At 44.7% G+C, this 72,089-nt stretch overlaps 3 protein-coding genes and 2 pseudogenes across 4 annotated transcripts; 2 read left to right on the top strand and 3 right to left on the bottom strand.

Annotated features, from left to right (window-relative positions):
• Window positions 1-14,369: 14,369 nt before the first annotated feature.
• LOC125532580 lies at window positions 14,370-39,578 on the top strand (annotated as a pseudogene).
• A 9,283-nt stretch (window positions 39,579-48,861) lies between these two features.
• LOC125543649 (probable LRR receptor-like protein kinase At1g51890) lies at window positions 48,862-53,515 on the top strand. 2 transcript variants are annotated; one of them, XM_048707067.1, is made up of 11 exons: window positions 48,862-49,065; window positions 49,145-50,215; window positions 50,370-50,508; window positions 51,075-51,146; window positions 51,244-51,315; window positions 51,515-51,595; window positions 51,695-51,864; window positions 51,959-52,230; window positions 52,322-52,448; window positions 52,582-52,650; window positions 52,766-53,515. In XM_048707067.1, the coding sequence occupies exons 1-11, from the start codon at window positions 48,960-48,962 to the stop codon at window positions 53,431-53,433; spliced, it is 2,847 nt and encodes a 948-aa protein (XP_048563024.1). In that variant the 5' UTR covers window positions 48,862-48,959; the 3' UTR covers window positions 53,434-53,515. The 2 variants fall into 2 exon arrangements, with proteins under 2 accessions (XP_048563024.1, XP_048563034.1); XM_048707077.1 differs by lacking the exon at window positions 51,075-51,146.
• Window positions 53,516-53,592: 77 nt separating this feature from the next.
• Window positions 53,593-58,599, bottom strand: LOC125543663 (protein Rf1, mitochondrial-like). Its single transcript, XM_048707088.1, has 4 exons — window positions 55,347-58,599; window positions 54,823-55,231; window positions 54,254-54,499; window positions 53,593-53,709 (listed from the first exon to the last, which is right to left on the bottom strand). The coding sequence occupies exon 1, from the start codon at window positions 57,230-57,232 to the stop codon at window positions 55,721-55,723; it is 1,512 nt and encodes a 503-aa protein (XP_048563045.1). The 5' UTR covers window positions 57,233-58,599; the 3' UTR covers window positions 53,593-53,709; window positions 54,254-54,499; window positions 54,823-55,231; window positions 55,347-55,720.
• A 151-nt stretch (window positions 58,600-58,750) lies between these two features.
• On the bottom strand, window positions 58,751-61,887 carry LOC125543660 (protein Rf1, mitochondrial-like). Its single transcript, XM_048707087.1, is given in 2 exon segments — window positions 58,751-60,331; window positions 60,333-61,887. Coding segments are annotated over 2 exon segments (2,370 nt in total). The 5' UTR covers window positions 61,857-61,887; the 3' UTR covers window positions 58,751-59,485.
• Window positions 61,888-65,841: 3,954 nt separating this feature from the next.
• On the bottom strand, window positions 65,842-69,345 carry LOC125542271 (annotated as a pseudogene).
• Window positions 69,346-72,089: the final 2,744 nt, after the last annotated feature.

The raw sequence follows: 72,089 nt of genomic DNA, 5'->3' as shown, positions 1-72,089 counted from the left end.
TGGGCTTAGGATTGGGTCTTTATCCATCACATCATTCTCCTAATGATGTGATCCCGTTATCAATGACATCCAATGTCCATGGTCAGGAAACCGTAACCATCTATTGATCAACGAGCTAGTCAACTAGAGGCTTACTAGGGACATGGTGTTGTCTATGTATCCACACATGTATTTGAGTTTCCTATCAATACAATTCTAGCATGGATAATAAACGATTATCATGAACAAGGAAATATAATAATAATCAATTTATTATTGCCTCTAGGGCATATTTCCAACAGTCTCCCACTTGCACAAGAGTCAATAATCCAGTTCACATCGCTATGTGACTAACACTCAAGGTCACATCCCCATGTGACTAACACCCAAAGAGTTTACTAGAGTCAATAATCTAGTTCACATTACCATGTGATTAACACTCGATGAGTTTTGGGTTTGATCATGTTATGCTTGTGAGAGATGTTATAGTCAACGGGTCTGAATCTTTCAGATCCGTATGTACTTCGCAAATTTCTATGTCATCTTGTAGATGCAACTACTACGCTACATTTGGAGCTATTCCAAATAACTGTTCTACTTGGAGCTATTCTAAATTGTTGCTCCATTATACGTATCCGGTATCTCTACTCAGAGCTATCCGGATAGGTGTTAAGCTTGCATCGACGTAACTCTTTACGTCGAACTCTTTTACCACCTCCATAATCGAGAAAAATCCTTAGTCCACTAGTTACTAAGGATAACTTTGACTGCTGTCCTGTGATCCATTCTTGGATCACTCTTGTACCCCTTGACTAACTCATGGCAAGGCACACTTCAGGTGCGGTACACAGCATAGCATACTGTAGAGAGCCTATGATAAAAGCATAGGGGACGACCTTCGTCCTTCCTCTTTCTTCTGCCGTGGTCGAGCTTTAAGTCTTAACTTCATACCTTACAACTCAGGCAAGAACTCCTTCTTTGACTGGTCCATCTTGAACACCTTCAAGATCATGTCAAGGTATGTGCTCATTTGAAAGTACCATTAAGCGTTTTGATCTATCCTTATAGATCTTGATGCTCAATGTTCAAGTAGCTTAATCCAGGCTTTCCATTGAAAAACACTTTCCAAATAACCCTATATGCTTTCCAGAAATTCTACGTCATTTTAGATCCATAATATGTCAACAACATATATTCATCAGAAATTCTATAGTGCTCCCACTCACTTCTTTGGAAATACAAGTTTCTCATAAACTTTGTATAAACCCAAAATCTTTGATCGTAATCAAAGCATACATTCCAACTCCGAGATGCTTACTCCAGTCCCTAGAAGGATTGCTGGAGCTTTGCATACTTATTAGCATCTTTCAGGATTGACAAAACCTTCCGGTTTGTATCACATACAACCTTTCCTCAAAAACGTCGAGGAAACAATGTTTTGACATCCTATCTGCAAGATTTCATAAATAATGCAGTAATCGCTAATATAATTCCAACAGACTCTTAGCATCGCTATGAGTGAGAAAGTCTCATCGTAGTCAACTCCTTGAACTTGTCAGAAAACATTTTAACGACAAGTCGAGCTTTCTTAATGGTGACATTTACCATCATTGTCCGTCTTCCTTTTAAAATCCATCTGCACTCAATAGCCTTACGACCATCGAGTTGTTCTGCCAAAGTCTACACTTTGTTTTCATACATGGATCCTTTCTCGGATTTTATGGCCTCGAGCCATTTATCGGAATCCGTGCCCACCATCGCTTCTCCATAGCTCGTAGGTTCATTGTTGTCTAGCAACATGACTTCCAAGACAGGATTACGTACCACTCTGAAGTAGTACGCATCCTTGTCATCCCACGAGGTTTGATAGTGACTTGATCTGAAGTTTCATGATCACTATCATAAGCTTCCACTTCAATTGGTGTAGGTGCCACAGGAACAACTTCCTGTGCCCTGCCACACACTAGTTGAAGAGACGGTTCAATAACCTCATCAAGTCTCCACCATCCTCCCACTCAATTCTTTCGAGAGAAACTTTTCCTCGAGAAAGGACCCGATTCCAGAAACAATCCCTTATTGCTTTCGGATCTGAGACAGGAGGTATACCCAACTGTTTTGGGTGTCCTATGAAGATGCATTTATCCGCTTTGGGTTCGAGCTTATCAGCCTGAAACTTTTTCACATAAGCGTCGCAGCCCCAAACTTTTAAGAAATGACAGCTTAGGTTTCTCTAAACCATAGTTCATATGGTGTCATCTCATCGGAATTACGTGGTGCCCTATTTAAAGTGAATGTGGTTGTCTTTAATGCTAACCCATAAACTATCGTGGTAATTCGATAAGAGACATCATGGTATGCATCATATCCAATAGGGTGCAGTTATGATGTTCGGACACACCATCACACTATGGTGTTCCAGGCTGTATTAGTTGTGAAACAATTTCCACAATGTCTTAATTCTGTGCCAAACTCGTAATTCAGATATTCATCTCTATGATCATATCATAGATCTTTTATCCTCTTGTCATGACGATCTTTCAACTTCACCCTGAAATTACTTGAACCTTTCAATAATTCAGACTCGTGATTCATCAAGTAAATGTACTCAACATCTACTCAAATCATCTGTGAAGTAAGAACATAACGATATCCACTACATGCCTCAGCACTCATTGGACTGCACAAAATGTACTACTTCCAACAAGTTGCTTTCTAGTTCCATTTTACTGAAAAACGAGGCTTTCAGTCATCTTGCCCATGTGGTATGATTTGCATGTCTCAAGTGATTCAAAATCAAGTGAGTCCAAACGGTCCATTTGCATGGAGTTTCTTCATGCATATACACCAATAGACATGGTTCGCATGCCTCAAACTTTTCAAAAATGAGTGAGTCCAAAGATCCATCAACATGGAGCTTCTTCATGCGTTTTATACCGATATGACTTAAGTGGCAGTGCCACAAGTAGGTGGTACTATCATTACTATCTTTTGGCATGAACATGTGTACCACTACGATCGAGATTCAATAAATCATTCATTTTAGGTGTAAGACCATTGAAGGTATTATTCAAATAAACAGAGTAACCATTATTCTCCTTAAATGAATAATCGTATCACGATAGACATAATCCAATCATGTCTATGCTCAACGCAAACACCAAATAACAATTATTTAGGTTTTAATACCAATCTCGATGGTAGAGGGAGCGTGCGATGCTTGATCATATCAACCTTGGAAACACTTCCAACACATATCGTCAGCTCACCTTTAGCTAGTCTCCGTTTATTCCGTAGCTTTTATTTCGAGTTACTAACACTTAGCAACCGAACCGGTATCTAATACCCTGGTGCTACTAGGAGTACTAGTACACATTAACATAATACATCCAATATACTTCTATCGACCTTGCCAGCCTTCTTATCTACCAAGTATCTAGGGTAATTCTGCTCCAGTGGCTGTTCCCCTTATTACAGAAGCACTTAGTCTCGGGTTTGGGTTCAACCTTGGGTTTCTTCACTAGAGCAGCAGCTGATTTGCCGTTTCATGAAGCATCCCTTTTTGCCCTTGCCCTTCTTGAAACTAGTGGTTTCACCAACCATCAACAATTGATGCTCCTTCTTGATCTCTACTTTTGTGGTGTCAAACATCGCGAATATCTCAAGGATCATCATATATGTCCCTGATATATTATAGTTCATCACGAAGCTCTAGCAGCTTGGTGGTAATGACTTCGGAGAAACATCACTATCTCATCTGGAAGATCAACTCCCACTCGATTCAAATGATTGTTGTACTCAGACAATCTGAGCACAAGCTCAACAATTGAGCTTTTCTCCCTTAGTTTGCGGGCTAAGAAAATCGTCGGAGGTCTTATACCTCTTGACGTGGGCACGAGCCTGAAATCCCAATTTCAGCCCTCGAAACATCTCATATGTTTCGCGACGTTTCAAAACGTCTTCGGTGCCTCAACTCTAAGCCGTTTAACTGAACTATCACGTAGTTATCAAAATGTGTATGTCAGATGTTCGCAACATCCATAGACAACGTTCGAGGTTCAGCACACTGAGCGGTGCATTAAGGACATAAGCCTTCTATGAAGAAATGAGGACAAACCTCAGTTTACGGACCTAGTCCGCATAATTACTACTATCAACTTTCAACTAAATTTTCTCTAGGAACATATCTAAACAGTAGAACTGAAGCGCGAGCTACGACATAATTTGCGAAGACCTTTTGACTATGTTTAGGATAATTAAGTTCATCTTATGAACTCCCACTTAGATAGACATCCCTCTAGTCATCTAAGTGATTACATGATCCGAGTCAACTAGGCCGTGTCCGATCATCACGTGAGACGGACTAGTCAACATCGGTGAACATCTTCATGTTGATCGTATCTTCTATACGACTCATGCTCGACCTTTCGGTCTCTTGTGTTCCGAGGCCATGTCTGTACACATGCTAGGCTCGTCAAGTCAACCTAAGTGTTTTGCGTGTGTAAATCTGTCTTACACCCGTTGTATGTGAACGTTAGAATCTATCACACCCGATCGTCACGTGGTTCTTCGAAACAACGAACTGTCGCAACGGTGCACAGTTAGGGGGAACACCTTCTTGAAATTTTAGTGAGGGATCATCTTATTTACTACCGTCGTTCTAAGCAAATAAGATGCAAAAACATGATAAACATCACATGCAATCAAATAGTGACATGATATGGCCAATATCATATAGCTTCTTTGATCTCCATCTTGGGGCTCCATGATCATCTTGTCACCGGCATGACACCATGATCTCCATCATCATGATCTCCATCATCGTGTCTCCATGAAGTTGTCTCGCCAACTTATTACTTCTACTACTATGGCTACCGGTTAGCAATAAAGTAAAGTAATTACATGGCGTTGTTCAATGACACGCAGGTCATACAATAAATAAAGACAACTCCTATGGCTCCTGCCGGTTGTCATACTCATCGACATGCAAGTCGTGATTCCTATTACAAGAACATGATCAATCTCATACATCACATATATCATTCATCACATCCTTTTGGCCACATCACATCACATAGCATACCCTGCAAAAACAAGTTAGACGTCCTCTAATTGTTGTTTGCATGTTTTACGTGGCTGCTATGGGTTTCTAGCAAGAACGTTTCTTACCTACGCAAAACCACAACGTGATATGCCAATTTCTATTTACCCTTCATAAGGACCCTTTTCATCGAATCTGATCCGACTAAAGTGGGAGAGACAGACACCTGCCAGCCACCTTATGCAACTAGTGCATGTCAGTCGGTGGAACCGGTCTCACGTAAGCGTACGTGTAAGGTTGGTCCGGGCCGCTTCATCCCACGATGCCGCCGAATCAAGATAAGACTAGTAATGGCAGGCATATTGAGCAAAATCAACGCCCACAACTACTTTGTGTTCTACTCGTGCATAGAAACTACGCATAGACCTAGCTCTGATACCACTGAAGGGGAACGTAGCAGAAATTCAAAATTTTCTACGCATCACCAAGATCAATCTATGGAGTCATCTAGCAACGAGGGAGGAGTGGATCTACATACCCTTGTAGATCGCGCGCGGAAGCATTCAAGAGAACAGGGTTGATGGAGTCGTACTCGTCGTGATCCAAATCATCGATGATCCTAGCGCCGAACGGACGGCACCTCCGCGTTCAACACACGTACGGAGCAGCGACGTCTCCTCCTTCTTGATCCAGCAAGGGGGAAGGAGAGGTTGATGGAGATCCAGCAGCACGACGGCGTGGTGGTGGAAGTAGCGGGATTCCAACAGGGCTTCGCCAAGCACTGCGGGAGGAGGGAGATGTGTCATGGGAGGGAGAGGGAGGCGCCAGGGCTTAGGGTAGATTGCCCTCCCTTCCCTCCACTATATATAGGGCCAAGGGAGAGGGGGGGCGCAGCCTTGGCCCTTCCTCCAAGGAAGGGTGCGGCCAAGGGAGGAGTCCCTCCTCCCCAAGGCACCTCGGAGGTGCCTTCCCCTTTAGGACTCTTCCTTTCCCTCTTCTCTTGGCGCATGGGCCTCTTGGGGCTGGTGCCCTTGGCCCATATAGGCCAAGGCGCACCCCCTACAGCCCATGTGGCACCCCGGGGCAGGTGGCCCCACCCGGTGGACCCCCGGGACCCTTCGATGGTCCCGGTACAATACCGAGTGACCCCGAAACTTGTCCCGATGGCCGAAATAGCACTTCCTATATATAATTCTTTACCTCCGGACCATTCCGAGAACTCCTCGTGACGTCCGGGATCTCATCCGGGACTCCGAACAACTTTCGGGTACTGCATACTAATATCTCTATAACCCTAGCGTCACCGAACCTTAAGTGTGTAGACCCTACGGGTTCGGGAGACATGCAGACATGACCGAGATGACTCTCCGGTCAATAACCATCAGCGGGATCTGGATACCCATGTTGGCTCCCAAATGTTCCACGAGGATCTCATCGGATGAACCATGATGTCAAGGACTTAATCAATCCCGTATACAATTCCCTTTGTCTATCGGTACGACACTTGCCCGAGATTCGATCGTCGGTATCCCGATACCTTGTTCAATCTCGTTACCGGCAAGTCTCTTTACTCGTTCCGTAACACATTCATCCCGTGATCAACTCCTTGATCACATTGTGCACATTATGATGATGTCCTACCGAGTGGGCCCAGAGATACCTCTCCGTTTACACGGAGTGACAAATCCCAGTCTCGATTCGTGCCAACCCAATAGATGCTTTCGGAGATACCTGTAATGTACCTTTATAGCCACCCAGTTACGTTGTGACGTTTGGCACACCCAAAGCACTCCTACGGTATCTGGGAGTTGCACAATCTCATGGTCTAAGGAAATGATACTTGACATTAGAAAAGCTTTAGCATACGAACTACATGATCTTGTGCTGGGCTTAGGATTGGGTCTTTATCCATCACATCATTCTCCTAATGATGTGATCCCGTTATCAATGACATCCAATGTCCATGGTCAGGAAACCGTAACCATCTATTGATCAACGAGCTAGTCAACTAGAGGCTTACTAGGGACATGGTGTTGTCTATGTATCCACACATGTATTTGAGTTTCCTATCAATACAATTCTAGCATGGATAATAAACGATTATCATGAACAAGGAAATATAATAATAATCAATTTATTATTGCCTCTAGGGCATATTTCCAACAACCCTAACTGTGCACCGTTGCGAAGGTTCGTTGTTTCGAAGCACCACGTGATGATCGGGTGTGATAGATTCTAACGTTCGAATACAACGGGTGTAAGCCAGATTTACACACGCAATACACTTAGGTTGACTTGACGAGCCTAGCATGTACATACATGGCCTCGGAACACGGAAGACCGAAAGGTCGAGCATGAGTCGTATAGAAGATACGATCAACATGAAGATGTTCACTAATGTTGTCTAGTCTGTCTCCCGTGATGATCGGACACGGCCTAGTTAACTCGGATCATGTTTCACTTAGATGACTGGAGGGATGTCTATCTGAGTGGGAGTTCATTGAGTAATTTGATTAGATGAACTTAATTATCATGAACTTAGTCTAAAATCTTTACAATATGTCTTGTAGATCAAATGGCCCACGTTGTGCTCAACTTCAACGCGTTCCTAGAGAAAACCAAGCTGAAAGACGATGGCAGCAACTATATGGACTGGGTCCGGAACCTGAGGATCATCCTCATAGCTGCTAAGAAAGATTATGTCCTAGAAGCACCGCTAGGTGACGCACCTGTCCCACAGAACCAAGACGTTATGAACGCTTCGCAATCACGTGCTGATGATTACTCCCTCGTCCAGTGCGGCATGCTTTACAGCTTAGAACCGGGGCTCCAAAAGCGTTTTGAGAGACACGGAGCATATGAGATGTTCGAAGAGCTGAAAATGGTTTTTCAAGCTCATGCCCGGGTCGAGAGATATGAAGTCTCCGACAAGTTCTTCAGCTGTAAGATGGAGGAAAATAGTTCTGTCAGTGAGCACATACTCAGAATGTCTGGGTTGCATAACCGCTTGACTCAGCTGGGAGTTAATCTCCCGGATGACGCGGTCATTGACAGAATCCTTCAGTCGCTTCCACCGAGCTACAAGAGCTTTGTGATGAACTTCAATATGCAAGGGATGGAAAAGACCATTCCTGAGGTGTATTCAATGCTGAAATCAGCAGAGGTGGAAATCAAAAAGGAACATCAAGTGTTGATGGTGAATAAAACCACTAAGTTCAAGAAAGGCAAGGGTAAGAAGAACTTCAAGAAGGACGGCAAGGGAGTTGTCGCGCCCGGTAAGCAAGCTGCTGGGAAGAAGCCAAAGAATGGACCCAAGCCCAAGACTGAGTGTTTTTATTGCAAGGGAAGTGGTCACTGGAAGCGGAACTGCCCCAAATACTTAGCGGACAAGAAGGTCGGCAACACTAAAGGTATATGTGATATACATGTAATTGATGTGTACCTTACCAGTACTCGTAGTAGCTCCTGGATATTTGATACCGGTGCGGTTGCTCACATTTGTAACTCAAAGCAGGAGCTACGGAATAAGCGGAGACTAGCGAAGGACGAGGTGACGATGCGCGTCGGGAATGGTTCCAAGGTCGATGTGATCGCCGTCAGCACGCTGCCTCTACATTTACCTACGGGATTAGTTTTAAACCTCAATAATTGTTATTTAGTGCCAGCTTTGAGCATGAACATTGTATCAGGATCTCGTTTAATTCAAGATGGCTACTCATTTAAATCCGAGAATAATGGTTGTTCTATTTATATGAGAGATATGTTTTATGGTCTCCGATGGTGAATGGTTTATTCTTAATGAATCTCGAGCGTAATGCTACACATATTCATAGTGTGAATACCAAAAGATGTAAGGTTGATAATGATAGTCCCATATACTTGTGGCACTACCGCCTTGGTCACATAGGTGTCAAACGCATGAAGAAGCTCCATGCAGATGGACTTTTGGAGTCTCTTGATTATGAATCATTTGACACGTGTGAACCATGCCTCATGGGTAAAATGACCAAGACTCCGTTCTCAGGAACAATGGAGCGAGCAACCAACTTATTGGAAATCATACATACTGATGTGTGCGGTCCAATGAGTGTTGAGGCTCGCGGTGGCTATCGTTATGTTCTCACCCTCACTGATGACTTAAGTAGATATGGGTATGTCTACTTAATGAAACACAAGTCTGAGACCTTTGAAAAGTTCAAAGAATTTCAGAGTGAGGTTGAGAATCAACGTGACAAGAAAATCAAGTTCTTGCGATCAGATCGTGGGGGAGAATACTTGAGTCACGAATTTGGCACACACTTAAGAAAATGTGAAATAGTTTCACAACTCACGCCGCCTGGCACACCTCAGCGTAATGGTGTGTCCGAACGTCGTAATCGCACTCTATTGGATATGGTGCGATCTATGATATCTCTTACCGATTTACCGCTGTCATTTTGGGGCTATGCTTTAGAGACTGCCGCATTCACTTTAAATAGGGCTCCGTCGAAATCCGTTGAGACGACACCGTATGAATTATGGTTTGGGAAGAAACCTAAGCTGTCGTTTCTAAAAGTTTGGGGATGCGATGCTTATGTCAAGAAACTTCAACCTGAAAAGCTCGAACCCAAGTCGGAAAAATGCGTCTTCATAGGATACCCTAAAGAAACTGTTGGGTATACCTTCTACCTTAGATCCGAAGGCAAGATCTTTGTTGCCAAGAATGAGTCCTTTCTAGAGAAAGAGTTTCTCTCGAAAGAAATAAGTGGGAGGAAAGTAGAACTTGATGAAGTATTATCTCTTGAACCGGTAAGTGGCGCAGCTCAAGAAAATGTTCCTGAGGTGCCTGCACCGACTAGAGAGGAAGTTGATGATGATGATCATGAAACTTCAGATCAAGTTACTACTGAACTTCGTAGGTCCACGAGGACACGTTCCGCACCAGAGTGGTACGGCAACCCTGTCTTGGAAATCATGTTGTTAGACAACGGTGAACCTTCGAACTATGAAGAAGCGATGGCGGGCCCGGATTCCGACAAATGGCTGGAAGCCATGAAATCCAAGATAGGATCCATGTATGAAAATGAAGTGTGGACTTTGACTGACTTGCCCAATGATCAGCGAGCCATAGAAAATAAATGGATCTTTAAGAAGAAGACAGACGCGGATGGTAATGTGACCATCTATAAAACTCGGCTTGTCGCTAAGGGTTATCGACAAGTTCAAGGGGTTGACTACGATGAGACTTTCTCACCCGTAGCGAAGCTGAAGTCCATCCGAATCATGTTAGCAGTTGTCGCATTCTATGATTATGAGATATGGCAAATGGACGTCAAAACGGCATTCCTTAATGGTTTCCTTAACGAAGAATTGTATATGATGCAGCCGGAAGGTTTTGTCGATCCTAAGAATGCTGACAAGGTGTGCAAGCTCCAACGCTCGATTTATGGGCTGGTGCAAGCATCTCGGAGTTGGAACATTCATTTTGATGAGATGATCAAAGCGTTTGGGTTTACGCAGACTTATGGAGAAGCCTGCATTTACAAGAAAGTGAGTGGGAGCTTTGTAGCATTTCTCATATTGTATGTGGATGACATACTATTGATGGGAAATGATATAGAATTCTTGGAAAGCATAAAGGCCTACTTGAACAAGTGTTTTTCAATGAAGGACCTTGGAGAAGCTGCTTATATATTAGGCATCAAGATCTATAGAGATAGATCGAGACGCCTCATTGGTCTTTCACAGAGTATGTACCTTGACAAGATATTGAAGAAGTTCAAAATGGATCAGTCAAAGAAGGGGTTCTTGTCTGTATTGCAAGGTACGAGATTGAGCACGGCTCAATGCCCGACCACGGCAGAAGATAGAGAAAATATGGGTGTCGTCCCCTATGCCTCGACCATAGGGTCTATCATGTATGCTATGATGTGTACCAGACCTGATGTAAACCTTGCCATAAGTTTGGTAGGAAGGTACCAAAGTAATCCCGGCATGGAACATTGGACAGCGGTCAAGAATATCCTGAAGTACCTGAAAAGGACTAAGGACATGTTTCTCGTGTATGGAGGTGACGAAGAGCTCGTCGTAAAGGGTTACGTCGATGCTAGCTTCGACACAGATCTGGATGACTCTAAGTCACAAACCGGATACGTGTATATTTTGAATGGTGGGGCAGTACGCTGGTGCAGTTGCAAGCAAAGCGTTGTGGCGGGATCTACATGTGAAGCGGAGTACATGGCAGCCTCGGAGGCAGCACAAGAAGCAGTCTGGGTGAAGGAGTTCGTTACCGACCTAGGAGTCATACCCAATGCGTCGGGCCCGATGACTCTCTTCTGTGACAACACCGGAGCTATTGCCCTTGCCAAGGAGCCCAGGTTTCACAGAAAGACCAGGCATATCAAGCGTCGCTTCAACTCCATTCATGAAAGTGTTCAAAATGGAGACATAGAGATTTGTAAAGTACATACGGACCTGAATGTGGCAGATCCGTTGACTAAACCTCTCCCTAGAGCAAAACATGATCAACACCAGAACTGCATGGGTGTTCGATTCATCACAATGTAACTAGAATATTGACTCTAGTGCAAGTGGGAGACTGTTGGAAATATGCCCTAGAGGCATAAAATGGTTATTATTATATTTCTTTGTTTATGATAATTGTCTATTATTCATGCTATAATTGTGTTATCCGGAAATCGTAATACATGTGTGAATACATAGACCACAACACGTCCCTAGTGAGCCTCTAGTTGACTAGCTCGTTGATCAAAAGATAGTCATGGTTTCCTGACTATGGACATTGGATGTCATTGATAACGGGATCACATCATTAGGAGAATAATGTGATGGACAAGACCCAATCCTAAGCATAGCTCAAAGATCGTGTAGTTCGTTTGCTGTAGCTTTTCCGAATGTCAAGTATCATTTCCTTAGACCATGAGATTGTGCAACTCCCGGATACCGTGGGAGTGCCTTGGGTGTGCCAAACGTCACAACGTAATTGGGTGACTATAAAGGTACATTACAGGTATCTCCGAAAGCATCTATTGGGTTGGCACGAATCGAGACTGGGATTTGTCACTCCGTATGACGGAGAGGTATCTCTGGGCCCACTCGGTAATGCATCATCATAATGAGCTCAATGTGACCAAGTGGTTGATCACGGGATCATGCATTACGGCACGAGTAAAGTGACTTGCCGGTAACGAGATTGAACGAGGTATTGGGATACCGACGATCGAGTCTCGGGAAAGTAACGTACCGATTGACAAAGGGAATTGTATACGGATTGATTGAATCCTCGACATCGTTGTTCATCTGATGAGATCATCGTGGAGCATGTGGGAGCCAACATGGGTATCCAGATCCCGATGTTGGTTATTGACCGGAGAGGCGTCTCGGTCATGTCTGCATGTCTCCTGAACCCGTAGGGTCTACACACTTAAGGTTTGGTGACGCTAGGGTTGTAGAGATATTAGTATGCAGTAACCCAAAAGTTGTTCGGAGTTCCGGATGAGATCACGGACGTCACGAGGAGTTCCGGAATGGTCCGGAGGTAAAGATTTATATATGGGAAGTCAAGTTTTGGCCATCGGGAAGGTTTCAGGGGTTACCGGTATTGTACCGGGACCACCGGAAGGGTCCAGGGGGTCCACCGGGTGGGGCCACCTATCCCGGAGGGCCCCATGGGCTGAATTGGGTGGGGAACCAGCCCCTAGTGGGCTGGTGCGCCCCCCCTTGGGCCTGCCCTGCGCCTAGGGTTGGCAAACCCTAGGGGTGGGGGCGCCCCCCACTTGGCTTGGGGGGGGGAAGCCACCCTTGGCCGCCGCCCCCTTGGAGATCCATCTCCCTAGGGCCGGCACCCCCCCCCAAGGCCCCTATATAAAGAGGGGGAGGGAGGGCAGCCGCACCCCTTGCTCTCGGCGCCTCCCTCTCCCTCCATGACACCTCTCCTCCCCGCTTGCGCTTGGCGAAGCCCTGCCGGGATCCTGCTACATCCACCACCACGCCGTCGTGCTGCTGGATCTTCATCAACCTCTCCTTCCCCCTTGCTGGATCAAGAAAGAGGAGACGTCTTCCTAACCGTACGTGTGTTGAACGCGGAGGTGTCGTCCGTTCGGCACTAGGTCATCGGTGATTTGAATCACGTCGAGTACGACTCCATCAACCCCGTTCTCTTGAACGCTTCCGCACGCGATCTACAAGGGTATGTAGATGCACTCCTCTCTCCCTCGTTGCTAGATGACTCCATAGATTGATCTTGGTGATGTGTAGAAAATTTTAAAATTCTGCTACGTTCCCCAACATCTACAACCAGTACATGGAGGACGTGATCTTCGAGGGTGGGCATGGCCATGCCTACGACCCCGAGGAGACCCAAAGGCAGGATGGCCGTGCCCAGTGCGTGCCCGATGAAGAGGCCGACGACGGTGCTGACTACGGCCATGGTGACTCGTGACATGAAGACGATGACATCTATGTCGAAGGTGATGGTGATGAAGAAGAAGGCGTTGATGTTGATATTAGTGGCGAGCCATTGTTCATCGACGAGCTCACCCAAAGAGCGGAAGCACAAAAGAAGAGGAAGAGCATTCGCACGGGTTCATACACACAAGATGATGACAAGTTGATTTGCCAAGCTTGGATGGAGATTGGCCAAGATCCGAGAACCGGCGCGCAACAAAAGGGCATTGTTTTTTGGACGAGAGTCCACAAAACATTCCATGAAAGGAAGATGTTTGAGCCCTACCAAATTACAAGCAACCGTGGCATCAGCTCGATTCAAAAGAGATGGTTGTTCATCCAACAAGAGTGCAATAAGTATTGCGCCGCATTTGAGAGCGTTGAAGCACGACCCGTGAGTGGTCTCGGCGTTGGGGACATGGTATGCTCTCCTCTTCCTAGTCTTTCCTTGCTACGGCCATGAGACTTCGGCCGTGTATATGTTTGCATGTTCACTTGTTGTTGATCATGTGGTGTAGGCATTTCAATCCTTGGAGGCATTCAAGGCCCGGCACAATGACAAGCCATTCACTCTAACGCATTGTTGGACGATCATCAACAATTGCCCTAAGTTCAAGGACCAATACCGTGAACTACAAAGGATGAGAGGACTGAAGACGGCCAAGTTCACCGGAGGTGGAGATGGCGAGGCGTTGAAGAGGGCGAGTGGTAAGACCAACTCCAAGGTTGATGACATACGTGATGCCTCATCCATGGCATTGCATGACACTTTGCATGGCATGATGTCCAAAAGGATGTGAGGGACGAGAAGAAGCGTCAAAGCAAGGAGGAGCAAATGAAGCAATACGTAGACCTTCAAAGAAAGAAATTTGAGATGTAGGAGGCAGCCAAGAGGAGGAAGATCGACATGGAGAAGGCGGCCCGACAAAGGCAGCTTGACATGGAGGAGGCGGCCCAGCAAAGGCAGCTCGACATCGAGGCCGACAATGTCAAGGCCAAGCAGAGGCAGCTCGACATCGAGGCCACGAATGCCGCCACCAAAGCGAAGGAGGTGGCCCTTGCGATCATGAGCGTGGACTTGTCGAAGATGAGCGACAAGACGAGGGTCTGGTTCGAGGCCAAGCAGAAGGAGATGCTCGATGCCGAAGGCCTGAACTAGGTCTTCCGATCGGCCGTGGCCGTTCTTTTTGGAGGCTGGCATGGGTGCCGCTGCCTACTGGGCCGCTGGCTGTGTGCCGGCGAGAAAACATTCATTTTGATGGCCAGCTGTGTTGCGGGCGTTGGTTGTGTTGCCGGCGAGGACAACTATTCATTTTGGAGGTTGGCTGTGTTGCCGGCCGCTGGCTGATGCCGGCGATGGACGTGTAGGCCGCTGGCTTTGTTGCCCGCATGATGAACCGGGACCGCTGGCCCGAACTAGGGCTTGACATTTGAAACGTTGCTTTTGGTTTTTTAAATAGACACGGACAGGATGGGGCAAATGGATGCGGCCGCGCGCTGGGTGCACGGCCACCGCATCCCAGGACATGCCCGGAGACGACCCGAAATCCCTACCCAAACGGACAGAATTCGGACAAAACGGACGTCCGTTTGAGGTCACCCGATGGAGTTGGCCTCAGAGACAAGCAATATTCAATAAAGTCTAGTTTCGCTATCTCTGTTCTCTATCTCTAATCCCCGCTACCTTTTGCTACTGCGCCGGCGATGGCGCCTCCCCGTTGACAGCTGTCGACCCCCAAGCACCTCCAGGCCACGGAATAGCCCTCAGATCCAGAGGTTGTCCCATTCCAGTTACCTGAGCTTGTGCATGGGATACTTGCAGGCTTCAGCTGTTCAGCGCCCCTGCATTGCCTTGTCCTCGTAAAGCCATTTTAGGATCATGATCAGTCAAGACTCGTGACTCGCAACATGACAGGGCGTCCAAGAAAATGTTTCACAAAAACAGGGGCACGGCATGGCCTGCGGGGAGATAATTGCATCTATAGTCCTCGTAGTCGCTGGCGACGTCTAACTTGATCCTGAAACTTGTGTATTGCTTCAATACGATCCCGGTATATGAAAATACGTGATCAATACGGTCCTTGAGGTTGAAACAACAGTCGCCTATCGCCGGCGAGTTTCGAACCCGCGACAGCCTCCCAAATCTGCGTGCGCAAGCCACCAAAATAAGGGCCCTCTTGTGGTATAATCAGGATGAAAAGTCTTCTATATAAACAGCATTGCACATTCCGCTATATCAGGCCCAGACTTCTTTTTTAAGGACGCGCCTGTTAGCGAATTAAGCTGGCAGTAGTTTTATTTTTTGCGAAAAACCGTAGTAATTCCTACTAATAAAATGAACATGGTTTCGAACCTTAATTTCTTTTCATTCTTGTTTTTTCTGTTTCTTTTTTCTTTTCTTCCTTTTCTGTTTATTTTAATTTGTAAAATAATGTTTAAAGTATTCAACATTTGTTAGCGCTTTCAAAACTAGTTCAGAAATGTTCTGAATTTTATAATTTGTTCAGCAATGCAAAAAAATCTTCCTTTTGAAAAAATATCCAGAATTTAAAATAATGTTAGCATTTTTTATTTTTTTTCTTCAACAATTATTTTTTTTCATGTATTTTTGTTCCTTGAAAATCTCACATACAAGCACATTTATTGATGAAAGATTGCACAGTGATATTGCGCTACTATACATGCATATACATACAATTTTGGAATTTTTCATGCAGTAAACATCCATTTGTTTACTAAAAAATACCATGGGTACCCCCCCCCCCTGCACCCAACACGTACAGAATTTTTGAAAATGCGAATATTTTTCAAATCATGTTTTTACAAATTCGTGAATATTATTTGAATTCACAAACATTTATTGAAATTGCGTACATTGTTTTAGAACTCATCAACTAGTTTTTATGCATAGGCGAATATTTCTTGAAATTTGGGAACAGATTTTGATATTCAAAAACAGTTTTTGTTTGTGATGAACATTTTTTGAATTCATGAATATTTTGTTGAATCAGTGAACATTTTTTAAAAGATTGGTTATTTTACATTCCCATACATTGTAACGAATATTTTTTATAAATTTGTGGACATTGTTTTGTAGACATGAACCTTTATTTTTGAATCGATGAACGTTTAAAAAAACTCATGAACATTTTATAAATTCACGAAACTTTTTAAAAGGCCAGAACATACATATAGTAAAGGGTGCATCTCACCATATACAAAGATCGAGCGCTTGTTCTGGTGGCTTGGTCGCGCAGAATCCCTGGGGTGCGCTTTACTCCTTTTTTCTGCATTTTTTTCGCCCCACTAACATATGGGCCTTATACACACGTCGCCTGAGCTAGCCCGTGTCACCTACGCAAATACGAGATACATATGGAATGTGTACAGCCAGGACTGTTGTTTTAACATTAGGGACCGTATTGACCACGTACTTTCATGTATCAGGATCGTATTGAAACAATACGCAAGTTCCAGGACCAAGTTGAACGTCGCCAACGACTACAAGGACTATAACTGCAATTATCTCGGCCTGCGGGAGCTCCTCTACTCCCGAGGATAATCCTTGGGGCTGCACGCCCGTGCCCCAAACTCAATGTTTTTTTGGCCATGAACCTGCACAACAAGTGCAACCGTGAGATGCTATCTCAGCCTCTGCGCGCACTGGAACCGAGGCAACTGATGATGTTGGACGGGGCTGGGTGCCCACGAGACGTGCCATGGTTGTGGTAGAACTTGGAGCCATGCACTGCACTGATGCGTCAAGCCTTGTGCCGAACAACTAGTGGGCGCGCAGGCGCTCGTGCCAGAGCTCAACATCCAATGTTTGGCGGGCATCAAGTTAATTGCATAAACTTTTGCATATGTCGCTAGGTTTGCAGAAAACTAACAAGTCGGTAATCCGTTGCAAAAATCACCGCGTTTCTGGTAAATTTCTTGCAAAAAGCACTGATCAGATGATTTGGTCCGTTTGATCACTTCCTGACAAATAGGTCCATGTTGTAAGGAGATGATTTGGCAAACAAATTTCATACACACCCCTGAATCTAAAATAGAAAAACAATCGAACCCCCCACCCATCCCTCCCCATCCCCTGGTTCATGACCCATCTCGGCCCATGTCCCCTGCGCTCGTGACCTTCCTCCCGCGCCAGCTCTGGCCATCTCACCAAACTCGATGTCGCCGCCGTATCCCGCCGGATCCAGGTAACCACTGCCCGGATCCACCTTGTAAGGCGTCGTGGTGTGCTACCCCCTTCCCTATGAGCCTACCATCCCTCTTCCACATCCATGGAGAGTCTACATCCCCTCGACCGGCATGGCGGCTCCCTCGCCACACTCTTACAGGTCGCCGGCTCGTCTAGGACGGCAACGCCATCATCGAGCCCCTGTCAAGAGAGCCACGCCCAATCCCTGGTGGTGGTGCACTGCAAGGCGTCCCCAGCTGCGATGAGCTGTTGCCTCGGGCACAACATCGAGCCAGGGAGGAGCGTTGTCGAGCTGCTACTGCTGCTTGCAAAGCGTCGAGGAGCTGCAGGCCCAAGCACTCTCATCGGCACCGCTGCCGTGCGCGGGGGGGGGGGGGGGGGGGGGGGGAGCAGCGCACGTCTCAAGCACGTCGTGGCGGGGATGGGCATTGTGACCGCCGCGTCCACGAACCTGTTTGTTGGCTAGCACGCGTACCGCCGGTGGTACGCTGTCGTCAGTGTTGGGGAGTTGTCCAGAGAGGGGAGGGGGTGATTGTGCTTATGTTTTAGATCTGGGGGTGTATATGTCATTTGTTTGCCAAATCATCTCCTTGCATTCCGGCTACACTTGTCAGAAATTGAACAAATGGGCCAAATAACCTGATCAGTGTTTTTTACAAGAAGTTTACTGAAAACGCGATGATTTTTGAAACAGATAACTGAATTGATGGTTTTCTGCAAACCTAACCGCAAATGTGGTAGTTTTATTCAATTAACTCGCGGGCATCCACTTGTCCACCTTTCCTTTTTTTTAGAGGGCATCCACTTGTCCAGCTGGTTCACAGCAGGCCACCGGAAGCCAGAAACCCAACCTGGACAGCCCGTTCTCAGGCCGGCCGGCTAGATACGAGAAGCCACACAGATGATCAAGCGTCGGACTTATATGTCGCGCTTAAGGGCGACAGTAGCGGGCCGCCCACTATGTAGGTTCGCTTAGTTCCGGACCGTAGCGATCGCAGTAGAGTTTGCTCACTCCAAAATTTCCCCTTTTGCATGTTTTTATTCGTTTTCTTTTGTTTTCTATTCGGCTCTATTTTCACTGGTTTTCTATTTTCTTTTTCGTCTTCTTTTATGCTTTGCTTTTCTTTGTTTTTTATAGTTTTTTAGTTTGCTTTTTCTTCTTTATACTTCTGTTTTGTTTCTTTCTTTCTGGGGTTTCTTCAGTTTTTTGTGTCTTCCATTTTATTTTTGTTTATTTATGTCGTTTTTCATTGATTTTGTTTTTGCAATAATCTATACCATTTTCATGCAGGTACTATATTTTTCGTACTCTCTTCAGTCCATATTACCTGTCTTAGTTTGTCTAGCTACATATGTACCTAAAACTAAAAGATATATCTTTATCTAGACAAATCTAAGAAAATTAATATGGATCAAAGGGAGTATATATTTAAAACATTGGTTTAATGCGTGTCTAACATTTTTAAATACATATTAAACATTTTTTAGAAACATATTTTGAAATTATTTTTTCCAATACACGTTGAAATATTTCGGAATGATAGAAAACCTTTTTTGCACTAGCTAAACATTTTATGAAAATGTCACAAACACATTTGTGAATGTACAATTTTTTATCGAATTACACAAAAAAATTACATTTGTATATTTTTTTTTGAAAGTTGCACCTACATTTCAAATGTAATTTGCGACATTTACATTTTTTATATTTTTATTATATATGATTAACATTTTCCGCATATGTGAGTCATTTTTCATAATATGATTAACATTTTCCATAACTTTTTACATTCACATTTATACATTTTTTGTATATGGAAGAGACATTTTTTCTATATATGTTATAATTTTTCAAATGCAAGTTAACATTGTACAAACTTGTATTTTAGTTTTGTCACGCATACAGTTTAGAATCTTGTGAACATTTTGTGAATTGTAATGTACATTTTTTTAATGTATGGAATCTTTTTTTTTTGAATTACGAGGAGATTTTCGTACAATGTATAAACATTTTTTGTACACTTGATTGACATTTAGTATTTTTTATTCACATCGTAGATTTTTCATATACAGAAAAACATTTTATACACTTTTAACATTTTTCAAATGAAGGATTAAAATTCTATGTAAAGTGTTCAATGTATATATTTAGAATTTTTCAAATAAAAGGAAAATTATAAAAAAGGAAAACAAAGATGTTGACTAAAAGGGAAGAAAACACACACACACACACACTCACTCTCTCACACACACACACACACACAGAGAGAGAGAGAGAGAGAGAGAGAGAGAGAGAGAGAGAGAGACGAAAAAACTAGTTACGTCAGCAGACGCGCCAACCTCTCCCTGCAGGCAAGCCCTAGTAGGACTCGCAGCGAGCGGCACATAGCTGCGCCCATGAACAAGAAAAAACTGAGCGAAACATGCTTATTTATTGCCATGAAATCTGCAGTAAGTTCTCCCAGTAAAATAGCGAAATCCGCAGTGAAAAATCTTCCATCTCTCTAATTTCACTCAGCTAAAAAGCAGTATTATCTTGCGACGACCGATCAAGGCAAGTTGGTCTTAACTATTGTGTCCACAGCTCCTAAGTCTTAACCTGACACAATCAACTGAGACAAGTTGCTCTTAATTATTTGTTTTAAGCCCCTCTCAACTCTTAACCTGACACAATCAACTCAGACAAGTTGCTCTTAATTATTTGCTCTGAAATCTCAAACGTACACACCACCTTAGATATATTTACAGGCTTGCATGCAATTCGTCCCATTCTTCTACTGCATACACTGTTTTTCAAAGACATACGTCAAGTGCCACCTTTTCCATGTTTCTTCATACGTAGATATGATTGTACCACTTTATTTTGTTTCCCACCCCAAAACTAAACTGCTAACCTACACCCATAAGCGACCATTTCAGTTCGGTCGATGCTAAACAGCCTTATTAGGGTTTTACGCTCTCAACTCTATAGGCATGTAAATACTTTAAACCTCTGTACTTCAATGTTTTAATGATACAGAGCTTCATGTGTAGTAGATCTACATTTATCTGAGGGGAGGTGTAATTCCCAGCTTGAATATTGATCATCCTCTGTGTGTTGTACTCCAGAAGGCAAGTGCCATCACAAAGAAGGTCAAGGTCAGCAGGCTGTGACATAGGAATCTCTAATCTCTTATAAACCTTTGAAAGGTACCTATGTACTATGTTTCTGCTGATAATAACATTCTAAGGAGGTGAGGGAGGAAACACTACTCTTCATTTTAATTCTAAAGGGGGTTGTAAAGATCATAATTAATGTGGGGTTTACTACCGTTGTCTACTTCTCTCTGAAAACCGATGAGTTGAGTGCATTATTGTGCTATGTAGTGTGGGTTTTTAAGTCTACTTTGTTGTTTATGAAAATTACTACTCGTATACAAATCGATGTGTTGAGTACATTGTGCAAACAGGTATGTGTTCTTTTATTGTGTTAACTGTGTCATTCCTACTTCATATGTGCAAATGGGTGATGTTTTGATATATACAAATATCAATTGTGTTATTTTGCTGTATGTTGTCTCTTCAACTAAAAACTCAAATTATAATATGGTTAATTTCATATACATATTCCACACGGTTATGTTTTTTTAGAAAAGGAGGATGACCCCCGGCCTCTGCATCTGGGAGATGCATACGGCCACTTTATTAATTATTCTCACAAGACCTTACAAAGTAATACAACAGTAAGACTAAAGCCGCCGTCTAAGCACCTCAATCCAACTGATGAAGGGGCGCAGATAGCCTGGGCCTAATACCAAACAGACATCGCAGCCAAACCTAACATCTAAGACCTGAGAACCCATCCAGGACGCCTGCCGGGCATGGGTCTCACTGGTCCGGCGTGCACTCAGATGCCGCCGCCGCCAACTGCCACCGCTCCATCTTCAGAACTGTACTGATGCATCAACCTTGCTCGGTCTGGCTATCGCCGACGCCACCATGGCGCCAAACGGCACCTCCTCCCTGCGCGTAAACAGCTGAGCACGTCGCAGTCACCACTGATACACCTCAGCGCCATGCTGCCAGGTATCACCAGCCGACACAGGTTGAAGTCCTTGGAAGATCTGTCGTGCGTAGCACCTGCCGACCAGGCATGACAAAGCGTAGCACCTGTCGGTCAGGCATGACTTGACATCACCACTGAAGCTCCGTGCAAGACGAAGCCGCTCCACCTCCTTCCTCTGACATCCAGCGCTGCTCCGCAAACGATGCTCCCAAGAGAAGAAACGACACCGCAGTGCCGCCATCGTCCGATCTGGAACACCAGATCCTAGGGTTTCCCCCGCAGCAGCACGAGTGGGTCGACAATAGTTACACGACGATGCCTTCATCAAGGTAACGGCGAGAACGCCGCCATCGCCCGCCGTCGGCTCGGTTTTCACCGGCAACCATGTCTCCCCTACTCGCAGCCAGTACAAGATGATGGATCTCGAGATCCGATCACCAAGCCTCTGGCCGGCCACCTCGGGATGAAGATGACCACCACGTCCACCAGTGTCACCACGTCGGGCACGCGTCGCCGCCGGCACCCCCATGGTGCCTAGAGGCCGACAAGCCCCGACGAACCCCCTGCCTCGCCAGCCGCCATCGCCCAGACCCCGGCACCACCAGATCCAGATCGGATCGGGGTCCAGGGCCCCAAGCCGCAACCGCCGCGGAGGCAGCACCACGACGGTGCCTAGCCCTCCAGCCCGCCGCCGAGTCATCGCCGGAGCTCCGCTGCACCACGCCGTCGAGCCGCCGCCGGGATACCTCGTGCCGCCGCCAGAGAAGCCACAGCCGCCGCGCGTTGGAGAGGCCTGAAGCCGCAGTTGCACCACCGCCAGGCAGGGGCGCCGCCACCCAGCACGCCCTCCGCCGCGCCGACGTTGCCGCCGATCCGATCCCACCGCCGTGCGACGCCCCTGATGGAGATCCCGATCTAGATCGAAGATGACCTCGACCGAAACCCTGCCACCAGCACCGCCACACCGCGCCACCTCCTCCTAGCCCAGTCGCCGCCGGATCCAGCCATCCCCACCCGGGAGACCAGCCGGACGAGGCGCCCCTTGTCCCCGATCTGACGGCCCGCACCGCTGCCACGAGGACCAGAGGAAGGAGGGAATGCCCCGCCGCCGCCCGCGCCGCGCGGGCTTCGCCCGGCGGGCGCACTCCGGCGGCGGCGAGGGGAAGGCGACGCTGGGGAGGCGACGACAGCGGCGACCGATCGGGATCTCCTGAGGCGCGCGCGCGGGGCGCGCCGCGGGAGCGAGGTCGCAATATATCAAGTTCAGTATATATGAGTTGAGTTAGAAAGATTGTTTTGCCGTGATCCACACGGTTATGTATGAAAGTAGTTTGGGATGCTGGGCAACTATTAAATGGCTACACGCAAACCTTGTGCATAGTACATACAATCATAAGGTATGTGGTGAAGAGAGGCCATTTGGGACTAGACATCCTAATCTCCAATGGTAAATCCTTGGTGTTCTCAAAATTGTAGTTGACTGCTTCTTGGTCACTGTGAAGCCGATCTTAATTTCCCGGCAAAAGACGTCATCCGTAATTATTTCCCTTTTCCACTGCTCGTGACACATTCAAGTCTTTAACCACTCTTCACTTAATTATTTTTGCCAATTGGAGAGCAAAGAAGTTAACAACAATTATCCCATGCCTAACACACCACGACCATTGGAGTACCATTTGTTGTCGACATAATAATATATAAATCAGGTGTGAATAAGTTGGCTGATGTTATAACTGACGAAACATGGATCATGCCATCCTAGCTAACTGCTAACTAATATCAACTGTCAATAAGTTACTGATTTACATATATAATATGCGGCGAGTGGCAAGATACAGTGACATGCCTCGAGTAATATGCTAGCTTACCAAACATGACAAGTGAGCAAACGATATTACTCTATGCAAGCTAGACAGTAGATGTGATCTTCCTTGTATTATTTTGTTGCCAAGTGGGACTACTATTTCTTAATTTATGGAGTAGTTGACTAGTTGAAACAGTAAGACTTTCCAGTACAAGGTACAAGTTTTTGTACCACCCGCGTCTTGTCCTGTGTCAATTTCTGTCATAGAATATCATGCACCATGGGCTACTTTGGTTGGAGACCTGGCTAAAATTTACCTGGCCTGGAGCGTGCCTAAGACTAGCCTGAAGTTTATGTCTGGTTGCTATCCTGGGAATTCAACTAATAGCCTGGCCTGGAGCGTCTTGCATGGCCATTAGCCTGGTTGAATCACCAGGCGCATGTGTTATCCTGGCCCAGGCGTTGGGAATCAGTAGCCTGGGTCGTGCCTGGAAGCTAATCGCACCTTCTCTTGCATGTAGTAGTTGTTTATTGGCTGATAATAGCAAGTCAGGCTGCAAGGACACGTACCAAACAAGTCACATGCAGGCTAGCCTGACCAGGCAATTTCTTTGGAGTTTTCAGGCGCACGCGGGGCTCTAGTTTTACCCTGGCATGGAGCCCAGGCATCCAACCAGACTAGCCCCATATCCTCTGATTTGGTGAAAATATTGGTAAGGGCAGGAGAACCAAAGTTTTCAAACGTACTTTAACAACAAATCTCCATTAAGATACTTTAAGTCATGTGAATAAATTTGTGTCAGGAAATATTGCCACAATCTATGTCTTTTCCTGATTTTTATATAATGGGACTTGCTTCACTTATAGAATATTTACAATACGAAATAGTATAGTGGCAATGGATTTACAAGAATGGGGTTGACTAGCTAGTGGCAAATGCATAAAATTTCCTAAGCCCTGTGTTGGACATATGTCACCATGCAAGTTGTGTATTAGGTGTGTGACGACATGGATGGACATTAATGTTAATCTGATGTGATCATTTGGGGCGAGACAGGGGAATACTATGCCACCGTCGCCTGCTCCACCCCTTGGTGCCCTCCTCTCCGCCGCTGATGCTGGCCTCTCCGCGATGGTGAAGGCCCTCGCATCCGATGGTTGTGTAGGGGTTCTCCATGCACACAGCCTCCATATGCACATCCATGGATGCATCCATGCATCGGCTGCACCCCGAGACGATGGTCAATCCACGCGTAGGCTCCGGCGGCAAGATCGCCGATGACGTCCTCCGCTAGGTGTTCGCGCGCTGGCCGGGCATCCACGAGCGTCGGCGACAGGGTTCTGGGTGCGACGTGCACATGTGCTTGACCCAATCTGGGTTCTCAGCAGGCCTGCTTTAGATCTTGCTGCCTAGGACTGTGCACGGTCCCTGGGTGGCCGCCGTAGAGGATCTGCTAGTGGCCTTTGCGGGCCGATCTCTGGTGTGGGTCAACCTCTCCGCTGGTTTTCGACTGTGGTGTCGAGATGGTGACCTTGCGCGCATGCAGTGGTCAGCCGACGGCGCTCCGGTTCATGACTTCGTGATGGTGATTCCGATTTGATCGGCCAGATGGTGGTAACTGCAAACATACTGCAACGACTTCCTATGGCTCCACGAGATGGTGGTCACTGAAAGGTCTTCAAGATTGTTCATCTCTCCTGATCTAGTGGTTGACTTTGGCGGTGAGGTACAAATTAGGGACGATGACTTGACACAATGGAATGGTTGTGCAGTGGCGGCGGTCGCAGCGCATGTAGCTGTCAGGATCAAGGAAAAGTTGTGGCGACAACACATTAGTGACTTTGATGGTGGTGCTACTCGAGCACCCGATCTTGGTTCCGAGTTGAAAAGCCTAGGTCAGACCTGAGTGGTTATACCTGGCATTGGCGATGTTTCTTATGTCGTTACCTTGTTGAAGGCATTGCTTTGGAGCTTTTTTCTTTGTTTCCTTGCCTATTCATAGCTTTGGTCTTATATGGCTTTGCTTGATGCCATCGAGTTTCTGCATATGTGTGAGTTGGTGTTTGTTGTGTGCATCCTATCTATGCAGAGGCCGGGTGTGTGCTCATTGTGTTATGTATCTTCATGATGCTCCATCTTGATCCAATAAAATCCACCCTGCTTTGTTGAATTTTTTAGATGGAACCAACCAAAAATAGCTTTTATACAGTAGGATAAATTTATGGATTGAATGGTTTTGTCTATGGCTTAGCGTGCAACCACTCGAGTGATGTCTTTCAGAGGGATGATCATTAGTAGGAGAGGTGTCAGCAGCATGAAGTGGGGGCAATGGAAAGAAATGGGTGGTTGACCTCAGCGACAGTTGCCGCCATCATCTTCAAGGGCTTATCAACTTCGCACAGGTAATTAATGTGCTCCTAAAGCCTAGATAAAAGCCCGATTGGGAAATCGAGGACCCACCTTTGCACCAGCGGTATTGGAGGTCACTGTGAGGAATCACCAAAATAGGAGATGAGGCAGTCTAGAGGAACAAAGGGGGTGGGAGGAGTCCGTGGAGAAGAGAAGGGCGGGAGGACTGCACAAGAGCATGCAAAGATGTGGGCCGAAAAAGAAGCCGGAGGGGGTGCACATCACCACAATCATTACAAAGTTTCGTGGTATCAATAGAAAAGCGAAAGGAGCGGCCTACACAACACATTGTACCACACATAAAAAATGCAGGTACCCCCTCCATTGGGATTACAAGGTGAAATGGGTTTTTAAGTCTTTAATTTGACTAACGAAAGCCTTTGAATCTGTCTCGTGGTCCTCTCTATACAAAATCCTTCGCCAAGGTAGCCCTACAAGGGTTCTCACCTAAATATTTGGGTCAAATCAATATTATCCTTTCAACCAAGGAAACTACCATCCTTCTAAATGGAATCCTAGGTAGATGTATCAACTGTAAATCTTCCTTCGCCAAGGTAGCCCTCTCTCACATTTCCTTTTCATCTGCTTCAACAACTCATCTCACACAACTCAGACCTACCACTACTGCAGCACCCTTTGTTCGCCAACCTTCCTCCCTACAATCTACAATATTTCAACAATTATTATAGTTGCTGCTTTCACAACTGCGGCCTCCAAACTAAAGGAAATTCTCAACAACATCGCACTTGCCATGGGCCTCACAACCAATTTATTCAAATCAACCTTTGCTCCCGTTCACATGGACAAAAATCCACAATAGCTATTTCCAGTATCGTAGGTTTCCCTACCGCCTCTTTCTCACAAGTCTATCTTCGGCTACCGCTCTCACCCACACAGCCACCACCAATCACCTTCCTCCCAACTTTTAATGTTCTAAAAAAATCCTCTCGAGTTGCCTGATGACCCACAAGTGTAGGGGATATATCGTAGCCTTTTCGATAAGTAAGAGTGTCGAGCCCAACGAGGAGCAGAAGGAAATGATAAGCGGTTTTCAGCAAAGTATTTTCTGCAAGCATTGAAATTATCGGTAACAGATAGCTTTGTGATAAGATAAATTGTAACGAGCAACAAGTAATGAAAGTAAATAAGATGCAGCAAGATGACCCAATCCTTTTTGGAGCAAAGGACAAGCCTGGACAAATTCTTATATAAAGGAAAGTGCTCCCGAGGACACATGAGAATTATCGTCAAGCTAGTTTTCATCACGCTCATATGATTTGCGTTCGGTACTTTGATAATTTGATATGTGGGTGGACCGTTCCTTGGGTACTGTCCTTCCTTGGACAATCATCCCACTTATGATTAACCCCTATTGCAAGCATCCGCAACTACAACAGAAGTATTAAGGTAAACCTAACCATAGCATGAAACATATGGATCCAAAACAGCCCCTTACGAAGCAACGCATAAACTAGGGTTTAAGCTTCTGTCACTCTAGCAACCCATCATCTACTTATTACTTCCCAATGCCTTCCTCTAGGCCCAAATAATGGTGAAGTGTCATGTAGTCGACATTCCATTACACCACTAGAGGAAAGACAACATACATCTCATCAAAATATCGAACGAATACCAAATTCACATGACTACTTATAGCAAGACTTCTCCCATGTCCTCAGGAACAAACGTAACTACTCACATAGCATATTCAAGTTCATAATCAGAGGGGTATTAATATGCATAATGGATCTGAACATATGATCTTCCACCAAGTAAACCAACTAGCATCAACTACAAGGAGTAATCAACACTACTAGCAACCCACATGTACCAATCTGAGATTTGGATACAAAGATTGGATATAAGAGATGAACAATGGTTTGAGATGAGATGGTGCTGGTGAAGATGTTGATGGAGATTGACCCCCTCTCGATGAGAGGATCGCTGGTGATGACGATGGTGATGATTTCCCCCTCCCGGAGGGAAGTTTCCCCGGCAGAACAGCTCCGCGGGAGCCCTAGATTGGTTCCGCCAAGGTTCTGCCTCGTGACGGTGGAGTTTCGTCCCGTGAGCTTGCTTATGATTTTTTTTCCTCGATGAAAGACTCCATATAGCCAAAGATGGGCATCAGAGGGCCACCAGGGGGTCCACGAGGTAGGGGGCACGCCCAGGGGGGTAGGGCACGCCCCATCCTCGTGGACGGTGGGTGGCCCCCCTCTGGTACTTCTTTCGCCCAATATTTTTTATATATTTTGAAATTAATTCCCATGGAGTTTCAGGACTTTTCGAGATGTGCAGAATAGGTCTATAATATTTGCTTCTTTTCCAGCCCAGAATTCCAGTTGCCGGCATTCCCCCTCTTCATGTAAACCTTGTAAAATAAGAGAGAATAGGCATAAGTATTGTGATATAATGTGTAATAACAGCCCATAATGCAATAAATATCAATATAAAAGCATGATGCAAAATGGACGTATCATTGCCACGCAAAAAATCTCACAAGATGTGACCATTTGATCCTCATAATTGTTGTTCTAGACCCACTCCTAAGTCTAACATTCTTTATGTCTATTCTTCAAATCCCGAAGAGTAATGAAAACTATCAAAACTCTTAGAATATCATATTTATGGATTGCTGAAGACACTTGCTCGGGGGCACAAACTTTGATTGCTTGGAATAATGTATGCAAACCGAAAATTTTGGTGGTTTAGCCATTAAGAACTTGCATATAAAAAATAATTGCTTGCTTATGATATTTGTGGTTAAATCATTAGTACCCTCGCCCACCCGTTGGATGGATTGGTTCAAGCTACAACACCCAATGCATTTGTTGCTATTGCCTCTAATGCTTCCTTCCTTTGCGAAACTATCAACCACCAAATGCTAACTCTTCATATATACAATATCCTTTGCATTTACAAACAATGTCACTTCAATCTACTTTTAGCAGGATGCTTGGCTCTCTGCCATAACCACTTGCAACTGCTTACCCAAGCCTTTACTCTCGTTCTACTCGACATTTTGTCAAGTGGCAAATATCTTGTGTTTTGCTATATATTCTAACCTGGAAAATCGTCTAACCTTTGCTGCCACACAATAATTGGTTTTCATATTGTCCATGTTGTAGGACTCCATGCCTTCGGCTGAACAAGATTTACGCTTCCTAATTGGGGGTACGAGTTTCTCTACAAAGCACGCCTACGTCCTTCTCCTCAGAGAGCCTATGAAGACAAAATTATAGGCATTATCTTGAGAATGATGTTTCCTAACAAGATCAAATTGTTTGTCTGGCTCATGTTTCACAACCGCCTCAATATATGGAGCCAACCTCGCCCACAAGAACAATATCGACAACCAGGAGTAACCATGATGACACCAGGGCGGAAGAGACCTGCCGCCGCTCCGGCTGCTCCGGCGCGTCGTAGTCCTTCTCCTCCGTCACGTAAGCAAGTAAAGAAGACAACCGCTCCGTCTGCTCTGCCGGCGTCTAGCAGTACAGCCAGAGGCGGGAGGACATACAGATTCGGTCCTTCTCTGAAGACTCCAGAGAAGTTACCATACGAGAGGACCCCGGAGGAGAATGCCGAGATCGCGCGAGAAGAAGTGAGGAACTTCTTTGAAGGGGTGAAAGCAAAGAAACATCCACCTCCGGAGGAGAAGGTAGATCCGGTGAAAGCGAAGCGCACTCTGGCTGCCCTGACAAAACCACCCAAGTCTCCGCCGAAAGGAAACTATGAGCGCATTATTGGAAAGGAATTTGTCGAAGCGGAGCGGTCTGGAAGTACTGTCAGTGATCAAAGGCTGAAAGAACGACGAGCTGGGAAACAAATTGCACAGCTCGGCGAACAAGCGAAGCAATCGTGCCCCCCGCTCAAGGTGCCTAGCGACATCGTCGCTAATGATCCGAGGATGGTGCCCGGTTATAGCAATCTTGGAGATTACCTACCCGACGATGTACATTATGATTTCATGGAGGTGCAGATACAAAGATACGAGTACGGGAAGCCTCTCGTCAAAGATGAAAGATCTCTATCAACGATGATGCGAAGATTGCATGATTGGTACTTGAAAATCTGCAGAGACTCTGGGGGGAGGAGTACATTGTATGTGAAAGTTAAAAAGGAGCATGACCTCGTTGGAATTGAACTGTTGCCTGTTCCATTTGAGGAGTTCTTTCAGTTTTTCAATCAATTGGCCCTCGATAAAACAACGGTCACCTGCTACTGTCTGTAAGTAGTACTACTTCTGTCATTAAGTCTCTCTATATAGCTCAGCTCTTTCATTGCATGTATTTATAATCATCCTCACTATATTATGCAGATTGAAGATCGCCGAATTGAAGAAAATACAAGTCGGTGATATTGGGTTCATTAACACGTATCTCATAGATGCAACTCAGGTTAAATTTCATCCCGCAGATACCGAGGCCAACTTGCTTCGATCGTTGGTAATAAATGAAAACAAAGATATAATACTCTTTCCTTACAACTTCAAGTGAGTGTTACTGTCTTGTGCGTATTTGGTTTCCCTTATATATTAGTCAAGGTTATAGTAATGTAATTGATGAGTTATGCATGCGTGTGCAGTTTCCACTATATTCTCCTAGAGATTAAGCTTGAGCAGGGACTAGTAACCGTCTTAGACTCAAGACAAAAAGATCCCCAGGACTATGCGGACATGACTCAAATGCTCAAGAAGTAAGTTAAATCGATCATTATCCACCACATCAGCAACTTTGTTCATTTTCTGATATATCAAGTAATTGTTTTCTTTGTCTGGCAGGGTTTGGAAAAAATTCACCAAAAAAGCTCCGGGACTCCTGAAGAAGTTGCAATTTAGACACCCGAAAGTAAGTACTATAGTAGCATGTTCCACGCATCTCCTATTGATTCAAGCGCTAGTTTCATCAATACCATTTGGCATCTTTCTTATCAGTTTGATTGACCTCTATTTCTTGTAAAGTGGTTGTGGCAGGAACAAGGGAATAATTTCTGTGAATACTACATTTGCGAGTCCATCCGCCACACGACCTGTGAGCGGGGCTACTTTGACGAACAATATGAAGTGCGTAAATAATAACATTCACAATTTTATTTTATTACCATCATTTGTGTTGAGTTTCATTCATTCATTATATATATATATATATATATATATATATATATATGTATGTATGTATGTATGTATGTATGTATTAACCCCCTTCTTTAAATTAGATGTTTCGGAAGCGGGATGAACTCCTAGCACCAGCTCGCATGCGAGCAATTCAAGAGGAATTGGTGGCATTCTTTCTTGACCACGTGATCGCTGAAGACGGAGAATACTATGTGGACCATGAGTCCGTATGTTAGTAGATTATATTTGTAAGAGATAATTATTGTATATATGTAGCCGGTAGTGTCGGATAGATATACGAGAACTTGTTGTTCGACCAATCTCTCGGAGAAGGAGAGGTGGTCGATATCACTTCTCTCTGTATGCATATATGTTCATGATGATCTTCTATTTTCTTCGTTTGCTTACTAGCTAGCTAGCGTGTCTAGTCCTCTCTATACGTATGTATAGTACGTAGCGTCGACCAAGCACGGACATAAGAGAGGACACTTCTCTCTATTAATTATAGCTAGCTTACACAATATATGAAACACCTAAATTAACCCCCCAAAAACCCCAAACCCCCCCCCCCTTTAAAAAAAAATCCCAGTCACAGAAATGCTGACGCGTGGATGCCTATTGGTCCCGATTGGTGCCACCAACCGGGACCAAAGGCCCTCCTGCCTAGGCTCCGCGCACAGGCCACGTGGAGGCCCATCTGTCCCGATTCTGGATTGAACCGGGACTAAAGGGACAGGGTATTAGTACCGACCCTTTAGTCCCAGTTCAGGAACCGGGACAAAAGGCCCTTACGAACCGGGACAACAGGCCCTTTTTCTACTAGTGAGGGAGGATGCTTCTAACATTTTCATCTCATTCCCTGCTCTAACAAAATTTGGCAGCGGCTTGGTATCACCCCCACTAGCCTCTGCATTGACGACATATGGGATGCACCTCCCCCTGCCAGTGTTCCTCAGTCTACTTGACATGTTGTGTTTCTTACCATACTTTGGAAGCTTTGGGATGCACAAAACGCCAAGTTCTTCAGAGCATAAGATATGTACTCATCAGCCTCCATGGTTAAACTTATCTTCACAAACATAGACCGTTGATCACGCATGTTGTTTAAGCAGTGATACAAGGATGCCTTCTTCTCATGGTGGTTATTCCTCTCCCTGTGTGCAAACGTATCTATCTAACTATGTATTGTGATGTATGTGGCCTTGTGCCACCATCTCTCTGAGTAATATATTTTCAGGTGCGGAAATCCCCCCCCCCCCCCCCCCCTGGCTGATCGAATTGAAGACATAAAAAGATGTGCAATGTAACCCTAAGAGATGGGGTACAGTGTATCACGACTATTTTGTTTATGGGTGCATTTGAAAGGACGCGGCGTTTTGGTGCCCGGGCTCAGATGAGCCCAAGCATGAACAATAAAACTACAAAAAAATAGAAAACAAATTCAAAAAATGACTTTTTCGTGTGATGCAAGATGCTCAAAGGCGTGATGTTCACGTAAAATTTCATGAAGTTTAGACATTCGACGAGCTCGTGGCAAAAATTCAGGTATGTGATAAAAATTTGAAAAACAACACTATTGATACCCGATTTTGTCTTGTTTGCCGCATGCTCCTATAATGTCCAAACTTCACGAACTTTTGCATGAACATCTTGCTTGGAAAAAAATTCGGATTTCTTGTGTTTGTTTTCTATTTTAAATCATGTTACTATTCACCGGGCTCATCTTGAGCCCGGGCACTGAAGTGGATATTCGCATTTGAAGTATGAGTTTCAGGTAAATTAAGCTGCCAGGATTGTATGCCCTCATTTTGTTATTAGTTTCTCGTGTAATCGTGCATGCCTCATTTTAGATTGCATATCCATGTGTGTAGGTTTCATCAGCATAGACTGCGGGCTAATGGGAGAGGAGAGCTATGTCGACGACGAGACGAACCTGTTATACGTCTCGGACGCCGGCATCACCGACACCGGCACGCCTTACAACATCTCGGCGGAGTACTACCGGCCGTGGCGCTCCAGGAACGTCCGCAGCCTGCGGAGTTTCCCCGATGGTGCGCGCAACTGCTACACGCTACGATCCCTAGTGTCCGGCCTTAAGTACCTCTTCCGCGCCACGTTTCTCTATGGCAACTAGGATGGCCTTAACAAGCCACCAGCGTCGTTCGACCTCTACATCGGCGTCAACTTCTGGACGGTGGTGAACATGTCGTGGTGGGGGTCGGACCAGGATAACAGGGCGGAGGTGGAGGCCATCGTAGTCGTGCCACACGACTTAGTGCAGGTGTGCCTGGTGAACACCGGCGGCGGGACGCCCTTCATCTCTGGGCTGGAGCTGAGGCCGCTGAAGATGTCGCTCTACCCACAGGCAACGGCGGAGCTGGGCCTGTTCTTGCTGGCCAGGACAAACTTTGGCGCGATAAACGAAACAATCATCAGGTTCCCCGATGATCCATACGACCGGATATGGGACACTTGGTCCCGCCCCACAGTCTGGAGGGAGATGTCGACGACCGAGAAGGTGGACGGCTTCGACAACGGCAACTTCGAGGTGCCCATGAAGGTGATGCAGATGGCGATCACGCCGCTGAACGCCTCCGAGAATATCAAGGTTTACTGGCTCGCGGAGCCCCAACCCAATAACCCGTTGCCAGGGTACCTTGGCGTTTTCCACTTTGCCGAGCTGGAGCTCCTTGACGGGAACACCTCGCGCCAATTCCACATCAATCTCAACGACCAGCCCCTCTCGTCCCTGAGGGCCGTGACGCCGGCCTACCACTCCATAACAACCATCTACAATGAATTCACCAACCCACGCGAGAGCCGCTACAACATCTCCATCAAGGCCACAGCCAATTCCACGCTGCCGCCCATCATCAACGCCTACGAGGTGTTCTCCGTCTTCACCACCACCAACGTTGGTACAGAATCTCAGGATGGTAATCAATTTAGTAATTAAGCATATCTTGACATCTAAAAAGTCTTATATTAGTTCAAAGAGGTACGTAGTACCTATCTATCCCAGGATGATAATCCCAGTATCTGTCTATCTTGTACTACTGAAATATTGGGTGCCCTGTAATTTACTATTGCGTGCATGTGTTCAGCATCTGCCGCCATGGCGATCAAGGCCAACTACCAGGTGCGGAAGAACTGGATGGGTGACCCTTGCTTTCCCAAGACTATGATGTGGGACAGGCTGAATTGCAGCTATGCCGCTGCCAAACCTCCAAGGATCACAAGCATGTAAGTACTAGTTCATTTGATCCACACGTAAACACTTATATTTAATAATGAAATATACAATAAGCTTAAAAAATTGCAAGATCAATAATAGTTTATAGTCAATTAAGATAGAGTTACATGTTGGCACAAGGGGCACAGACCCGTGTCGGACGTCGCTCCGGACGAGTAGTTTCCGCCGGTGCACGTACGTACGCAGCAGCCGCTAGCTGTGCTAGCCGGACGTTTGGTTTCGCCGAGAAGACACACACGTACAAAACTCGCTAGCTATCGATCAGCAAGCAGCTGAATCGATTCGTCCGCCGGCCACAACGCACGTACATGTACACGTACGAGTCGCCGGTTTGCTAGCTCGAAACACACGAAGTGACTTGGTGGCTAGGGGCACCTATCGTGCCCGGTAATCTGCTTTATTGATCCGGGTTGAGTTTACAGGGTCTATTACATGTGTGTGTCTATATATATATATATATATATATATATATAATATATATATATATATATATAGTGTTACTATTCATCACCCAGAGTGCAGAATACGTAATTCTTCATCCGAGGTAATCTTACGATCATTTCATAATTAAATTACATTTTGAATTCAAATAGTTACATTCCTATTGATTCACTACGTAAAATTTAACATAAGAAAATAAAAATATAGGTCATAAGACAAGAAAATTTACAGTTTATATGTATTTTAGACTATGCTTTTATGTTTGTAATTTTACATAACATAAAATATTTTTTATGGCGATTATATATTTTCTTACGGTCCCTTTTTGCGTCGGAAATAAAACAAAACTTACGGAACGTAAAATTACGGTGCATTGATGGTAAAATAGAGGGGGTGAAGAATAATTATTCCTCACCCAGGGTGACTGGTAGCGCGATATATATGCAAGATTTCCTCAATACATGATGGTCCTCTGCCGAGCCACACACAAGTAGCTTTACAACGCTATTCTGAGATCTATGAACTTTTGGGGGAATAAACACTCTACCGATCCTAAGGAATTTAACCTCAACTACAAAATGATCATAAAACAATCGGTCTAAACTAGTACCTGAAAAACAAGATAAGGCCGTCGAAGAATCAGACTGAACCATAACTGGATGTTCTGTTTGTTGACGAGCAAGCGACATGCCCATCATCAACGCATGAATCTTTGTCCCAAGTGCCTCCCTGCAGTTAAATAAGTAGTGATACCCTGAGAAATTGACTGAACAACCATGCCGCCGTAAGATCATCCCAACCGCCGCCGTGCCATCCTCCTTCAAAAAAGAACCGTCAACTGATAGTGCCACCGTATTGCATGGAGGTGCAGGCCGTGGTAACACTTGAGGCGTACAAATAGACCTTACCTGTCCCAAGAATCTTCTACTACCATTTTTCCTTTTAACATATCTTCCGTTGAGGACTTTTGAGCAGCAATTATCGATCTCATCTAGCTAACCAGGAAGTCGACCGACACTTGAATCGGAACGCCCTCCTTCCCCTGCGTTATATCCCAGTGGAGCTTCCATATTCGCCATAATAACATGATGATCATACTTCAAACTATCTTTGAACCGCCAGCTAGAAGTAACAGTAGCAAGTCGTTGCCCATATCGATCACCTCCTCCTTGCGCGGAATCGGCCACACAGACCCAATCGTGTCCCACAAGGTGCTTGCATGCATGCATGCAACAAGGGCATGGTGTGCCCTTTCATCTTCCTAGCTGCACACGGGGCATGTCGCTCGTGTGGTAAGGTGCCGGTACTGTTTGTTCAGTCGTCGCCAATGCTCCGGACACTACTTTCCACACAAGTATCTTCATCTTCTGTGGCACTATAGTTTGCCAAATAACCTTCCACAATGGCCGTTCTCCATCCAGCTGCGAGCTAGACGCTCTATCCGCAAACCCGACATTATGTTGTGCTGTTGCCAACCGATAAGCACTCCGGGTGCCAAGCCAAAAAAATCATCCCGGTGACGAGGGGATGTTCTAATCTGAAGAATTTTTATCACATCCATAGGCCAAAAAAAAAACCTCTATCCGTTCATTCATCCAAGCACCATTATCAGCAATAAAATCAGACACACGGTTAAATCTCCAATAAATTTAATTATGTAGATAAAAAACAATATTTGGTCTCTCAGCTACTAGCTGTCACTGTTTACAAAATTAATCTCTCAACTTCAATATCATGCATACTTCTTGGACCCTAAGCTTTTCAAATAGAAAAAATATAATGGGTGCTGGACCAGCGCCGGATGACCCGGTCAAAGCTTATATATGATCAGATACATGGCAGCCTAGTCATTAAATAAAAAATAAAAAAACTTGAGAAACATATTTCTCAGAAAAGGTGATTATATGTTAACATAACAAAAGCAGATTTGTTTCAGCATGATTTAGAAATTAAAGATTTTTTTAAAGGATAAACAGGTATGTGTTTTCTGTTTTCTTAGGATCTCAAAAACTGATAAATAAATTAGTGATGCATTTTTTTGAATTTTCATTATGTTCATAAAAGATATTTGTGAGCTACACAGAATGCCTTATATCGTCATGATACTTATATTGTGTTTGCTACTTTTTTAGAAATTCCAGTTTCACAGTTCCACATTTTAGGCCTCCAAATGTTTTATCTACTTTTTTAAAAGTTTAATCTACACAGTCCAAATGTTTTATTTATCCTATGTTTTGTGATCGGCTGCTTTCCTGTGCAGAACCACCAACGTGTTGTCAGTCTTGCCACTTTAGCTGAGGCTAGAACCAAAATTGCCTAGATTAAACTTTTTAGGCCTCCAGTCCAAGATGTCTGGTTACGAAGTTTAAGGAACAAATCTATAACTGCCAAATGGTTGAGAGACCAAAAGGGTATTTATTTTACTACGGATAGCGGACTGATCCTTGGTATATACATGTCTTTTTTTTTGTAGAAATCTGTCCTCCAGCGGCCTGAATGGTGATATATCGTCTTCTTTTGCAAATCTCAAGGCCCTCCAATACTTGTACTAATTACTAATTCCGAAGTTCCTTATTTATTTGGCTTATATTTTATTATAGGTTTCAGCAACAATAATAACTCTTAAGAAACTAAAGATCATCTTTCCATATCTTGCAGGAATTTGTCAAACAATAACTTGACGGGCGCTATTCCAGATGCCCTTTCACAATTACAATCGTTGACAGATATGTAAGTCCGGCAACAAGTTAGCACTAGCTAGATAATGATATCTTGATCCATATGCAGGCACACTAAATTACAGCTCAGGCACTACACATGACACATACATTATAATTAATAAATTTTTACCCAACTATTTGAGTTATCATATATATATGTAGTGTGATTAATTTGTTTCCTCCAGAGATTTGTCTGGCAACCAGCTCAATGGATCGATTCCCTCTGGACTTCTCAAAAGAATTCAAGATGGCTCCCTGAATCTAAGGTATGCATACATACTTCATAAATTTCGTAAGGCATATTCATTAACTAACTTGATCATTAATTTCTTAGACATGGCAACAATCCAAACCTTTGTATTGGTGACAATTCATGTCAGCTTGCTGCCAAAACGAAGAGCAAACTGGCAATCTACATTATTCTCCCCTTACTTGTCATTCTGGTGATAGTATCTGTGGTCGTCCTAGTTTTTTTCTTTCAAAGACGACGAAAGCAGCAGCAAGGTGAGAGTGGGGCCTTTTCCATCATGATCCATCTAGCGCACAATAATGTCTTGTTGGTACATTAATTCATCAATTGCATGTGTTATACATGAAGGATCAATGAACAATAGGACCATGATAAAGCCACAGAACGAGGAGGAAATGTCAACGAGCCATGGTGGTGCTAGTGATTCGCTGTGGCTAGTCGAGAACCGCCGGTTCACATACAGGGAACTCGAGATGATAACAAATGGCTTCGAGCGGGTGCTTGGCCAAGGAGGGTTTGGCCGCGTCTATGATGGCTTCCTGGAGGACGGTACTCAAGTGGCGGTGAAGTTGTGGTCCCATTCCTCCAAACAAGGTGTCAAGGAGTTCCTCACAGAGGTACATTGGGACCATCCTGTGACAACACATGTCTTCAACTCTCCGCAAAAATTTATGATTCGCATGTGAAAATTTGTTGTGCTTGTGCAGGCTCAAATTCTAACCCGGATTCATCACAAGAATCTTGTGACTATGATTGGTTACTGCAAGGATGGGGAGTATATGGCTCTTGTGTATGAGTACATGTCACAAGGAACCCTGCAAGAGCACATTGCTGGTATGAATACCAATTCCGACTAACAATAAAAAGTAGCTTTTGACTCCCAGGAAAAAATATAGCATATAAAAAAAGAGCTCTTAGATGTTCCCTTTTAACTCATGATATACGAAAGTCATCCTCATCTGAACTATTGTATTTGCAGGAAGCGAGCGAAGTTTACATTGGAGGCAGAGGCTTCGGATTGCACTTGAATCTGCACAAGGTTCATGCTCAAATGCATTCTATTGTTGTTTCTTTCTTTTTACAATAGAAGAGAACACTATTCTAGCCTATGAAATTTTTGGAGGCACTTTTTGTTGTCGGAAACACATCTCTGTTTCCAGAATCTTATGGTTGGCTGGTCTTTTGATGTGTAGGGTTAGAGTATCTACACAAGGGGTGCAACCCGCCTCTTATCCATAGGGATGTCAAGGCCACCAACATCTTATTGAATGCTCGACTAGAGGCCAAGATCGCAGATTTTGGCCTGTCCAAGGCGTTTGATCACCACAATGGAAACTACATTTCAACAAATACAATTGTTGGTACACCCGGATATGTTGATCCAGAATACCAGGCGACGGTGCAACCCACAACCAAGAGCGATGTGTATAGCTTTGGTGTGGTATTGCTAGAGCTGGTCACCGGGAAGCCGGCCATCCTCTCGGAGCCAGAACCCATGAACATTATTCATTGGGTGCGACAGCGGCTAGCGAGAGGCAACATGGAGGGTGTGGTGGACACACGAATGCATGGCGGTTACAATATCAATGCCGTTTGGAAGGTGGCGGAGATCGCACTCAAATGCACCGCACAGGAATCAGCGCAGCGGCCCACCATTGCTGATGTTGTGGTGCAACTACAGGAGTGCTTGGAGCTCGAGGAGGGTCGCACCCATGACTTCAGCACTGGCAGTGGCAACTATGATTGCTCGAGCTGGAATTATAATGCTTATGGCAGTGGGCAATCCACTGATGTGAGCAAGAATGCTGCATTTGGGACGGAATTGAGGATGCCAACAGTGGGCCTCGGTCTAGCTCCTGCTGCACGTTGAAAGACGTCTTCGTCTAAAACCATTTATATGATTGCTACTTTCTTGAATGCCTTGTAAGATTGTTAATCATGTTGTAATTTACTGATTAAAGTAAGTGCAAGTGGATATTTTTCAGATAAGTTGCATGCAATTGTATTTGTTTTTAAAGTAAGGCATCAAAGTCCATGTATTTGTATAACTAGATGATACCCTATGCATTGTTGAGGTAATCTTGTTAAAAATGCATACTTATGTGATACATAAGCCACTAAAACTAATGAAAATACAATGCAACAGTATCCTCGATTTACACTTTAATAACATTAAAAATATATGAAGCATACAAAAAATGATGTATAATGATGAAAAAAATTGATCGCGGTTAAAAGAGTGCCATTTACCCAAAAAAGAGTGACTGGTCAATTGTATAGGTATGCTCTAAGTGTCACAATTCTTAGTGCAAAAAATAAACTAATGCCTTACATGCATGAACTAATGATGAGGCATGACAGTGTTGCATGTATATAGTAATGAAAAATGCAACTTATAACTTTTATGTATGGCTTGCTGATGTGGCATAGCTGCATGGCTAAGAAAAATAGATAGTGGATTGTACCTATTTTGCAATAGAGGAAAAGAGTGTTTTTAATTTCGGTGGTTGGAGGCTTTCTTCCAGCTGTTGGAGGCTTTTTGTTGAAAATAAAGAGTATTTCTATTTCCTTCTGCCAACCACCGGATCAGTGATCGCTACCATCACATCACCTCTTCATGGAAGCAGAGCTCAGTGATGCGTTCTTCAACCTTTATCTCCTCATAAGACGACCCAAAATGAACTGGGTGATTACGCAGCTCTCCAAGTCGCTTGCGGAGCTTCCTTTGTTCGTGCCGCACGGCCCCAAACGATGTTGATCCCCAGGCCATGATTGCACCGGCCGTGGCTCATAGTTTGTTAGTGATCTCCCCTACCATGTCAGCTTTGCCCCTGCGCCAAACTTGCTCAAGCAGCGGTAGAAACTCTTCATGCCTTTCCCACATCATCTCATAACGAACAAAACTAGGATTATTTGATCTCTGGTCCAAAGCTGCTGCTTGGTTTGTCAACAAAGTCGGGCAATGGTCTGACTTGGCCACATGCAAATGATGTAGTGCCGTGAAAGGGAAGAAGTTGGACCAATCGGCTGTAGCCAATGCGCGATCCGACCGAACCCGCCAGTAATGCCCTCCCTTGTATACGCCTCTCAAAGGTCTCCAAGCCTTTGTACCCAATATCACGAAGCACAAAAACATCGACGGCTTTGTGAAACAGAGCGATTTGTGACATATCTCGTAGATTTGGTCCAAATTTCTCTTCTTGACGGAGAACCTCGTTAAAATCTCAAATACAAAGCAAGGGGAGATCACACTCAGCTTTCAAAGCACGCATCATACCCCAAGTTTTACACCACATGCTAGTGTTTGCTTCGCCATACCAGCACGTGAGCTGCCATGGGTCCTTACCTTCCTTTTTCACTTCCATATCACCATGGTATTTGGAGAAGTTTCTAAGCTCAAGACCCATCTCCTTCCAATAAATGCGTAAACCACCACTACGACCTGAGCTTCCAACACCATAAGCACCATCAAAACCCAGAGTTTTTGCCAAACACTCGATGCGAACTTTTGCAGTTTGTCCTCCACCATGCATAAGACTGTCAGTGCACTCTACCGCCCGAAGTCATGCATCATGACCAGTCACAGGGTCGCCCAACCCGCGACAGCTCCAACACAGGATACCCATTTGGTGCGGGGTCCTCCCCTAGGGAGGCTGCTTCTGATGCCATCTTGTCACTAGGTCCTTCTTATTTGCAATGGTACTTGTTGATGCCGCTGTTCTTGGTTTTTTCTTTCCCTCGGAGTCACATACGTAGGTGGATTGGTGGTATTGCTTCACTTGCATTCTCTCCTTTCCCATTAGCCCCATCGCCTGATAGGTCCAGTTTGTTCTTTGCACTGCCAAATAACTTTTCCTTTTCTTCCTCCTCATCACCTTCCTTGGTTGGTTTCATTGGGCTAGCTGCAATATCATTAAGATCCTCATCTTTTCCATCCAAAACAGCCTCCTGCGAGTTGCATTTTCTGGGCATAGTTTTAGCCCCCCCCCCCCCTCTTCTCCCGCCTCATTGCTCACGTGTGTCATGCAACAGCGCCTGCCCTCCCAACGCCGATGAGAAAGGCGTCGTGCGTCTTTGAGTGATCAAAAAACCTCTACTCCAGTGCTTATCCTTCTCCCGCGAGAGCCCACTTCAACACTCCTCAAAGTTATGCCCCCATCAAGCCACATACGTCCCAGAAAAGGGGTATCTTCTCATATTTGACAAGTAACATGTGTTTTCCTTCTCCCACCACAGTCAAGGGTGTGAACTGAGTGAGGGCTTTTGCAACTAGTACACGACCACGAACTCGCACATAATTCCCTTCATAATACAAGCGCAAGGGATAATTGTACCTCTCTCACCCTGCCAATCCGGTGAGCCAGTTGATCCACTATTGTTTCATGCTGATATACATCAGGCACTTGTTGTATCTGCGTCCACACATAGATACCGTCAAGAGCTATCTTATCAGGATCAATTTTGCCATCACAATCCTCTAGAATCAGTCCATAGCCCCGGAAGATCCAGGGACCACCCATGAATGACTTTCTTCCAATCGCCCCGACAGAACATCTAAAAAACCAAACAAAGTCTCTCCCGCTTCTTCGAATCTCAAAGTATGGGCCAAACTCAATATGAAATTTCATCTGTTCAAACATCATCGTAGCGGTAAAAAGGACGATTGGCGTGCAGCCTCCCCACCAGCAGCCAACGCTTTTTTGTCTCCATCTTCTCCACATCTGCCGTCCCCAAGACCACATCATCAAGTTCATCATATTGGAGGTCCATGTGCTTCAACAACTAATCAAGATTGTCTTCCGTCCATGGCCCTGCTGCTGATCAGGACTGCATCGCCGCCATCTTGTAGCCACGACATCAAATTCCCGATGAGGAAAACCAGTCATCTCACAGTAAAGATCGCAATCGCCGCCAGAGCACAATAAACCCTAACTAGGAGGGTGCGTTTTTTCATTTTCAGCTATTTTCTATTACTCCCTCAGTAAAAAAATATAAGATCATTTAGATCACTATTTCAGTGACTGAAACGATCTTATGTTTCTTTACGGAGGGAGTATCTGATAAAGGGCAACACTCGCCTTGCAAGAATCTCATGGGCTAAGACCTTCCAGCCTAGTCTATTATCTATTCTCAATAGCACTTAGCCAGTGACAATTCTCGCCAATCCATTATGCGTATACCGTGGTGGTGGTCGAGCGTGTTCACGCACCCCCACCCCAGCCAACCCCGCGCGCACTATTGGGTCGGCCCATACACATAGGTTTTTCTAGTTTTAGCGAGTTTTCAAAAGATTTCGTTGTAGTTTTTTAAACATTTTTTTAAAATGAGACCTCTATCGGTTTTTCATCTTGGAACTTTTTTTTAACTCATGCTTTAAAAAATGTTGAACATTGTTTTTCAAATTCATGAGAATTTTTAAATTTTGTAAAAATATATATTTCCAGAGCAATTTTGAAACATTTGTGCAAAATACTTTCTATTAAATGTACCAGGCCAAATTTTGTCTGGGGAGCCTGGTCACTAATTGGGCCGGCCCAATACATGCAACTATGTAAGCAGTGTGTTGCTTCAGTCGTATCGAGCTATGAGCCGAACTGGAACTCCGAACAATTATCCATTCTCTTTCTGCTCTCACTCAGTGGGGAAAAAAGACGAAATATGCTGACTCGCATGCATTATCTTACAAGCAACTGAGACAACCAAACATACCTCGCAGCCAAATCTAACATCTAAGACCTGAGTTCCCATCCAGGACGCCTGCCGGGTATGGGTCACCCACCCATCCGGCGCACTCCTCAATCAGGACGCCTGCCGGGTATGAGACCGCCACAGCCACCTGCCACCAATTCATCTTCAGAGATGTACTGCTGCATCTACCTTGCCCGGTCTAACTGCCGTCGACGCCATCACGACGCCAGACAACGCCACCATCCTGCGCTCGTCCATCAACACACGCCCAGCAGCGAGACCCCGCTGCTCCATGCCGCTGAGACCCGCCATTGTCGACGTATCAGATGCAACGCCACTCCTCCTTCGCGAACACCACCTTCTACCACTGGTCCTATCCCCTCCACCTGTAGATCCTCTGCACTCCCAACTGAGCCCCAGTGCCCCTGACGACACCTCCAGGAAGGTCACGACGCAAAAAGCGCCGCTGCCGCCAAATCCGAAAAGGATTGAAGGTTTTCACTCGGCCGGGGATCGGGGTGGGTGGATTGGGCCCTCAGCTGCGCCTTCATGAAGGAAAGCGGCGCCCATGAGCTTCGCCGCCGCCGGGCCGGCTAGACTAGCCAAGGTTTCCCCCGGACCCAAAGTACACCACCAGGGCTCACCACCACCGGAGCATGCAGCCGCAAACCACCAAGACGACGACAGAGGCAGCAGGAGAAAGGGGAACCTCCAGATCTGACGCAATGGAGAACCATGCCATGGCCGGACTCCACCAGCGACCCGCCACCCGCGCGGCCGAGTACGCTGGCCAGGGTCGCCTGCAGACGTCTCCAGCCGCCGGACGCCGCCGCCTCGCCAATAGGGCCGCCGCCCAAGGATCCGTAGGCCACCGACGCGATACTCCAGCCCGCAGGCTGACGAGATCGATCCGGGCGCCGAGATCCCCGCCGCCACCTTCCCTGGCGTCCGCGCGGGCTTTGCCGGCGGCCGTCTCCGGCGGCAGCGAGGGACGGAAGGGGGATGAGGGGAGGTGGGCGGCGATAGATGGGATCGCCCCCGAGTCGCCAGGGGCGACGCGAGGGCCGCGTGAGTTACGCCTTTAGCTGGATGCTTGAGTTATGTGATTATGCAGTAGCTATTTGAACCTTATGATTTCTGATATCCTATATAAGAAGCAGGTTCATGCATGTGTAGGAAGTACCTTTGCTCCATGTAACAAGTTTCCTTTTCTTTGCTGTGCTAGATAATTGATGATCTCTGTCCGTCATAATTGATCATGAAGCAAAAGAACAAGGCAATGCAGGGTTGATGAAACCTACAAGACGTGCTCATGAGATGTTTCTAGCATGTTCTACCTTATCTATTGTGACCAGTTCACCACGTCTCATCACATGTTTCTAGCTGGCTCAAAGTTCTGGAGCAAGTCCCATATCACATGGCGGGCAGGGGGAGTGAGCCCCACAGCGAATCTCTCCAATCTGGATCATAGGATTGCCTGATCCAATGGCATATATGATGCCACGTTTTGTCAATTTCAGACCAATCAATTAGAGCCGTCTGATCGTATTGATCCAAAGGTCAGCATTAATTATTGTTGTGCAATTCTGTAGATCTCAAATTGCAATTCGGGATGTGTCTGAACTTTGGAGTCCTGAGGACCAGCATGCTCACGGGCTCACGGCAGACTATTTCTTCGTGCTCCGGTGACTTGTGGTGGTTCTCTGAACTTTGGGATGTCTTTTAAGAATCAGGGCCATCCATCGGTAGTAGATTGGGCTAGTACAGCCATTTCAGGATCATGATACTGGGGACATGGCGGCAGGAGTGGGCGTCCAAGGAAATGCTTCACAAAAACAGCAGCACGGCATGGCCCTAGCGGAGCTCCCCTAATCCCGTGGATAATCCATCAATCCTTGGCATGAATGTGAACAACAAGTGCAATCGTGAGGTGCCGTCTCAGCCTCTGCGCGCACTGGAACCGGGGCAGCTGATGATGTTGGGCGGGGCTGGGTGCCAACAAGACGTGCCATGGTTGAGGTAGAACTTGGAGCCGTGCCATGCAGTCCTTCACCGACGCGCGCATGCTCGCCTTCGTGGAGCCTGTGTCGAACACCTAGTGGGCGCGCAGGTCTCGCAGGCTTTCGGATGACAAAATGAATGTGGAGCAGGAGCAGGGACTGGTGGGGGGCCTCCGAGACGTGATAGCGCGGCCTCCTCTTCGCAGGCACTGGTGCCAGAGCGCAACATCGAAGGATTTGGCGTGCATTCGCTTGTCCAGCTTTCCTTTTTTTAGAGGGGGTCCAGGGGAGCTCCTATTTGCCACATTCTGCGGCAAAAAGACGCCCCTTCGCACAGGGCGCACAAGACTGAGCTGGCCTGTTGGGGCTGAACAGGTGCTGGCAGTCAGACGGAAAATACGCAAAAAAAATTAACGGCGCACGGGAGATGGGATTCAAACCGTGGATCTCCTGTTAGTGCACTAACCTTGCTAGCCAGTATGGCTACAGAGTTTTGTCGACAAATACATATCCCAACATATAAAGAACTATGACCAGCGGGATAAACTGAATATTACCTAAGAAATTGCAACAAAAACTTCAAATTTTGATCATTCTGTGGAAATTAAGGAATTTTGACAAACGCGGACAATTTTAAAATTTCAAAACATCTTCTGAAACTGCAAAAGAAATTTTAAAATTCTCGAACATTTTTTGAATTGTACAAAAAACTTGAAAAGGGTACATCTTTTCAAATCCGAATAAATTGCTAAAACGGTAATAATTTAAAAAACAAATTGAGAACATTTTTTAAAACACAAATTTTTTAACAAATTCCAGAACATTTTCCTAAAAATATGAGCTTTTTTAAAATTGTTGACAAAAACTCAAAACTGGGACATTTTTAAAATTGCAATCAAAAATTTAAAACAGGAAAAAAATTGAAATCCAGAACAAAATGTTGAAAGTACGTGCAGTTTGAATACCCTGAACAATTTTGAAAATATGAATACTTTTTTTATATATCAAAAAAATGTAAATGTAATAATTTTTCTGAAACTTTGAAAAAAAATCTAAAACATGAACATATTTTGTAAAGACCGAACAATTTTTGAAACTTTGAAAAATTGCGAACAATTTTTAAAATAGGATTTCACGGTATCCGCTGGTCTTCCTCGTTCACAGCGGGCCTCTGGCAGCCAGAAACCCAACCTGGACAACCCGTTCAGCAGCCTGCTTCCCTTAGGCCCGTCAGCTTGACAGTTGGGCCATCAATGACAAAGCCACACATAAACAAGGACGATGATCTTCTCTTCCTCCCGGTAAACACATTTCGACGGCTTAATAGAGCTTTACGAGATTGACTAAAAAAATAAAAAAGACTAAAAAAAATCTCAAAAACAGATCTAAAATAACACTATAAAAATGAAAAAGGCGAAACATGCTTATTCATTGCCATGAAATGCGCAGTGACTTCTCCCATTAAAATGGTTGATTACGGTGACAATTCCTCCATCTCTCTAATTTCACTCAGCTAAACAAATGGTATGGAAGGTGTTAACCACTCTTCGGAGCAGTATTATCTTGCAACAACCGATCGAGACAAGTTGGTCTTAATGAGTTGTGTCCATCCCTCCTAAGTCGTAACCTGACATAATCAACCCAGACAAGTTGTTCCTAATTATTTATGCTAATCCTCTCTTGAGTCATAACCTGACATAATCAACCGCGTCGTGCATGGTTGATCTCGTCTCGCTCTGAAATCTCATATATCACGCCACCTTATAGATATATTAACAGGCTTGCATGCGATTCGTCCATTTTTCTACTGCATACACTGTTTTTCAAAGACATACGTCAAATGCCCCCTTTTCCAGGTTTCTTCGCACGCAGATATGATTGTATCAATTTATTTTGTTTCCCACCCCAAAACTAAACTGCTAACCTACACCCATAAGCAACCACGTCAATTCGGTCGATACTAAATAGCCTCATTAGCGTTTTATGCTCTCGACTCTATAGTCATGTAAATATTTTAAACCTCTGTGCTTCAATGTTTTAATGATATAGAACTTCTCATCTAGTACATCTACATTTATTTGAGGTGAGGTGTAATTTCCCATGAGAATATTCATCATCCCCTGTGTGTTGTTCTCAACAAGGCAACTGCGATTGCAAAGGTCAAGGTGAGCAGGCTGTGACATAGGAATCTCAAATCTCGGCTTAGGTATAAACCTCCGAAAGGTATCTCTATACCGTGTTTCTGCTGATAATAGCATTCTACGAAGGTGATGGAGGAAAGAGTATTCTTCATTTTAATTCTGAAGGAGGTAGTAAATACCATAATTAATGTGGGGTTTACAGCTATTGTCTACTTCCCTTTGACAGTCGACGAGTTGAGTGCATTACTGTGCTATGTAATGTGAGTTTTAAGTCTACTTTGTTGTTTATGAAAATTACTACTCGTATGCCAATTGATGCGTTCAGACGGTTGGGTACATTGTGCCAACATGTATGTGTTTTTTTGTGTTACCTGTTTGATTCCTACCATCGAACTAAAAGCTTAAATAATAGTAATATGGTTGTTTTCGTATACATATTCCACACGGTTATGCATGAAAGTAGTTTGGGATGCAGGTCAACTCTTAAATGGCTACACGCAAACCTTGCGGATAGTACACACAATAAGAAGGGTATGTGGTGAAGGGAATCCATTTGGCACAGGACATCCTAATCTCCAATGGTAGATCCTCGGAGTTCCCAAATCATTTGGTGTGTGTGTCTATATATATATATATATATATATATATATATATATATATATTTTGGGACAACAGTTTCTGCCTAATGACATTTTCAAGTGCAATGCAGGTCTCTTCAATCATAAAATGAGCATACAGTGCAGTTGACCGGTACTTGGTCATCGTGAAGTCGATCTTAATTTCCTGGCAAAAGATGTCAATCGTAATTATTTCCCTTGTCCATTGCTCATGCCACATTCAACTCTTTAACCACTAAAAAAACTTTGTAACCACTCTTCACTTAATTAATTTGGCCAATTGGAGAGCCCAAAGTTAAGAATAGTAATCACATACCTAATGCACCACGACCATTGGTGTACCATTTGCTGTTGACATAATATATAAATCAGGTGTGTATAAGTTGCCTGATGTTATAAGTGGCGTAACATGGATCATGACATCTTGGCTAACTGCTATTAATATCAACTGAGAATTAGTTACAGATTTACATGTATAACATATGCGAGTCTGAAGCTACAATGACCGGCCTCGAGTAATAAGCATGACAAGTATTACCCTATGCACGCTAGATAGTAGATGTGATCTTCTTTGCGTTATTTTGTTGGCAACTGGGACAACTATGTATTGGTTAATTTATGGAAAATGGTTGGAGTAGTTGACTAGTTGAAACAGGAAGACTTTCTAGTACAAGGACCAGTTTGTGTACCACCCTTTGTCTTGTCCTCTGTTACTTTCTGTCATATAGTATCATGCATCATATCCTATTATTTGGTGAAAATACTGGCAAGGGCAGGAGAACCTAAGTTTCCAAACGTACTTTGCATGCGCAATCAATGCGCCAGTAGAACAATGGCGCCCCGGTGGTGGCTGCTGATTCTCTGCCTCGCCGGCAACGTACTCCATGGCCGCGCACAGCTTGACAGCAGAGGTATCTCTCTCTCTCTGCTGTTATTGGCTTCTCTCTCTTAATCATGCTGCCTCATTTACATTGCATATTCGTTGTGCAGGTTTCATCAACATAGACTGTGGGCTACAGGGAGAGGAGAGCTACGTCGACGACGAGACAAAGCTGGTGTACGTCTCAGACGCTGGGTTCACCAACACCGGCACGCCTTACAACATCTCGGCTGAGAACTACCGGCCATGGCGGTCCAGGAACGTCTGCAGCCTGCGAAGTTTCCCCGATGGCGTGCGCAACTGCTACACGTTAGGGTCCCTGGAGTCGGGCCTCAAGTACCTCTTCCGCGCGACGTTTCTCTATGGCAACTACGACGGCCTTAACAAACGACCAGCGTCGTTCGACCTCTACATCGGCGTCAACTTCTGGACGGCGGTGAACATGTCGTGGTGGGGGTTGGATGAGGACAACAGGGCGACGGTGGAGGCCATCGTAGTCTTGCCACACGACATGGTGCAGGTGTGCCTGGTGAACACAGGCGGCGGGACGCCCTTCATCTCCGGGCTGGAGCTGAGGCCGCTCAAGATGTCGCTCTACCCACAGGCAACGGCGGAGCTGGGGCTGTTCCTGCTGCGCAGGCGAAACTTTGCCGCGATAAACGGAACTATCATCAGGTTCCCCGATGATCCATACGACAGGCTATGGTACCCTAGGTCCGACGCCACGATGTGGGCAGAGACGACGACGACCGAGAGGGTGGACGACGTCGATGGCGACGAGTTCGAGGCGCCCATGGCGGTGCTGCAGACGGCGATCAAGCCGCTGAACACCTCCGGTAGCATCAAGTTCGGCTGGGAGGTGGCGCCCGAGCTCAACAATGTGTCGCCGGGGCCGGGGTACCTCGCCGTCTTGCACTTGGTCGAACTGGAGCTCCTCGGCGGGGATGCCTTGCGCCAGTTCAACATCAGTGTCAACCACGATGAAAGCTGGGTCCCGGGCTACACGCCGCCAGGCTATCTCCGCAGAGCCTATGTCTACAATAAATTCACCAACCCGCGCGACAGCAGCTACATCGTCACCATCAAGGCCACAGCCAATTCCACGCTGCCGCCCATCATCAACGCCTACGAGTTGTTCTCCGTCATCACCACCACCAACATTGGAACAGAATCCCAGGATGGTAATCAATTTAATTAAGCACATATTGACATCTAACTAAGCATATCTTGACATCTATTTATGAGTATGTATGTATATCTATCTATCTATCTGTATACCTTGTGCTACTGAAATGGTTGGTGCGATGTGATTAACTACTGCAAGCATGCGTGTAGCATCCGCCCTCATGGCGATCAAGGCCAAGTACGGGGTGCGCAAGAACTGGATGGGTGACCCATGCTTTCCCAAGACTATGGCATGGGATGGCTTGACATGCGGCTATGCCGCTGCCAACCCTCCAAGGATCACAAGCATGTAAGTTATTTTTACTCCATATATTTTCAAATATTGGAAATCATGTAATGTTACAAATGAGAAATGGGGAAATCAAGATGGCATTCCCTAGTTTGGGGAATTCAAGAAAAGTCAGAAATAAGTTGTAAACAAATAATACACATTTTCTGATTTTTATGAATTTTTTAAAAGTATTCATGGGTTTCCTATCATTGTCTTGTTCATCATAATATGTATATTTTTTTGTAATTTTATTTCGTATTTATATAATTTTAGTTCATCAATTCTCACATTTTTACTAAGTTTTCAACATATACATTTTTTACGTTCACCCTTGAATTGTATGTATTGCATTCACATTTGAAGCTTTCAATTGAAATATGTTTCCCTCTAGTTTTCTCATTATTTTGTGATGGGATGTTTAAGGTCATAACATTTTAGCTGAGATCCTGAGACCAATAACAAAAAATATCTATTTTGAAAAAAATAGGGTCAAAGATGAGTGTGGTCAGAGAGATCAAAAAATTACCTTATGTATACAACCATGGAAAATGAAGCTGATCCTTTTATGTATGTGCTTTTTGTAGAAACATGTCCTCCAGTGGTCTAAATAGTGATATAGCATCATCTTTCGTGCATCTAAAGGCTCTCCAATACTTGTACGTTGAGTTCTGGATTTATTTGGCCTAATCTCGTCTGTACTTCTCAGCAACACAAGCTTCAAGAAATTAAATATATTGTTTCCCTATCTTGCAGGGATTTGTCAAACAATAACTTGACAGGATCAATTCCAGATGCCCTTTCAGAGTTACCATCATTGACAGTCATGTAAGTTGGGCAATAATTAGCCCTAACTAATTAGCAGACATGCTTATTTACACACTCGGACACAATATATGACACATACAAAAATTAACAAGATTAATAGTTCCAACAAGCAGTATATAGAAAAGTCTTGTCAAACTTTGACCGAATTGCTTCAAGTTATTATGTACATATATTGTGTGTCTGATGTGCTTTCCTCTAGAGATTTGTCTGGCAACCAACTCAATGGATCAATTCCCTCTGGACTTCTCAAAAGAATTCAAGATGGCTCCCTGGTTCTAAGGTGTTCATAGTATATACATACTTGATAAATTCCACTAAGCTTCTTTGTTAAAAAAAATTGCATGGACTTCATTAATTAACTTGGTCCTTGATTTATTAGACATGGCAACAATCCAAACCTTTGCACTGACGGCAATTCATGTGAGCTTGCTGCTAAAAGGAAGGGCAAACTGGCCATCTATGTTGCCGTCCCTGTACTTGTCATTGTGGTGATAGTATCACTGGCCCTACTAGTCTTGTTCTTCCTAAGACGACGAAACCAGCAGCAAGGTTAGAGTGAGGCCTTTTCAGCATGATTGAGCCAGCACACAACAATGCCCATATTTGGTCTATTAATTCATCAATTTCCTGTGTATACATGAAGGATCAATGAAAAAAAGGTCGACGGCGGTAAAGCCACAAAACGAAGAGGCGATGCCAACGAGCTATGGCGGCGATGATGATTCTTTGCGAATAGTTGAGAATCGCCGGTTCACTTACAAGGAACTCGAGAGGATAACCAATGGCTTTGACCGGGTGCTTGGCGAAGGAGGGTTCGGCCGTGTCTATGATGGCTTCCTGGAAGATGGTACTCAAGTGGCAGTGAAGTTGCGGTCTCATTCCTCCAATCAAGGCGTCAAGGAGTTCCTCGCAGAGGTGCGATGGACCAGATCCTTTAACAGCATGCGCCGTCAACTACTGGCAGAAATGCGTGATTTTGATGTGAAATTTTGATGTGCTTGTGCAGGCTCAGATTTTAACCCGGATTCATCACAAGAATCTTGTCTCAATGATTGGTTACTGCAAGGATCGGGAGTATATGGCACTTGTGTACGAGTACATGGCACAAGGGACCCTGCGAGAGCACATTGCAGGTATAAATACTAACTACGGCTAACAAAAAGGATTTGGCTTTTAACTCATATAGTGAATGCTCAAGTCGCCCCAGTGGTTCACCTGAGGTACTTTCTATTAATTCGGACAAACACGCTGTTATTGTATTTGTAGCAAGTGGACGCAATGGAGGATGTTTACCGTGGAGGCAGAGACTCAAAAACGCACTTGAATCTGCACAAGGTGCACGCTCAAGCTGCCCTTCAATAGTTATGGCCTACTTTTGTATTCACCAGAGGCACATTATCCCTATTGGGCATGCATTTGACTTACAGGTTGATGTTCTTGCCATGTGTAGGGTTGGAGTATCTGCATACGGGTTGCAACCCGCCTCTCATCCACAGGGATGTCAAGGCCACCAACATTCTGCTGAATGCCAGGCTAGAGGCCAAGATTGCTGATTTTGGCTTGACGAAAGCCTTTGACTACCACAACAACACCCATCTTTTCACGAACACGCTCGCTTTTACCCCAGGATACGTTGATCCGGAGTACCAGGCCACGATGCACCCAACGACCAAGAGCGACGTGTACAGCTTTGGAGTGGTGCTGCTGGAGCTGGTCACCGGGAAACCAGCCATTCTTTCGGACCCAGAGCCCACAAGCATCGTCCAATGGGCAAGGCAGCGGCTGGCGCGCGGCAACATGGAGGGCGTGGTGGACGCGCGAATGCAGGGTGGTTATGATATCAACGGCGTGTGGAAGGTGGCGGAGATTGCACTCAAATGCACCGCACAGGGGTCGGCACAGCGGCCCACCATGGCTGACGTGGTGGCGCAGCTACAGGAGTGTGTGGAGCTCGAGGAGGGCCGCGCTCCTAGCTTCCACACCGGTGGCAGCAGCGGTGACGAGAATTACAATGCTTACGCTAGTGCGCAGTCCACCGATGTGAGCAGTAACACTGCATTCGAAACGGAGCTGAGGATACCAACATTGGCCGCCGATCCAGGCCCGACAGCACGTTGAATACCTCTTTGTATAATTGTTGTTTTCTTTAAGTCTCTGTGAGATTCTTAATCATGTAGTTATTTATTCTCTCCTTGCCAAATTATAGTGGATATGAGATATTTTTCAAACTCTTAACTTTGTAAACTTTGACCAAGTTTACAGGAATATATGGACATATACAACTCGATGGAGAGGAGTGTAGTTTCATCATACCGGCTACCATGAGCAGAACCTGGCATATCAGCTTCAACAGCCATCACCGTCACATCTCACACGATGCAGCTTCCAATGGATCTGAAAAAAAATTGTGCGTTAGAAAGCAAATGAAGCAGACAAAATCACTGGAATAACTTACTGCAGTGCTGCTCCAACTCAGCAACCATAACTTATACTAGTAGAAAAAGAATTATGAGAAAATCGCACAGATTTAACTCCGGGCAAGAACACACTGACTGACTATGCTCTCAACAACAACAAGAAAAAACTAATCACACACAGGAACAATCATAGGATCGACATGTCGCTTGATTTACCATGACACAAATCTGGGATAGAACAGTCATTTATCTAAACAGACACCAGTTGCGGCATAGAGATTGAATACAGACTACCCAACCAAATACATGACCTCGAGGGATAACAGGCATGCATGCATCTATATATAACGAAGGAAACCAGACAAGCGCTAGCAGAATGCTCATAGGTTAAAACTACTGCAGAGAGTAAATTGAGTACCCAACACATGTGTGCAACTCAAAGGAAGCTTTATGGTCTTATGGATCTAGTGTCTAGTCCATCATTAACATGTTAATAACCCTCAGAAGGTCGATGGATCCACCTTTTCAGCTCCAACAATGGTGCATTTCACGAGCTGATTACCGTTCCGCATTCCCTTTTGCGACTTTCCACTTGGGACAGATACTGATGATACATAGCGTCACGCATGGTACTGCCAAATCGTGCTGCATAGTCAACTGAGTAGAGCTCATTTGCTGTGCGATCAAGCGTCTCCTAGCCGTCTTGTTGCAACGTGGCAGCATGAGCCGTACCCGTGTGATCCTGGATCTTAGAGAGGATGATGTACCTGTAATTGCAGCTTCCAAGTCAGAGTAGTAAATACTAAATAAGCACAGAAATGTAAGCCGTTCTGACAGACAGTTGTAAGATAGGACCCTGCAAATGCAAAGTAACCACAGTACAGAAAGATGTTTAAGCAACAAGACCAAATTTCGAGCTTAACTCTTTAAAAAAATGGTATGATACATGCATACAGAATTACATCAGGCTCAAAGGAAGCACAGGACCTTTACATTCTGTCTACGAGGAACAGAGGAAAAGAACACGGTAAAGATTTGAGACCAGATTGCTATCGCTGCTCAATTGGTTGAACGGATCAAGCATGGTTACCTGATTTTCCTATAGGCAGCAACCTTGGACAAAATCCTTATGACCTTCAGAGCTCAATGAAACATAGTCAATGGATTCACCTTTTCAGCCTTAACACCTTTTCATGACAAAACATAGTGCCATCCCAGCTTCACCTTCGACCTGAGCACGTGTGTTCATTTAAAATCAATTTGATGCACAACACCTCTGAATTGGACATAGTCTTGCTCTCTGCATTTCATCAGGTAGACTCCTTCTCTGTGCGGCCAACCATGCCGTTGCCAGCATTCTAGATCTCAAGAGCACAGTCAGTGCCCGCAGGATCCTCGCGGATGCAGTAGTCCAATTTTCAGATAGAAGCCTTGACAATGATGAAGTCCGGCATCTCCAAGTGCCCAAAACTTTACCAATATTTGACGATATCATATATCTGAAGCAGTGAAGCAAAGACACTCAGAATCCTCACAAGGGGCACAAGTTTTCCAGTAACTGAATGTGAATTGTACAATATAGAAAAAGTATCATGCAGTTGCAATTATACTTACCAAGTGGCAAAGAAACGACTAAAATGTATGCAAGCAGCCTCAAAACAGCAAGTGAGAAGTGGAACACAAGCCTTATGGAAGCTTTCATGTTACTAGAAATAGATCTTCTTTCACTAACTGCAGAAACTATAATACTGAGATTGTGATAAGCCTGAGAAACAAAAATATAGGAAATTTCAGATACTACTCACAATAACTAACGGAAAAAAATAGTTATTTCAGCGCATTACGAACTTAACAAAAAGTGACAGAATTTAGGACTGGCTTTCTATTTACCAAACAGAAAATGCATTTGTTGTACAAGCATAAGGACCCATGGCAAGCAACAATCCAAGTTAACTTCTAGGAGTTGAGTTCAGAGATCATGTATCAAACTATTCAACTGTGGCTGCTTCTTCGATAAACTGATACTTCATAGGGAGCAATTTTATGTGTTCTCTATACTTCCCTTTCCCTGAAAAGAGGGAGATCAGCAGCGAAACAGTTTTAGCTTCAAGTGAGTAGCTCTTTGCATCAACTTTCGACATATAATTTCCAGCCTTGACTATCTCTCCTCTTCCCAGTAACCTTCTGATAATATGATTTAACATCCAAGAGTTTGCAGTACAGCCGCTCTTCTCCATTGATAAAAAGAGAGTGTCAGCTTCTTCCACTGAACCTTCTTTTATAAGATTTTTCATCATTATGCTGTAGGTAACAACATTAGCTACCAAGCCATTGGATGGTATTGCAGCAAACAAATCCTTAGCTTCTTGGTTTCGCCGAACCTTGTAGAAGGCATCAACCATGATAGTGACAATTCTAATATTGAATTTCATGTTCATTGCCCTTAATTTCTGGAACAGCATGATTACTTCGCTAGAGCAATTATTTCTGCAAAGTCCAGCAAGAACTATCGAATATGTATCAGTGCACACACTTACTCCAGATTCAACCATCTCATCAAACTTTTCCTTTGCAGCAACAGTTCGTCCAGCCAGAAATAACCCATCCAGTATGACATTATAATTAAAAGTTGTAGGTTTAAGTCCCTTGTGCAGCATCTCTTGGAACAGAATAAGCCCATCATCAATCCTTCTATTTTTGCAATAGCCATTAATAAGTATACCATACGTAATATTACAAGGTTCTAAACCAAATGACACCATATCCTCAAACATTTTTGTTGCATCCTCCATCTTGCAGACTAGGCAGTACCCACCGATCAGTATATTAAACATGAAAACATTAGGCCTCATACCAATGCGCACTATCAAGTCAAGGATATCTCGTGCTTCTATTACCCTTCCTTCTGTGCATAGTTTCTGCATGATTGAACTGAAGAACATAATATCAGGAGGAAGCATACCTTTCTTCATCATTTCAGTAACATATTCCTTTGCTTTCACCAAATCGCCATGTGTACAAAAACCCTGGATTAGGGAACGATAAGCAGATGCTTCCGGTCGTACTCCTGTATCAATCATCTGATTAAACTTTATCACAGCATCATCCAACCTACCCTTTTTGCAAAATGCATGTATTACGGTTGAATATGTGACTGCATCTGGACTCACTCCTTGTTTCTGCATATCTTTAAATATAAGCATAGCCTTATCAAGCTTCCCAGATTTAGCATATGCATAAATCAGTATGTTGAAGATATGACAGTTAGGTAGAATACAGTCTGTTGCCATTGAATTGAAGAGATTGATCATGTCAACCAAGCATCCTTCAGTGGCATACCCATGAAGGAGAATAGCATATGAAATGGTGTCAGGTTTCAGGCCCTTCGTGGCCATTGAATAAAACAATTGTGCAGCTTCTTTGCTATTTCCATTCTTGTAAAGGGAGGTCATCAACAAGTTGTAAGTACACACATCTGGTGTAACACTCCGATTTGTCATTTCCTTGAATAAACTAACCACCTCCTTCCGATGGCCTGAAGAGGAATATCCATGGATGAGGCTATTATATGTCACATTATCAGGTACTATGCCTTATCAACCATCTGGCGAAGGAAATACTCTGCCTTGCCTATTGCTTTGAGCCGCATTCAGATCCAGTGTAACCGACGAGATGCCCTCCAGGGACTTCGGATACTTCAAGCCCAGGACCATGCCGGCGTTGATGAAGATGCGGCGCATAGTTCACAGTATACGTGTGATCTACAAAATTTTAATAGAAAATGTATCCATTTGATAGCTGCACAAAGAAAAAGGCAAAATTATTTGCCATTTTCTCATTTGTACAGCTCATGGTTCAAAAGAGTTTTCCTGAATTTTGTAAATTCATGGTGTATTCTTACACTTCGATGTGAGATTTCCTGCCTGAAGTTTTCGAAATACTCTCAAAATATTACACTAGTATTCTTACACATCGGTGTGACATATACATTTTTCCAAATAAAAGGATGACTTGAGCTTCAGAGCCAAAATAAATCTCTCAAAATATTACCAAATTCTTGTTCATAGAAAAGCATTCATAGACATATAACCAAATGTGCAATGTTTCTTGGGGTTCTTTCCATGTATGTGTCACACCTGTTTGTTCAGAGAAAATATGATTAAGACCCAAGATAAGCCATTTTAGTAGTGTCCAAGACCTTCACAAGCCATTTTCTCAAAGAGCGGTTGTGCTAAATTAGTACTACAAGAATTTGAGGTCCAAAACCTTCACTGCTCAGTGAGTAAATGTAAAATTGTGAGGAAGGAAGAAGATAAAATAAAATGCTGAACTTGACCCTCGTAACAGAAAATAAATTAGGCATCGAATATAATGAAATAACCAGGTTCCGCATTTCTACAACGTACAACTAAAAGAAAAGAAGCACGCCAATTGTTCTATAGTAACAAAATGTACCAAGAAACAGAGGACAAAACCATGGCAAAGCTCACAAAAATCCGACTCTCTCAAAAAAAGGTATGAGATGAATGAACCGATCTGTAATTTTAGGGTACACTATTGTTGGATAAAATGGGTAATAATAATGACACCGTTTTAGGAGTACAACATATCAGTTTATTATTGCCTGCTTTCTGTTCATACTACCAAAGCCAAAAAGAATAGATAATTTATCAGCTCTGTACTGTCCCAAGGAACAGAGAAGTTCCAAATGCATCAGCCATATATCCTTATTATAGTCATACTGCCGTGATATACAGAGTAATGAATAAAAAAGGAACATGCTGACAGTCAATGAAAATTACAGGCAGAATCATATTACCTCTAAACATTGATCTGCGTCAGTTTGTGCAATAAGACAGAGTATCTTTAATTCAACTGCTAAAAACATGCTGAGGCCATCGATATTGTGATTCCCAGCCTTAACACCAGCATGATCTAGTTAAGCAAAATTGCAGGGCTAAACTCAACATGGTGCTGCATCGATCAAAACCAAAGAAAATTGGAGCCCGGCACTAAACTAAACCTGTACACCTCATAATCAATGCCAGCATATACAAAAAGATAACGTACAGGCTGCTACTACAACTGGATCCATATAACTTGTAGGTGGAAAGAAGACCGGAAGCTGCAAAAATAATAACACAAGCAGATATTATTCAGACTTCTGCATGCTCCCTCTTCACAAATCACCCTAACCAGATCAACAAGAGCCATCACAACAGTCAACAAAACACCTCTCTAGTACCATGTTATGATTATCTAACCTCAATCTGGCTTCGATGGCGTAGATCTCAAGTCGGTCAAGCTCCGGTTTCTGCTCAGCTTCTTCAAATTCCTTCTCAGACCAGACACAAGGGTGAGGGGGCACGCATGCACTGACAAGGGGCGCACTGGCAGAGAAATGATCGCATCTTCAGTGGAGCCACATGGAACCGCCACGGGTTGGTTGGCTCGATTCCATGTGAAGCCAAGCCATGGATATTGGCAGGATGGTCGCTCGGCCGCCTGACACTCTACCATAGGTGTTTGGCTAGCAAACTGTACATCTTCACTTTGTTGCTGTTTCTCTGTTTAAGTTTGGATTCAATTTCGTTTCGGTACGCCTAGGTTTGTCTTTTTGTTCGGTGCACGCTTGATTACTCCTTCATCCTGATAGCTACTTCTAACTGAATTTCTTCTTACATATAGAAAATGCATTATTTGTATAAGCAGGACCTATGGCAAGCAACAAACAAAGTTTACCATGTATAAAACTATTCAACTGTGCCTGCTTCTTCACGAAACTGATACTTTGTAGGGAGCAATCTGATGTTTGCTCTATATTTCCCTTTCCCTGAAAATAGAGAGATAAGCAGCGAAACAGTTTTAGCTTCAAGGGAGTAGCTCTTTGCATCAACTTTAGAAATATAATTCCCAGCCTTGACTATCTCTCCTTTTTCCAGTAACCTTCTGATGATAAGATTTAACATAAAAGTGTCAGCAGTACAGACGCTCTTCTCCATTGATAAAAAGAGATTGTCAGCTTCTTCCAGTGACCCTTCTTTTATAAGATTTGTCATCATTATGGTGTAGGTAAAGACATTAGCTACCAAACCATTGGCTGATACTGCAACAAACAAATCCTTAGCTTCCTGGTTTCGCCGAACCCTGTAGAAGGCATCAATCATGATATTGACAATTCTAATATCGAATTTCACATTCATTGTGCTTAATTTCTGAAATAGCGTGATTGCTTCACCGGCACAATTATTTCTACAAAGTCCACCAAGAACTATAGAGTAAGTACCGATGCACACACTTACTCCAGATTCAGCCATCTCATGAAACTTCTCCTTTGCAGCAACAGTCTGTCCAGCCAGAAATAATCCATCCAGTATGACGTTGTAATTAAAAGTTGTAGGTTTAAGTCCCTTGTGCAACATTTCTTTGAACAGAATCAGCCCATCATCAATCCTTCCGTTTTTGCAATAGCCATTAATAAGTATACCATACGTAATATTACAAGGTTCTAAACCATATGACACCATATCATCAAATATTTTTGATGCATCTGCCATCTTGCGGACTAGGCAGTATCCACCGATCAGTATATTAAATTAATATGAAAACATCAGGCCTCATACCAATGCGCACTATCAAGTCAAGGATATCTCGTGCTTCTATTACCCTTCCTTCTGTGCATAGGTTCTGCATGATTGAACTGAAGAACATAATATCAGGAGGAAGCATACCTTTCTTCATCATTTCAGTAACATATTCCGTTGCTTTCACCAAATCGCCATGTGTACAAAAACCCTGGATTAGGGAACGATAAACAGATGCTTCCAGTCGTACTCCTGTATCAATCATCTGATTAAACTTTATCACAGCATCATCCAACCTACCCTTTTTGCAAAATGCATGTATTACGGTTGAATATGTGACTGCATCTGGACTCACTCCTTGTTTCTGCATATCTTTAAATATAAGCATAGCCTTATCAAGCTTCCCATATTTAGCATATGCATTAATCAGTATGTTGAAGATATGATAGTTAGGTAGAATACAGTCTGTAGCCATTGAATTGAAGAGATTGATCATGTCAACCAAGCATCCTTCAGTGGCATACCCATGAAGGAGAATAGCATATGAAATGGTGTTAGGTTTCAGGCCCTTCATGGACATTGAATTAAAAATTTCTGCAGCTTCTTTGCTTCTTCCATTCTTGCAAAGGGAGGCCATGAGCGAGTTGCAAGTAAAAACATCTGGTATGATACCCTTACTTGTCATCTCTTTCAGCACCCTGACCGCCTCCTTTGAATGGCCTGAAGAGGAATATCCATGGATGAGGCTATCAGATGTCACATTGTTAGGTACGACACCACTATCAACCATCTGACCAAGGAAATACTCCGCCTTGTCCATTGCTCTGGCCTTGCACAGTGCATCAATAACCGAGTTATATGTCACCACGTCAGGCGCAACGCCCTGCTGCGCCATTCCATGGAACAGATTGCATGCCTTGCCTACTTGGCCTTCCTTGAAGAAGCCATGGATGACCGTGCTATACGCCACCACGTCAGGGGTGCAGCCCAGCTCAGGCATCCTGTGAAGCAGCACGTCCAGAGCCTCATCTGAGCGCTTTGCGTGGCAGAGTCCCTTGAGGAGGGTGCTGAAAACGACTTGGTCTGCCTCCAGGCCCGTCTTGAGGAGACGGCCGAAGAAGGCGATCGCTAGATCTAGGCGGCGCGCACGGCAGTAGCAGTCCATGAGGACGCCATAGGTGAAGACATTTGGCTGCGCCACCCGTCGTCCGGCGCCTCGGGACAAACGGCCGAAGAGGGCGACGGCCAGGGCAGGGCCATTGCTGAAGAATGCGGACGCGGACGCGCGGGCGAGGGCAGCCAGAAAGTTAGTCAAGGGACGCTCCTGGACAGGATTGCCCTGCCGCAGCAATTCATCAAACAGGTGGTGTGCGTCCTCCGTGGTGAGCGTGCCAGAGCGCGCCCGCTGCGTCGCGGCGACGAAGGCGGCGTGGGGATCCCAGATGCGTGAGGGATGAGAGGTGGAGGAGGAGTGGCGGGCGCCGAGTCGGAGGAGGAGGCGGGGTGGCGACATCGGCGTGGTGGTGGAGAAGCGAGGCATGGCCTTGGTGTGCAGCGTAGGTAGATCCTGAACTGGGAGACGACGGGGCTAGTGCTTTACCAAGTTATCTTATCTAGTAGTACTACTACTATTACTTATTTTTTGCAGGTAAAATTAAATTATGGTCTCATATGGCTATATTCCATATTCATATCACATAATTTATCAGATTATAATTTTATTTAGACCAAGAATATAAATTTAGTTGTAAGCCCTAGAAATATACTAGGAAGCCATAAAATTATAATAGTATTTTTAAGTATTCCCATAGAAAAATATATTTTTAAGCATTTAGTTTTTTTAACATCTTTGTTTTTTTAAAGAGTTAAATGCACTCGAGGTCCTAAAAGTTTCGTCGGGGCGTCACTTTAGTCTTATTTAGTCCAAAATGCACCTTTGGGTACTACTCCCTCCGTCCCATAATATAAGAACGTTGTCCCATAATATAAGAACGTTTTTGACACTAGTGTCAAAAACGTTCTTATATTATGGGACGGAGGGAGTACACTAGTGTCAAAAACGTTCTTATATTATGGGACGGAGGGAGTAATTCTTTAAGCAAGTGGTTTACCCGAGGACCTTTTTCTCACAAGCGCTCATTAACCTGCCTGTGTGGCGCATTGACCCACGCCAAGTCGACAAAGGGGCCGCGTAGGTTGCTCTTTCTTTTTACAGAAAACCCCTTATGAACATTACCTTCTCATTCCCCAGTCCCCGGCTTTATTTCTTCCCCAAATCTGCTCTCTCGTGTGCCCTAAACCTATCCATGGCCGGAACTTCAAGCTCCTCGGCAAGGAAACAACTGAAGATGAGGAGCATGGCAGCATCGTCAGCACCGCCACCGATGCGGCGAAGCAAGCTCCAACTTTGGCGAGTATGTTGCCACTGGTGGTGTGTCCTTTTTGCCGTGTCCGTAGCACCGTTATGCAAATCAAAGTAAATCAAGGACTACAACTATTGATTATGGCAGAGTTATGGCATATTAGAAGAGCTACAGGAGAAGAGCATCGACAAGATTAGGGTTCTCACGGTAACATGGAGGAGGATTGCTCACTGGCCGTCGTAGAAGGGGCATCTTCACGGGCACCCACTCAGATTGCCTCCAGATCACCTCCGGTTGCCTCTGCCACTCGCCTCCAATGTCGCCAAAGTACCGTGAAAGAGGAGAGGGGTGCCACTAAGAGGGGGGTGTCTCTTTGCGAAGCTTCTTGCCTGGCGGTTGGACCCTCTGTCGACGTGGCGTGGGTCAATGCGGCACGTGGGCTGGTCAGCGAGTGGTCGTGGAAAAGGACCTCGGGTGAACCAATTAAGAAAGAATTAGGACCTAAAGGCGCATTTTGGAAGACATAGGACTAAAGTGACACCTCGACGAAACCTTTAGGACCTCCAGTGCATCTAACTCTTTTTGAAACGAGGTAAAAGACTTGCCATTTTCATTGATTAAGAAGAAGAGAGTTGCTCGGTTAATTAAAACACACCCATCGAATAGGGCGCTCCGGCCGACCTGGCACTGACAAGACCACACACATACCGCTGAGGAGAGGACACCGTCGAGGCAGCAAGCAATGTCATCGTCATCGCCTCTCCGCGAGCAGGCAACTCTGGTTTCCTCGCTGACGACCCATCAAGACCTCTCTGAACAAACGACACCCGATGACCTCGATAGCCAAGCCAAACGATCGGCCGCAGGCATCGAGGACCGACAGCTCCGATTTTGTTGATGAGCATCACAGGAGAAAGTTGCAAGCCTCGCACCAAGCTAGTCTAGTGCAACCTGCGGAGAGCACCGTCTGCCGAAACCACCCTCATGGAGTCATCATTGCTGCAAGGGCCCCACCGCATGCAGCTTCAACTTCTCTGTCACAGTGAGAAACAAGCACAGATGCACCCAAAGGGGAATCGAACCGCCGACATCAGAAGGACAAGCCGCGACCCAGCTCTGCACATCACCATCTTCGTCGCCGCACGAGTCGCAACGCCAACCACTCGCATCACCGGTTGAGCACCAGCCAACCATGACACCATGCACTGACCAGCCCAAAGATAGCACGGGAAAGGATAAACCAGCCTTCAAAGCAACGCCCCAAAGGGGGAAAACGTCGTACGAACGACGTCGTTGCCCGACCCAGATGGGGCGAGGCTTTCGCCCGAAGAACCAGATTCGAGATTGTAGTAGGTCGAAGAACTCCACAACAACACCTTCAACAAGGGAAACGACACCCGTAGGCGCCGCCATCACCGGCCGGCCATAGCCGGGCAAGCTTGCGCTTGGAGCAGACTCGACCAACACCCTCACGCAGCCAAAAACAAGCTGGCCCGCACAACCGCTGGCATGCACACCCTTGCGCAACGACCGCGCCATCACCTCCCAGGGCCCACCACAGAGCATGCACACCCGCCTCGCTATTGCAGGCAAGGCCACCAGGATGACCGACCCTGAGCAAGACGAGAGACGAGCTGGATTCGAACGAAGAACCGCTGGATCTAGCGCCCCCTTGCCGCAGCAACTGCAGCAACCACCAAGGGTCGGCTAGAGCAGCCGACCTGCGCGAAGACGAATGACTGAAGGCGGGAAAGGGGGCCGCCACCCGGCCCATACTCGATGAGCAGGGAGCCGCCGGACCGAAGCCCAGGAGCTTGCCGACGACACCACCGCCGCCGCCACCCGCCGGAGACGCAACTTAGGAGAATCTTCGCGCCATAGCCGCCGCGCCGCACTGCAAGGAGGCATGCCTCCCCCGCCATGAGACCCAGACGCTGCAGAGAGGCCCAGCCGGCGCCGTCCACCACCCAGGCTTAGCTCGGCGGCCTCCTCCGGCGACGGCGAGGAGAGGTAGGGAGGCGGAGGGGGTTGGAGGGGGCGCCCGATTTGGATCCGCACGTGTCCTCAAGGAGGCGGCGCGGGGGACCGGGGGGGTCTCTTTTTAGCATTTAGGTAATGAATTTTGTGCCGTGAAACCCTACCCACGTTGTCCCAAACCTAAAGGTTGGAAGTTTACTACTAGTGGTGGCGGAGGTTCTCAATGCCTTCCCGTCTTCAGATGTGCCTAACATGGGTAACAAGCCCAAAATGGTGTTTGTGGTGCGAACCATGTCTTCTGATGTGGTTCGTTTTGCTTCGGGGTCAGATGTTTTTGGGTAATCAACTCATGGATGGAGAGAATGGCATGATGCCACACGGGATGCGTGGAAAATGAACTCGGCATGATGACTTTCTCATGGTAGGATGGTGTCACGTTGATTATCCTGTCACGTCGAAAGCCAAATAGTGTTACGTCAAAATGGGCCGATAAAGATGGTGAATCAAGCCATTGGTGGTGTCAGTCCCGATTGACCATTTGGATTCCGCGATGATGTTTAAGGCATTTTCTCACTACAAAAATTCCCCCATGACCTATCCAGCTAGATCAGACATCATCATCACATCTCGGTATCCTCTTACTTAAGTTTGCTTGGAGCTCCATCTTGGGTTGGTGGTGACCCAAGTATGAAATTTTGTTGTTGGGTATGACACTGGATCTACAAAATTTTCATAGAAAATGCATGCATCTGATAGCTGCACAAATTATTATTTTTTGCAAACATACAGTGATCCATAATACCAGCAAACAGACCCCTAATGTCTGCTATTCTAGATCACGCCATTTTCTTTTCTGTACCGCTCATGGTCCAAACGAGTTTCTTCTGAATTTTGTGAACTTAGTAGATTTCTTCTTACACTTACATGTGACTTTTGCAGGCTTTACAGGTCTTTAGTACCATGTTATGATTAACAACCCATATTATTAACAGGACTCACATATATGCTCCTGCCAAACTTTTAACAGAAGGTTCGAATGGCGAGGTAGTTGTACTAATTGGACCGCTATCAGTTAATATGCAGTGGCATAACTGAATGGGCAGTGCCTTTGAGTTCTTCAAAATTGTTCCAACTTCCTTAGGGAGTTGTATACACGAAGACCAGATTCATAGTCTGTATTATGAATTTAACATTTCTTTTCATTTTTCGAGGAGGTGATTATCAGAACCAAGAGCAAAATAATCCCTACCTTAAATGGTATGTATTCTCGCTTGCCTAAAAGATTAAAACAAGTGACGAAACCTAAATCAAGATGAGCATGTTATAAATGGTCAAACAGGAGCAATTCCTAGCATGTGCCTTTGGATGGTGTTGCAGATGTAGTAGAAGAGGTGGAGCACATGATACCACGGCGCAGAGCTCTGTCATTGACGAGGCAGTTCAGGTTCATGGTGGAGGCACAGGTGTCCATGCCCTGCAGCAAACCGATGCTGTTGGAGAGCGACGAGGCAGTTCAGGTTCATGGTGGAGGCACAGGTGTCCATGCCCTGTGCTACCAGTATATACTACTGAGCTACTACATAACCAGCCCAAAAGAAGCGTCGTGTTTTCAACTTCCTCTGCAAAAAAGAGGATGAAGTCAGATTAGTAAATACGCACAGAAATGTAAGCCGTTCTGACAGACAGTTGTGAGATAGGACCCTGCAAATGCAAAGTAACCACAGTACAGAAAGATGTTTAAGCAACAAGACCAAATCTCCTGGCTTTCAACAGTACAGTACAAATTTTGGAGTGAGACATTTAACACTTGACTCTTTAAAAAATTGTACGAAATCAACATAATGCCAAATGCTGCAGTCCAACATGCATATAGAATTACATCAGGCTCAAAGGAAGCACATGACCTTTACGTTCTGTCTCCGAGGAACAGAGGAAAAGAACGAGGTAAAGCTTTGAGGGCCAGATTGCTACCGCTGCTCAATTGGTTGAACGGATCAAGCATGGTTACCTGATTTCCTATAGGCAGCAGCCTTTGACAAAATCCCAGCTTCACCTTCAACCTGAACACTTGTGTTCATTAAAAAACAATTTGATACACAAAAACTCTGAATTGGACAAGGATAAGGACCCATGGCAAGCAACAATCCAAGTTTAACTTCTAGGAGTTAAGTTCAGAGATCATGTATCAAATTATTCAACTGTGGCTGCTTCTTCGAGAAACTGATACTTCATAGGGAGCAATTTCATGTGTTCTCTATATCTCCCTTTCCCTAAAAAGAGGGAGATCAGCAGCGAAACAGTTTAAGCTTCAAGTGAGTAGCTCTTTGCATCAACTTTCGACATATAATTTCCAGCCTTGACTATCTCTCCTCTTTCCAGTAGCCTTCTGATGATATGATTTAACATACAAGAGTCAGCGGTACAGCCGCTCTTCTCCATTGATAAAAAGAGATCGTCAGCTTCTTCCAGTGACCCTTCTTTTATAAGATTTATCATCATTATGCTGTAGGTAACAACATTAGCTACCAAGCCATTGGCTGGTATTGCGGCAAACAAATCCTTAGCTTCTTGGTTTCGTCGAACCCTGAAGAATGCACCAATCAAGATATTGACAATTGCAATATTGAATTTGACATTCATTGTACTTAATTTCTTGGACAGCGTGATTGCTTCACCGGTGCAATTATTTCTACAAAGTCCACCAAGAACTATCGAATATGTATCAATGCACACACTTACTCCAGATTCAACCATCTCATCAAACTTTTCCTTTGCAGCAACAGTTCGTCCAGCCAGAAATAATCCATCCAGTATGACGTTGTAATTAAAAGTTGTAGGTTTAAGTCCCTTGCGCAACATTTCTTTGAACAGATTCAGCCCGTCATCAATCCTTCCGTTTTTGCAATAGCCATTAATAAGTATACCATACGTACTGTTACAAGGTTCTAAACCATATGACACCATATCATCAAACATTTTTGTTGCATCCTCCATCTTGTGGACTAGGCAGTATCCACCAATCAGTAAATTAAAGATGGGAACATCAGGCCTCATACCTATGTGCACCATCAAGTCGAGGATATCCCGTGCTTCTATTACCCTTCCTTCCGTGCATAGGTTCTTCATTATTGAATGGAAGATCTTAATATCAGGAGGACGCATAGCTTTGTTCCTCATTTCAGTAACCAATTCCTTTGCTTTCACTAAATCCCCATGTGTACAAAAACCCTGGATTAGGGAATGATAAACAATTGCATTCGGTCGTACTCCCATATCAACCATCTGGTTAAATTTGTCCATAGCAATGTCCAAGCTACCCATTTTGCAAAATGCATGTATTACAGTTGAATAGGTGACTACATCTGGACTCACTCCTTGTTCGTGCATTTTTTTGAATATAAGCATGGCCTCACCCATCATGCCAGATTTAGCATATGCATTAATCAGTATATTGAAGATATGACAGTTAGGTAGAATACAGTCTGTTGCCATTGAATTGAAGAGATTAATCATGTCAACCAAGCATCCTTCAGTGGCATACCCATGAAGGAGAATAGCATATGAAACGGTGTCACGTTTCAGGCCCTTCATAGCCATTGAATCAAAAATTTCTGCAGCTTCTTTGCTTTTTCCATTCTTGCAAAGGAAGGCCATGAGTGAGGTGCAGGTAATGACATCTGGTGTAAACCTCCGACTCATCTCTTTGAATACCCTAACCGCCTCCTTCCAATTGCCCAAAGAGGAATATCCATGGATGAGACTATTATATGTCACGTTATCAGGTCGGACACCATCATTTACCATTTGACTAAGGACCGTCTCTGCTTTGTCCATGGCCCTGGCCTTGCACAGCGCATCAATAACCGAGTTATATGTCACCACATTAGGCATAACACCCTTCTGTGCCATTCCATGGAACATATCGCATGCCTTGCCTACTTGGCCTTCCCTAAAGAAGCCATGGATGACGGTGTTATACGCCACCACATCGGGGGTGCAGCCCAGCTCAGGCATCCTGTGAAGAAGCACGTCCAGAGCCTCATCCGCCCGCTTTGTGTGGCAAAGGCCCTTGAGGAGGGTGTTGAAGACGACTTGGCCTGCCTGCAGGCCCGTCCTGAGAAGACGGCCAAAGAAGGCGAGCGCCAGATCTGTGCGGCAAGCGCGGCAGCAGCAGTCCATGAGGACGCCATAGGTGAACACATTTGGCTGCGCCACCCGCCCGGCGCCTCGGGACAAACGGCCGAAGAGGGCGACAGCCAGGGCGGGGCCATCGCTGCAGGATGCAGACGCGGGCGCGCGGGCGAGGGCAGCCAGAAAGTTATTCAAGGGACGCTCCTGGACAGGATTGCCCTGCCGCAGCAATTCGTCGAACAGGTGGTGTGCGTCCTCCGTGGTGAGCCTACCAGAGCGCGCCCGCTCCGTCGCGGCGGCGAAGGCGGCGTGGGGATCCCAGATGCGTGAGGGATGAGAGGTGGAGGAGGAGTGGCGGGCGCAGAGGAGGAGGAGGAGGAGGAGGAGGAGGCGGAGGCGTGGTGGCGACATTGGCGTGCTGGAGGAGAAGCGTCAAGCGAGGCATGGGCTTGGTGTGTACTGAGCAAGACGAGTGGAGTGGGAGACGACGGGGGGCTAGTGCTTTTCCAAGTTGTACAAATGTGCTAGGTCATCCAGGAGAGTAGCATTTTTTACAGGTAAATTTAAATTATGGTCTCATATGGATATATTCATATGACACAATGTGTGAGAATATAACTTTATTTAGACCAAAAATAAAAATTTAGTTGCAAGCCCTACAAATGTACTAGGAAGCCATAAAAAAAGGGCCATTTACATTTGTGCCCCTAACTGGAACCCACTACTCAGATTTGCCCCTAATTTCGAAGCATGTTCAAATTTGCCCCTCCGCCGTTAGTTGCACTTATAAAAATGTCCTTCCATGCCGTTACCGTCCAGTCAAAGGGTTTTGACCGTTTTCTAGGTGTTTGCTGGACATTTTGTCCCTTTCTTCATGTGTCACTTACAAGTGGGACCTACTAAAAAACCTATCTACCTCCTCACTCACTCACATGTGGGCCCACTGAAGAATAAAAGTAAAAAAACCTCTCTGTCACTTACATGTGGACCCCACATGTAAGTGTCTTGTTATCTATACCTAATAATAAAGGACGGAGGCTTTCATAGTTCTCCATACGCCATCCCTTTATATCCATTGATTGTGTGTTAGTCATAAAGATTGATGGCCAAGATTTAAAAATAGATCTTCATAACGGTTCACACCGATTTAGACCAGAAAAGGGACAGACATCCGGGTTTTCCTATTTAGATCGGCTTCAAGATTAAGAGTTTTATGCATAGATATTGAGCAAGGACACTTGCCCTTCATCTTCTTTCCCTATCTTTACCACTGTATATACGTCGTACACTCGGAGTTCCATCTATTTTATCGCTAATAAAAGTCCTGATCCAATACACGATCCACCGTACTTGTCTGTATTGGGCCTTGACCCACACCGCCTCCTCAACATCGCGTCGCTTACCAATTGCAAAATTCCAATACAAGTATAGTCCCACCTCGCTGAGTTCCAGGTAATTTCACCAGTTCATACGTACAATGAGGATTGACGAGGCGAAGCGGCAGAAGTGCTGCTGGACGCGGTGGTGACCAGGGCGCCGGTGGGCCGGAGGAGGATGTACAGGGGAGAGAAGGGGCGCAAGGGAGAGAAGAGGAGGCCCGGTCGGTGCGGAAGAAAAGGCTCGCCGAAGGGAGGGACAAAGGATGCGCGAGATCAGGCGAGGAGGGGGTATTTGGCCTGCTTTTTTTTTTGAGGAGTTCTTATTTGGCCTGCTGGGAGGCGGCTGCTGCGTCCACTGAGACTGTGCATTGCCATTTTTCAATAGAGAAAAATAGAGAGAAGAGAAGAAAAATCAAATATTTTCTGTTTGAGCTGATATTTTTTTGCATGTGGCTACTCTGACATATATCACAGCTCCACAACTTGAATTGGAGTAATGGAGAACAGAGCATGGATTTAAAAATATTTAGAAATGGTATTTCAATTGCAAGTATTTTTATGTGTAATTTGCAAATAATGGAGTAGCTTATTTTAGCTCCCAAATAATATTGGGAGGCTATGTTCATAGGTTATAAAAGAGAACCACCATGTGAATTGCATAATGCCTAAGGAAAATTGGTAGTTAATACAACACAAAGTTCAGTTATTTTGTTTGATGTGACTCACTAAATATAGAAATCTGTATGAAATTTAATTCACAATGTAGCTTTATTTAATACATGTGAGCTACATTTAATATTGGCTATGTTTCGACCTTCTCGCAAGAAAAAGTTTTGACCTGAAATTTTTAAAGCATAACTCATGCACATATAATATCCACCGTTAGTGTGCATAACAACCATAAACTCCAAGAAATACTATTATTAATCAATTGGCGGACATAAAGTACAATACAAAAATATAATTTTCTAGATATATAGCACCTAGCAGTTTAAAAGTGTCATTCTGTTGATATATAGAAGCAAAAGCACTATTCCCTCCTTCATTTATGTAACTGTAGGGATGGAATAACAACAGTGATTCATGCGCTTAGGATATCTGGTATTATGATTATATGATACTTTTTCATAGGGACAAAAATCATAATGCTCATTATGACATCTCTATCTATAATAGGATAATATATAAGGCTCCTTTCAACATGCACGCAGTACATAATGCATAGCGACAAAAAGGAGAACACCTCAAAATATGGAATTCAATCTTCATTAATTCTAGTTAAATTACGTGTATAAATTTAGTCTCAAAATAATTATTTAACCAAATTGAAGAAATTTACTTCTCTTTGCCTGGCAAGTTTCTGTTTCAGTAAGGAGAGATAGATTTGTCATGAATGTATTAGTAACCACAGCGTTATAAGATTTGAACTCTATATGAATTAGTTTGCAGAAACACTATAATTAATATGAATGTAGCAGGCATACAAAGCATGGAATCTAAGCACACCCATCCAGTAAACTAAACAATTCAACATAAGCCACATGATCCAAATGTTATTGGCTCGATCTGTACGTTTCACAAATTCCAATTGAAGATTCAATATTTATAGGCAACAAACAAACACACTTATCTTCGATTAGCGCTGCGTCGCTTTATATGGGCCTATGACTTGTATCCCTCGTACATATCTTTTCATTTGTCGCCGCACGACTTTGTCGGATATTCGCCGGACAGTAAAGGCCTCAAACTAAGACTAGACAGATGCCTCCCTTCTACAAAAACATAAATAATATAATATGTAGATACCGTGAGTAAACAATTAAGTATCAGGGTCATGTTGTTCTAGATGCATGCATATAATGAAGGATCAAAGAATTCTTCTCCTTAATCCATATACAGTAAAAGTTATTGTTGGAAATATGA

Source organism: Triticum urartu, chromosome 1 (genome assembly GCF_003073215.2).
Source record: "Triticum urartu cultivar G1812 chromosome 1, Tu2.1, whole genome shotgun sequence".
Lineage (NCBI taxonomy): Eukaryota > Viridiplantae > Streptophyta > Magnoliopsida > Poales > Poaceae > Triticum > Triticum urartu.
This window is presented reverse-complemented; position numbering and strand designations above follow the sequence as displayed.

What these genes read in the sequence shown, in the direction of transcription:
- LOC125543649 (XM_048707067.1), top strand. Translation starts at nt 48,960, where the DNA reads ATGCGCAATCAATGCGCCAGTAGAACAATGGCGCCCCGGTGGTGGCTG. An exon ending in TTACCATCATTGACAGTCAT is followed by an intron (nt 51,316 to 51,514) that starts GTAAGTTGGGCA and finishes GCTTTCCTCTAG; the next exon opens with AGATTTGTCTGGCAACCAAC. An exon ending in CGCACTTGAATCTGCACAAG is followed by an intron (nt 52,651 to 52,765) that starts GTGCACGCTCAA and finishes TGCCATGTGTAG; the next exon opens with GGTTGGAGTATCTGCATACG.
- LOC125543663 (XM_048707088.1), bottom strand. Translation starts at nt 57,232, where the DNA reads ATGACAAATCGGAGTGTTACACCAGATGTGTGTACTTACAACTTGTTG.